Here is a 65,322-nt window from a genome sequence, read left to right as displayed (position 1 = left end):
AATCTGGCTACCTGAAGCTTGAAGCCCATTGTTACAGTTCCTGCACTCTGGGATGACTGAGAACATATTCTTGTCTCTCCTCTGTAGGGCTACCTTTCAAGTCTTTGAAAAGAGCTATCCTCTCTCCACTCAGTCTTCTATAATTACGTGCAGTAATTTACTAATGAGATTTACACCCAAGGCATTACTCACTGGACATAACATCCCAGAGTGCAGTCTCCTGTTTGAATAGTCATACTAGTAATTCCAAAAAAGGCTTAAACCATGGGATGGTGATGGAGGGAGTCTTGGACCACAGCCTGGAGAGAAAGCTTCCATTTACATACTTTCTGAAATACAGCAACATGAGGCTGCATTGGTATTGACGAGGGAAGAAGCTTCCTTACCAATGGCCTGGAATCCCATTTACTTCCTCAGAAGCATTGGAAATTATGGATGGACAGATCCCAAGTCTCCTTTGGAACTCAGTCCCTCACAAAACAGCTAGCATGGAGGCTCAAGTTCTCCTGTAGAGCACCAATTTGAAACATACAGCCTCTTCCAAAGCACAATTCCACTCCTGTAGCAGTGGCACCAGAGAGCGCACACACGTTCTGTTTTCATAGTCCTTATATGAAGGGCTAACAAAGACCAGTCCTTTTTTGGAGGGGGGGGGGACCGGTTCTCTGTCAGAAAGACTGTCCTAGTCTTCTGGAAAGATCAAGAACCATAAAAAGGAGGGAGATGAGGGACCCTGAAGTTGACCATCATCCAGCATGAGGAGTGTCTCAAGAGCCGACTCAGCATCAGGCACACAGAGGTCAACAACTGCTCATCATCCTCCCCACTTGAGACAGATGACTGTAGTTCTGTTGCAATTGTAAAAATCATTTCAAGTTTTGCTTCGGCACATATACGTTTAGCATAGGCAAATTTATGCGAATCAATGGGTAAGACACATACACACACACAAACACCAAGTCAATTGTTTGGAGAAAAAGAGATGATTGTTCAAGGACCTTGCTGGTATCTCACTCTCCAAATTGCCCAGTCAACAGGTGAAAAAGAAAATGATCTAACAATTAAATGATACGGTCTCAAACGCTCTCTTTTCCTTCCCCCAAGTTTTAATTCATCCGCTCTTGGAATTAAAGTCAACGCTCAGCAGCCTTTGTAAGCATGCTGCCTGGGGATGTTCTACAAGAAGCGATTATTCAATTTCCCTCTTCTTATCTGGAGAAAACGATCTAATGGGCTTTGAAATTGCTTTTGATTGGCAGCGGGGCAGGTAATTCCCCTTGTTGCACAACCCGCCCGGAAACTAACCATGGATTATAAGCTCAGCGAGGTATTAAGTGTTCCGCTAACCAGAACAAAAGTACAATTGATCTTGGCTGTCGAGTTCAGTCTGTTGATGACATTTGCAGCTCTTGGAGAAAAGGCTTGGCCCCGACGGGCGCCCAAAACTGCCAAGATGGGGCATCCATCGGCTGTATCGTGATGGACGCCAGAGAACTCAGCATAATCTGAGGAAAAGCTGCACAGGTGTAAATGAACAAAATGTCTGAAAGCTAACACTTCACAGGTACCCCATGTGAACAACGCAGTCTGGGAAAACCCTTGATTTGGTCCACAGTCTAGAGGCTTATTTTGACGCCTTTCCACATGACTTAACCTTCATAGTCCTGCCATCTTCCTTTCTCAGAGAATGTTCATACCCCCTCGAGCCCCTCCCAGACCTTCTTTGAGGGCCTAAACGTTTCACAGACACCAGTGCTTTTAAAGCATGAGGCATCTTCTGAGGTGAGTCTCTCAGATACCTCACAATTGTGTGTGACAGGGGAAAATTCCTTTGCAGGAAACAAGCAATGTTTGCCTTCTAAGACACCACTCATTATCCCCCGTTAAAGGAATGGCTTTTTATTTTTGGCACATCCTCTGGCAAAACCCTAATCTTTTGCCTCCTTCACATTGCAAACTGTTTATTTATTTAAAACATTTTTAACCTAACCTTTCTCTTTCAAAAATAAAAGACTCCAATACAGCTGACGTCATTAAAAGACAATATTTAAAGCTAAAACAGTAACCACAAAATCGCTAAAGAGAACAAGGAAATACCGCACTGAAAAACAGTAAACAAAAGCAACACCAAAACCACATTCCAAGCAGGAAGGCACAACCGTCCATTAAAAAAACCCACTCAGGCAGGCAATCACTTGGGGAAAAAGTTAGTGGAAGGACAGCAAAGATGGGATCAACTTGGCCTCCAGTGGCAATGAGTTCCAGAGTCTGGGCAGCGACCTAGAAGGTCTTCTCTTGTGTCCTCATCAGACACACCTGTGAAGGTGGCAGGACTGAGAGAAAGGCGTCCCCTGAGGATCTTAACACCCGAGCAGGTTCATAATGGGAGATACGGTCTTTGAGATAGCTTGGACTGAAGCCATTTAGGGCTTCATTGGTTAGAACTAGCATTTTGAATTGTGCCCAGAAATGGACCGACAGCCAGTGGAATTGTTCTAACAGTGAACTTATATTTTCCCTGTAACCAGCCCCAGTAAACAGTCTGCTGCATTTGGGATCTGCTGAAGTTTCCAGGTAATTTCCAGAGGCATCCCCACACGGAGTGTGTTACAGTAATCCAAGCGGGATGTAACTAAGGCATGCATCACTGTGGCCAGACCTCTCCAGGACATGAGCAGCTGGCACACTAGTTTTTTGTAGCCATCAGCTATCCATGACTACTGGGTGTAAATCATTAGCTAGTAAACCATGCACATTTCTAAACATCTTAAAAGATGGTGTCTGCCTAGCCAAAGACCATAACTGCAATATTTCCCAGTTCATGCTTGTCAAAAAGAGAGCAGATGGAGGAAGAAGCTCAATTTGTCTTTTTTTTATGGCACGTGTGTGGCCACAACAAGATTGCAGAAAGATGAGTCGCAGATATGATCATGCTGTCGGATGTGTAAAAGAACTACATAGCATGTGAAAGTGGGGAGTAATGGGTTTTGTATTCCATATACAAAATGGGACTGGCAGAACCCAACGTAGGGCAAGATTTGAGCCACTTTAGAAACATGGCAAAGACTGCGCGTTTGTTCCCTAAACTAGAAACCAACCCCAAGTCGAAAAGTGGTCAGGAATGGTAAGAAAGGCAAACCATAACTCAGGGGGTTAGGTCTCTGGCTGCTGAGCCAGAGGATGGGAGTTTGATTCCCCCACTGGGCCTCCTTGGCAAGGATTGGACACAGTGACCCATAGGGCCCCCTTCCAGCTTTATTTATTCATTGAGGAAAAAAATAGGCAATACCAAGCTCGGGGAAAAGGAGGATCAACAGTGTTCAAAGAAATGCTGAAGCATGGAGTCGTGAAAGGTTATTCACAGCTTCAGCAGCAAATTCAAGACAAACACCTTCATTTCGACACAACATAGGACTCTTGGCTTGCTTAGAAAATCTGGTTCCTGGAGAGATTACACAGAATTCGAGATGATGTTTTGGGGAAAGATTCAACGGTAAGCACAACATCTATCAGACTAATGGGAAATTAGAAATGGACCTGGAAATATAAACCTGCAGTCAGAACTGGAAGGGGGAAAAATACTTTTTATAAGTTAGAACATTGATGGAACTAGGTTGCATTATTAATAATTTCTGGAGGTTCAGGGTTTCATCTACAAGCTATTGAGCACACATTTTGGTCTCACCTTGTATTTTTGTTCTGGAAGAAATGTAAAATATGAAAGATTATATTCTGCCATTTGATCAGTTTATAATGTTAGGAATGAGGAGATACGGAATTAATTGTATTAAATGTACAGAGATGCAGTTGTAATAATTAGGGGGAGGAGAACTCTCTAACAAAGAAAAAGTAGTTATACAGGAAAACGTAGTTATACAAGTCACCTGAAACCTTGTTAGCTCTGAACTGGGGAAGCAAAGTGTTAAAAACACTCAGTGCAGTCAAACAGACAATAACTTAATCTGCAGAAGGTGAGTGTTCTGCTATTGGGCAGTTGCTTGCAACAACAAGAACAAGAACAACAGCAATAATAATTTAAAAAATGTCCAAAGATTGCACAAACAGATTACTATGTTAGACATGATAGAATGGAAAAATTAGTGAACTTCACTGATGCAAAAAAAAAAAAAAAAAGCAACTTGCCAGCCTCCAAAAACCCATGGGAACATCAGGTAGAGAAGGCGTCAGAAAATGAGGAAGTCAAGATCTTGTGGGATTTCTGGATCTAAGCAGACAGACGCTTTGAACATAACGCACCAGACATGGTAGTCATAGAACGGAGGAATGCCCAGATCATTGACGTCGCAATTCCAGGGGATGCCAGAGTTGAAAATAAAGAACTGTAAAAACTAATGAAGTACAGAGACCTGGCCATTGAAACATCTCGCCTCGGGAAGAAACACACTTCCGTGGTCCCCGTAGCCATTGGATTTTGGGAACAATATCAAGAAACTTCACACAGTACTATAAGCAGTTGCAGATCTCAGAAATAACACTACTGTATATTGTTGTTGTTTAGACATTCAGTCGTGCCCGACTCTTCGTGACCCCATGGACCAGAGCACGCCAGGCCCTCCTGTCTTTCACTGCCTCCCAGAGTTGGGTCAAAGTCATGTTGGTAACACTATTAGAGCTACAAAAATAAAAATTAAAAATGGCAATATTAGAAACAGGATACATATTGTGCTGATATTTAACTGATACTTAGATTTCTTGTCAAAACTTGTTTCTGTTATATAATACCAGTCAATGTTTTTTTATAATTTTGACTGTGCCTGGTGGTTTTGAATAACAGATGAAGATCCCCTGCCCACTTCATTAACCACTTTTATGAACATATGCTGCCCTAGTTCCCCTCGGAGACAGGTTCCTCGCCGTGTGTTTTTCACATCGACAGCACTGGTCTTTCTGATCGAGTGGTAAATATCACATAAATACAGTCTTGAGATTTGCAAAGATTTTAATCTGGAGGATTTAGTATCCATGGCTCTTGAACATTTCTTTACGACATCTTTACTCATATCAGAGCATTGCACAATTTAAAATTAAAGACGTATAGGAAATATAGGGTAAATTAAGAACAAATTAAAGTGTTAAGATAATTAGACTATTTTTTGACCTGAAACAAGCTACTCTACTTTAACTTTAACTAGATTTTCTTTTGTCCATGTGGTGAGGCATAAATGGCATGCACCTAAGTGCTAGACTGATCGAATTTCTCCACAGTCACAGAAAATTTGTCCTGTATTCAAGTAGCCCCATTTTACTGGGTTCTTCCTTGATCTGCCTACTTATTTATATTTTATTTATTTATTTATTTAATTTATATGCCGCCCACACTACCCAAAGGTCTCTGGGCGGCTTACAGCATTTAAAATACAATAAAAATATGTACAATTAAAATACAATTAAAATATATATAAAATTGCCATCAGACCCAGAGTTAATATTATTTCAGTTAAAAGCCTTCTGGAACAGGAAGGTTTTGACCTGGCGCCGAAATGTCATCAGTGTCGGCGCCAGACGAATCTCAGTCGGGAGGGCATTCCATAGTCTGGGGGCAGCTGCCGAGAAGGCCCTTTGTCTACAAGCCATCCCTCTTACCTCCTTGAGGGATGGCTCTTTCAAAAGGGCCCCCTGGCTAGATCTTAACTGCCGGATAGGCTCATATGGAAGGAGGCGGTCCTTCAGGTATCCAGGGCCCAAGCCGTTTAGGGCTTTATATGTCAAAACAAGCACTTTGAATTGGGCCCGGGCAGCAACTGGTAGCCAATGTAACTTGTACAGAATCGGCTTGATATGGTCCCTGGCGGCCACACCACTCACCAGCCGCGCCGCTCGATTCTGAACCAGTTGCAGTCGCCGGACCGTCTTCAAAGGCAGCCCCACGTAAAGCGCATTGCAGTAATCTATACGGGATGTTACCAGTGCATGTGTAACTGTCATGAGACTCCGCTCGTCCAGGTAGGGCCGTAGCTGGTATAGTTTCCGCAGCTGGAGGAAGGCGCCCCTGGCCACCGAGTCCACCTGGGCTTCCAGTGTTAGACTGGGGTCCAGGAGCACCCCCAAGCTGCGGACCCTGTCCCTTAGGGGGAGTGTAACCCCATTCAGGGCAGGGAGATGGCCCTCCAGCCTGTCTGGCGAAGCACCCACTAACAGCACTTCCGTCTTGTCTGGATTGAGTTTCAATTTATTGACCCTCATCCAGTCCATTATCAGGTCCAGACACGAGTTCAGGACAGAAACCGCCTCACCTGGATTGGTGGAAAACGAGAGGTAGAGCTGAGTGTCGTCAGCATATTGCTGACTCCTCAGCCCAAACCTCCTGATGACCTCTCCCAGCGGTTTCATGTAGATGTTAAACAGCATGGGGGACAGTATCGAGCCCTGAGGAACCCCATGACATGAATGCCATGGGGCAGAGCAACTGTCCCCCAGCACCACCCTCTGGACACGGTCAGCCAGGAAGGAGCGGAACCACTGTAAAACAGTGCCCCCAACTCCCAACCCAGCCAGCCTATCCAGAAGGACACCATGGTCGATGGTGTCGAAAGCCGCTGAGAGGTCCAGGAGTATCAACAGGGTCACACTCCCCCTGTCTCTCTCCCGGCAAAGGTCATCATACAGGGCGACCAAGGCAGTCTCTGTACCAAAACCCGGCCTGAAACCCGATTGAAATGGATCCAGAAAATCCGTTTCATCCAGCAGCGCCTGGAGTTGCCCAGCCACAACCCGCTCCAACACTTTGCCCAAATAAGGGAGGTTCGCTACTGGTCGGTAGTTAGCCACCAGCCTTGGGTCCAGGTTTGGCTTTTTAAGGAGTGGTCGAATTACCGCCTCTTTCAAGGTGGTAGGGACCACTCCCTCTCTCAAAGAGGCGTTCACGGCCTCCTGGACCCAGGTGCGAACCCCCCTGGCTGATCTTCTAATTAGCCAGGATGGGCAAGGGTCGAGCGGAGTTGTGGTAGAACGGACAGATCCAAGCACCCTGTCCACATCCTCAGGTCTCAACAATTGAAACTCATCCATTAATACCTGACCAAAGCACGGTGCGCTGGACACATCCTCTGATTCTGCAGTAACTGTGGAGTCCAACCCACTGCGAATCTGAGCGATTTTTTCCTCAAAATGGATGGCAAACTCATCACAGCGAGCTGATGAGCAGTCCAGGACCTCCACCGGATTTCCCGGTTGAAGAAGATCCTGGACCACCCGAAACAGCTCGGCTGGGCGACATTCTGAGGAAGCAATACGGCTGGAGAAATATTGCCGTTTCGCCAGCCGTATTGCCACGAAATAGGCCCGATAATGGGCTCTAAGTCGTGTTCGGTCGGACTCCCAGCGAGATTTCCTCCACCTGCGCTCCAGCCATCTCCCCTCTCGCTTCATCGCCCGCAGTTCAGAAGTATACCAAGGGGCTGTCTGGGCTCGGCGAGCAGGGAGAGGGCGCTTAGGCGCAATCGTGTCAACAGCCCGGGTCATCTCCTTATTCCATAGGGTGACCTGAGCTTCGACAGGAGCGCCGACCATATCAGACGGATAATCCCCCAGAGCATTCAGGAATCCATCTGGATCCATTAGTCTCCGAGGGCGGATCATCTTAATAGATCCCCCACCCTTGCAGAGGGAAGAAGAAGCTAATAGACTAAACTTGACCAGGAAGTGGTCTGACCATGACAATGGGGTCACAACCAACCCCTCCACATCCAAACCACCATCTTCCAGTCCCGTTGAGAAAACCAGGTCCAAGGTATGGCCCTTCTCATGCGTTGGGCTGATGACACATTGAGACAGCCCCATGGTTGTCATGGTGGCCATGAAGTCCTGAGCTGCCCCAGTCAAGGGAGCCTCGGCGTGAATGTTGAAGTCCCCCAGCACCAACAGCCTGGGAGTCCTCAACACCAGGTCCGAGACTACCTCCGTCAGCTCAGGCAGGGAGACTGTTGGTACGCAGCAGGGTGGGCGGTACACCAACAGAATCCCTAACCTGTCTCGCGAGCCCAACACACAATACAGGCCCTCGAGACCTCCTCTCAAAGGGATAGGAAGCCTGGTCAAGGAGATAGAACTCCTATAGACTATAGCAACTCCCCCTCCCCGACCCTCCGAGCGACCTTGGTGCTGGACCGAGTACCCAGGTGGACACAGCTGGGAGAGGGGAACACCACCCTCCTCTCCCACCCAGGTCTCAGTAATGCACGCCAGGTCAGCCCCCTCATCCAGAATTACATCATGGATGAGGGCAGTTTTATTTTGTACTGACCTGGCGTTCATCAACAGCACCGTGTGGCTCGAGGGTTTGCTGATATGGTCACCGGATACCATCTGGTTGGGAGTAGGACTAGAAGAGGGGATAGATGTAAGATATCTAACCTCTCTTCTCCTACGCGGGCATGTTCTACCCCCACCGCCATTCCTTCCCCTACCCAGCACCACCTCAATGGCTGCCCCCTCCAACGCCCTCCCCCCTTCCTGTTCCATTAGATCCGCTGTGGGTCTCTTCTTAATTGATGGCAATTAAGAACAATTTAAAAAACATTTAAAACATATATAAAATAAAACATTTCTAAAGCCCCTTCTCTCCCCCCCACCAAGTCATGTGGCTCATGTTGAGAGGAATGAGGCAGCCAGAGCAGCAGGACCTGGTCCTGCAGACACAGAGGGGGCCGAGCAGCTCTTCTGGAAAAGAGGGCTGGCATCCAGCAGGGGCCCAACCACAGTCCACTGCCTCTCACCCAGTGGCTGTGGCCGGCCGATGGTCCCTGGCTTCCTCCTCATGCAGGCACACTGGTCTGCTCAGGTCCCAAAAGCAGCTCTGGCTAAGAGCTCTCTCTCTCCCTCGGCCAGGTGGCTGATGTTCAAAGGGGATGAGGCAGCCGGAGCAGCAGGACCTGGTCCTGCAGACACAGAGGGGGCCGAGCAGCTCTGCTGGAAAAGAGGGCTGGCATCCAGCAGGGGCCCAACCACAGTCCACTGCCTCTCACCCAGTGGCTGTGGCCGGCCGATGGTCCCTGGCTTCCTCCTCACGCAGGCACGCTGGTCTGCTCAGGTCCCAAAAGCAGCTCTGGCTAAGAGCTCTCTCTCTCCCTCGGCCAGGTGGCTGATGTTCAAAGGGGATGAGGCAGCCGGAGCAGCAGGACCTGGTCCTGCAGACACAGAGGGGGCCGAGCAGCTCTTCTGGAAAAGAGGGCTGGCATCCAGCAGGGGCCCAACCACAGTCCACTGCCTCTCAACCCAGTGGCTGTGGCCGGCCGATGGTCCCTGGCTTCCTCCTCACGCAGGCACGCTGGTCTGCTCAGGTCCCAAAAGCAGCTCTGGCTAAGAGCTCTCTCTCTCCCTCGGCCAGGTGGCTGATGTTCAAAGGGGATGAGGCAGCCGGAGCAGCAGGACCTGGTCCTGCAGACACAGAGGGGGCCGAGCAGCTCTGCTGGAAAAGAGGGCTGGCATCCAGCAGGGGCCCAACCACAGTCCACCGCCTCTCACCCAGTGGCTGTGGCCGGCCGATGGTCCCTGGCTTCCTCCTCACGCAGGCACGCTGGTCTGCTCAGGTCCCAAAAGCAGCTCTGGCTAAGAGCTCTCTCTCTCCCTCGGCCAGGTGGCTGATGTTCAAAGGGGATGAGGCAGCCGGAGCAGCAGGACCTGGTCCTGCAGACACAGAGGGGGCCGAGCAGCTCTGCTGGAAAAGAGGGCTGGCATCCAGCAGGGGCCCAACCACAGTCCACTGCCTCTCACCCAGTGGCTGTGGCCGGCCGATGGTCCCTGGCTTCCTCCTCACGCAGGCACGCTGGTCTGCTCAGGTCCCAAAAGCAGCTCTGGCTAAGAGCTCTCTCTCTCCCTCGGCCAGGTGGCTGATGTTCAAAGGGGATGAGGCAGCCGGAGCAGCAGGACCTGGTCCTGCAGACACAGAGGGGGCCGAGCAGCTCTGCTGGAAAAGAGGGCTGGCATCCAGCAGGGCCCAACCACAGTCCACCGCCTCTCACCCAGTGGCTGTGGCCGGCCGATGGTCCCTGGCTTCCTCCTCACGCAGGCACGCTGGTCTGCTCAGGTCCCAAAAGCAGCTCTGGCTAAGAGCTCTCTCTCTCCCTCGGCCAGGTGGCTGATGTTCAAAGGGGATGAGGCAGCCGGAGCAGCAGGACCTGGTCCTGCAGACACAGAGGGGGCCGAGCAGCTCTGCTGGAAAAGAGGGCTGGCATCCAGCAGGGGCCCAACCACAGTCCACTGCCTCTCACCCAGTGGCTGTGGCCGGCCGATGGTCCCTGGCTTCCTCCTCACGCAGGCACGCTGGAAGTCTATTGAGTGAATTCCAGCTGCTCCGGATGGAGTCTTTTCCCGGTGGGAGTCACTGTTCAGCGTTCTTCCGTACAGTGAAATGTGTTGTTTTTTTGCTCTCCATAGGTTCAACCTAGCCTTTCCTGGTTCCATATTTAGAGGCTGAGATGTTTGCAGAAAGCTTGATTTGAGTCATCGTCTAAAGGTTTGGATGGGTTTGGTGCTATGTTACCTTATTTCATTCATTATTTGCTAGAACTTCTCAACATACATCTGGAGGGGCAAAGCCAGCTGAATGATAGACTTTTTCAATGGCTGTAGGTTTAAGGGACGTGGTGCTGCTGTGGGCTAAACCGCAGAAGCCTGTGCTGCAGGGTCAGAAGACCAGCAGTCGTAAGATCGAATCCACGTGATGGAGTGAGCTCCCGTCGCTTGTCCCAGCTCCCGCCAATCTAGCGGTTTGAAAGCATACAAATGCAAGTAGATAGATAGGGACCACCTCGGTGGGAAGGTAACAGCGTTCCGTGTCTAAGTCGCACTGGCCATGTGACCACGGAAGATTGTCTTCGGACAAAACGCTGGCTCTATGGCTTGGAAACGGGGATGAGCACCGCCCCCTAGAGTCGGACACGACTGGACAAAAATTGTCAAGGGGAACCTTTACCTTTACCTAGGTTGCAGGCAACCAGTAATCATCCTTCATGATCCATTAAGCGCTACATCCACTTATTTGACATGAAGTGCATCAAAAGGCCAGAAGGCATGGCGGGCACGTTTCCCCCCCCCTCCAAGTTTTCTTCTTGCTCTTGGGAAAGTGGCCAATCCTCTGCATCACCTTGTGGACTTCCAGGCACTGTTGGCGAGGAGCGATATGGCAGCTCAGCCCTGAACATCAAGATGGTGAAGACTCTGGGTTTTGGCACAAAGTTCCTCATCCCCATCACCAGCGGTCTCTTGGCACCTCCTCGAAGGTGTTGTTCCTAGCAGGAAGAGGTGGCTGGACCGGAGCCTTCTGAAAAGGATATTTACTGGGTGGGAGGTTTTTTTCCCCTTGCCCCATCCTTCCTGCTAAGAGCAAAGAAGGACATATCAGCTTTCTGCAAACCAAAGTACATTTGATGCCTCTCCCTTAACACCAGGTTGACAAATAATTGCTTATCAGAAATACGGGAAGCCTCCTACTTAAAAACCACCCCACCCTGACAGCTCTTAAGCCCATTATCTCAGTGTCTCTGGCGCTGTGTTCTGGTCCTCCCACCGTTTGCCACTGATATAAATGGTGGTTGCCACTTGAGCCAGAAGAAGTTGGGAGCCAGGAGCCTATGGAGGCCTCCAAGCGCTCTTACTGATCAACAGAGATAAGGCCAAACATCACTGTTTCCCTTTGGTCCCAGCTGGCAACACTCAGGTAAAACAGGCCCAGCTCAGCACCTTTCTCAGAGCGCTCTGGATCACGATTTTCTTTTCTTTCATTACCAATCCTTTTTGTGATGTCTTTGACTCTGGCCTCCCTCCCTTCTTTCCTCCCCCACTTTCCTGTTTCCTGGACAAAGTCTTCTGCTGGTAAGACGTGGGTCCCATCTCGGCAGGTGTGGATCCGACCAAGATGTTAGCAGTGTGGTGCATCCTGTTCTTTGGTGTTTTGCTGCCCCCGTCACAGAGCCAGGTCCTCCAACCAACAGATGCTGTGGTCAGAATCAAAAAGGATGTTTTGCACAATGGTGAGTTGAAGCATGCAAAGATTGGGGGGTGGGGAAGCTGGCCTAGCCCCTACTCCTTCTTGCTGGGCTATCCAGCCAATTAATATCTTGCATAGGTTCTTCAGAGTATGCTCACCCTACTGCTGTTGACACTCTGGCTCTGGAACAGCTCAGTTGAGAGTGTGCCTCTGTTTTTTGTAGAAAAGGGGCAGGCCTTGGACTGCAGCTGTTTTTCTGCGTACATAGCACTAGACTAGACAGTTGAGGGTCTGCCTTGGAGGAAGGCAGGGCTGGCCCTGCCATGAGGCAGCTGTCCCAGTGGCCTAACTTCAGGTATCATGGAATGGAGACCATTGGCTGTTTCTGTTCACTCCTTAGGAGAGGGACTTACGGGATAGTCTGTCTCAGATTCCAAAATTAGTCACTGACCCTTGGCCAGTAGTGAAGTGGACAAGAGTAGCCTGGCCTATTTTGACCTCAAGAATTGAAAGATGCTCTTCATTTCTCTGTCCTGGGCAGGAGGGCGGCCCGAGCAGAAGGTCTTTATCTATATCTGATTAGCAATCTCTCTTTTAACCTGGGAATGCATTTGCCCAAGGTCACTGTTCGTATCACTTCCTCTGTCCTGGCTTCACGCCAGCATGTCCTGCCGTCTCACCTGGAGGCTCCTATGACCTTCCGTCTGATAGGGCAGTGCAGAATAATTTTGTATCTGCTTGTTTAGGGCACTTGTCTTCTTAAAGCCGAGGTTGTGAGGAACACCAGAAAGAGAGCCAAAGCATTGGCAGCATTCCCATGTCTCTCCCAATATTGAGTTTGCATTTATGGACCAAAGCAGCCAGCCTGTGAGCTGGCAGGCCGTTTACAGAAGAGTTCTGCCAGAGACTCACCAGGAAAAGCACCTTCTCTCTATGCTCAATAGATGTGCCTTTCTTCTGATTTCTTTTTGCAGCTGTCGCCAGTTCGATGGCCCAGAGCAATGCCCTCCAAGGCGCCATGAGAGAACTTCCCCTTGGCAACGGAGGTGGTGGTGACGGTGGTCTTCTCGGAGGCCTCCTTGGCGGTGGTGGTGGCGGCAGTGGAGGCCTCCTGGGAGGTGTTACTGGTGGCTTACTTGGGGGAGGCGGTGGAGGACTTCTCGGCGGGTTGACAGGAGGCTTGCTCGGCAGTGGAGGGCTTCTTGGGGGAGCCACAGGAGGTCTGCTGGGTGGAGGAGGAGACCGAAGAGGAGGCGCTGGTGGCGCTTACGGTGTGGGGCAGGCTGGCTCTTCCCCTCCAGGTGCTGGTGGTGGTGGTGGCCGTGGTGGCGGCCCCGGTGCTGGAGGCTTGCTGGGTCCAGGAGGTCTGCTGGGTGATGGAGGTTTGCTTGGCGTTGCAGGAATTCTTGGTGGCGGTGGCGGTCTCCTTGGCAACGGAGGCTTGCTGGGCAATGGAGGTCTACTTGGAGGAGGAGGCATCCTTGGCATCCTTGGGGAAGGAGGACTACTCAGCACGGTCCAGGGCCTCACAGGGTAAGGAAACACAGAAGGGCTCCGTCCTTGCGCCAACCCGTGATCTATGCAAAAACCCAAGCATTGAAAAGGGATCTTACAGCAAAACAGACCTTGGGAGATGGTCATTAAACCACGCAATACCAGACAAGGCCAAGCATGTGGAAGAAGTAATGCAACATGCACGCAGACCTGCCATGGACTCCATTTCATGGGCATTTACAGTCCATGACCACAGAAGGACGGCTTTCACCCCTGAGTTACACTCCCCTGGTTTAGACCTCGGATCTTGCTCCTATATATCTCCCTGGTCTGAAGCCCAGCAAAGACCAGGTTCCTGAGCATGTGAAGAGGCCCCTGTCTGCATATAAAGATAATGTATGTGCATGTATGAGAAACATATATAGGGGGAGAAAGAAGCCTCTACTTTCTGAGAAGGGGAATGATATGACCCCATTAGAAATGGCTTTTTATGCAAACATGCTGGGGGCAGGGGTCACGGGTAACTTGGCTATCATAAAAAGGGGGTTGCAACTTGAAAAAGTTTGGGAACCACTGGTCTGCAGGCTCCGATTTAGGTGAGTAGCCTGCAAAGCGACTTTCAAGGACAATGGACATTGTCCTTAACAAAGTGTTGAATCTATGAAGGGACGGAGCAGGCCCTGAGCACCAAGCACCATCACAGGATATGACCAGGGGAGGCTCTTTTGAATCTCGTCTTATATTAGTCTGCTATAAACATTTCAGACCTGTGAAGGGCAGGGATAGTCATCCCTGTATGGAAAGAATGCCCCACCCCTACGCATCGACCGCAAGGGGCTTCCTTTGCTGAGGTAGTGCTCAGCCAGGATGCCAAGCTTAACCTCATCCACGTATCAGGAGACCTTAATGGCACACGTATACATTACTGAAACAGCTACACATTACTGAAACAGCAACATCTACGTTGGCTCGGGCATGTCTTGGGAATGGCTGATGGTCAGATTCCGAAAGATCTCCTGTATGGTTGCAGGGAATTCGCCCCAGAGGGAGATCCCAGCTGCGATACAAGGAGATCTGCCAGCGGGATCTGAAGGCCTTAGGAATAGACCTCAACAGATGGGAAACTCTGACATCTGATCGTTCAGCCTGGTGGCAGGCGGTACATCACGGCCTCTCCCAATTTGAAGAGGCCAAGGCCAAGAGGCTATCCCGAAAGCAGCAAAATCAGGGAGCTGGACAGGGGACAGATTGTATTTGTGGAAGAGATGGTCACTCTGGAATTGGCCTCCTCAGCCACACTAGATGCTGTTCCAAGTTCTCCATTCAGAGCACGTGACCATAGTCTCTCAAGACTGAAGGATGCCTAATCTAAATGGCACACACCATGAGGAGTTGCAGGAGTCTTCTGGGCCCATGAGTCTTCATGGAACAGCCTTAGGGGACAGTCTCGAAGCTAGTAGGATTGGCTGCTCCCTCAGGGTACTTTACTTTTTAGGGTTATGGAAGGGACCTGTCTCTGATGATAAAAGGAACAGCCCTGCCTCTTCTCCGTGGGGCTGAGGGGGTGGGAAAGGGGAAGGGTCTTGAAGTGGCCTGGTCGGTCAGCCGTGGCACATGGGCAGGAACTGCGTTATCTTGTGTTAAGTGCTGCACTCCCCAAATAATATCTTTCCTGGTCCAGGCTGTCTGTGATATTTTCGTGACACTCTTTTAGTGGTCCAGCAAAGGCATTCACCACTGCTGGGTTGGCATTTTAGAGATGGATTCTCATTCCTTTGTCACTTTTTTTCCTGGTAACTACTACTACTACTACTACTACTACTACTACTACTACTACTACTACTACTACTACTACTACTACTACTACTAGTAGTAGTAGTAGTAGTAGTAGTAGTAGTAGTAGTAGTAGTAGTGGTAGTAGTGGTAGTGGTGGTGGTGGTGGTGGTGGTGGTGGTGGTGGTTGTAGTAGTAATTAATAATAATGATAATTAATAATAATTAATAATAATTATTCATATGCATCCTTCAGTCTCGAGAGACTATGGTAACGTGCTCTGTATGAAGGACTTGGAACAGCATCTATTCGACCCTGTATACGAAGCTGGAGTGTCCTCTCCAGAGCACAAAGCCTGGGTAAAATAATATGTAGCCATAGAATCATAGAAAAATGGATTTGGAAGGGGGTCTCTAAGGCCACTGAGTCCAACTCCCTGCTCAAGGCAGGAATCTAAATGTCTGCATTTACCCAGACCTATATAAAAGCGGCTTTCACTTTCTTCTGTGACCCAGATACAGAGCTCACCGTTGGCCTACACAGAGAAGAGTGGGCTGTCAGAGGCCCTTCAGTAGCAATCAAAATATTTCTGCCTCACCCTCCTGATCTACACCCTGCAGGGGTCCATGTCTAGGTTGTCGTTGTTGCTTCTTGTTCCTAGAAAGAGGGAGTATTCCCTTTAGGGACTCATTTCCTGCTTCTTTCTTGCAGGTTGCGAATTGTGGAGCTGACTCTTCCCAAGATAAACCTGAAGCTCTTACCTGGCATTGGGATTCACCTGGATTTATACACCAGGGTAGCACTCAATGGGAAGAGGTAAGCAGGGCATTCCGAGCCTTCTGGTGCCTCCCTATGGGCTGCAGCTCCCACATCCACCTTGGGAGGATTAACTTCACTGAAAGGGCTCTGCAGGGTGTAAGTGACGGAGCACAAATCCAGCTTGAAAGCTTGGTGAGAAAAGCTTCACCAGGCCATTCCTTTCCCTTCCGATGCAGCCTCCTCGGATTGCTGGACATCGCGGTGGAGGTGAACATCACGGCCATTGTCCGGCTGACGATGGACGGTGCCAGCTACCCCAAGCTCGTGATTGATCACTGCGACACTCTCCTTGGAGGCATTAAAATTAGACTCCTGAGAGGGTGAGCCTCATCCAACGATGTATACTCAAAAAGTTCTACTTACGTATTTGAAGATCCACAGAGATAGTGGGTTATGTTGCTATCTTGCTGGTGTGGCCACTGCACATCTTAGAAATGTGACTTGTAAAGACTGCAGTTCCCATCATCCTGAGCCTGGAGGATTCTGGGAGTTACAGTTCAAAGCAGCAACTTCCTAAAGGCCACCCGGCCCCATCAGCAAGCAAAATTCGGAGGCCTCATCCAAGTTCTTGGCCAACATTTCCTCTATTTGGAGAGCCATTTAATAGATTCTGCTGGTCACCCAGAGTCTCTCCTCCTTCAGCTTGTTGGTAATTCTTGTCTTTTCCTTTCCTTCTCAGCTTACTCCCCATTGTGGATAATTTATTAGCACGTGTTCTCAACAGACTTCTTCCTGATCTGGTAAGTGTTGGCAACTTTGATCCAGGTTATAGGGTGGGGGTTCAAGAAAGGAAATAAACAGCACCAGGACACAGAAAGGTCTCCTCCCACTTCATAACACACATCATAGAATCATGGAAAAATAGAATAATTGAGTTGGAAGGCACCTATAGGGCCATCAAGTCCTGCTCAATGCACCCATGTAGAGCAGGAAGGGAGTCTCTTCCTAAAGTCTATACGTAGCATAATGTAGCAATGACAACAACAGCAGATGAGGACAACATGGATTTTCCTCCATAGATTCAATGGGAAGAGGTAAGCAGGGCATTCCAAGCCTTCTAGTGTCTCCCTCTGGGCTGCAGCTCCCATGTCCACCTTTGGAGGATTAACTTCACCAAAAGTGCTCTGCAGGTTGGAAGTGACGGAAGAGCCTCATGGTGCAGTGGTTAAACCGCTGTACTGCAGCTAAAACTGTGCTCACGACCCATGGTTCAATCCCAGGTAGCCGGCTCAAGGTTGACTCAGCCTTCTATCCTTCTGAGGTCAGTAAAATGAGTACCCAGCTTGCTGGGCAGGGGGGCAATGTGAAGCCGGCAGAATTAACTTGTAAACTGCCCAGAGAGTGCTTGAAGCACTATGGGCAGTATATAAGCAACACACTTGTTAGATTCAAATTGGTTTGGCTGGGTGAGCACTTAGAGTAATTTTCTCTGTGTGTCACTGCTATAATATTCCTGCATTGAGCAAGGGGAGGTGTACTTGATGGCCTTATAGGCCCCTTCCAACTCAGTTATTCTATATTTCTATAATATGCTTAAGAGTTAAAGATTACCCTAAAGATTACTCAAAGTTATAATGCTTTCTTACTTTTTAGTGATGTCTTTTAGAAAGGTATTCTCTCCTTTTTGATTGTACCTTATTAGGTTATAAGCTCCTACATTTTTAGAATGCAATTAAAAACATTCTCTTTTTTAGTATTTTATTATATTTTAATGCAATAAAATATAATTTTTAAAAATATATATTATTAGAACACAATTGAGTATACTACATTATAAAAAGGTTGTTACCAAAGTACCCACACTAAGTGTTGTACATCTACATAGTCAGGTTGGGATTGTCTTTCCTAAAGTCCTAAACCAGTGATGTTAAATTATTTCTGACCCGGGGCCAAAATTACAATTTGCAAACAGTCTTGAGAGTGATTTCCAGTCATAGGAAGAGTTAAGAATATCCACCGTGTCTGAGAACTCCATATCCATCTGCAACTAAAGGGTTTGAAATTAAGCTTTGGCCCTCTGTTATTCTGGTAGAGCGAGCTCTGCCCGCTATGCATGTTCTAGGCCAAATCTCCGCTGAAGTCATTGGGAACTTGTACACTTGACCGATGCCCTTAAGAACTGTGTGTAACTGTGTTTGGATATGGAGGCCAGAAAATTTCCCTTAAATTAACTTTGATGAAGGTTAAAGGACATGGTGTCAAGATGTGAATTTTTGAATATATAGGGAGTTATAATTAAGGGAATGTAGAAAAACAGCCCGAAAAAAATATGTATGTTTTTCAAAAATAAAAGTTTAACATCAGTCTACAGTATCAAGGGCTACAGGCCTCTTAGGATGATGCTTGGGCATCAGATTTCCTGACCTGATAACAGAGAGAAAAGGAATGGCTGCTAGCACAATTGCTTTTGTTATTTTGAATATGTGTTTATTTTTCACACCTCTTCCAGCTTTGTCCTGTCCTAGACGTTGTCCTGGGTCTTGTCAATGATGAACTCGGCCTTGTGAACTGTAAGTTTTTGACCCTGGTTCTGTCTTCCTCTTCTTTGAAAACTCCTTCTTGTTTCCCTCCATGGTGGAACATTAAGGAATAGAGGGGATAGTGTGAACGGGTGGAATAAGAAAGCAGTAGGGCAGCATCACTAAAATAAACATATAAATGAGGATGAGGAGGCAACAAATTGCCCCATCAAAAAGACAGAAGGCTGTGCTAAATATGCACCAACAATGCATTGTGATGCATTATAACTAGACAACCTATTGATTAGGAGAACTTGTGGCTAATGGATTTCAGCTGAGGTCCAATGGTTTCCAGTTCCTTGGCACTCACTCCCTGGGTCTGCGGCTCAGCCAAGAGAGCTTGAAAAGATAGCCATTTACAGAGCGGTGAAAAACATTCCGGATGTCCCCTCTTCTTCTCTCCTTTCCCTATAGCTCTGGTTCCTCTGGGTCTACTGGGAAGCATCCAGTACACAGTCTCCAGCCTTCCACTGGTCACAGGCCAGTTTCTAGAGATTGACCTGAATGTAAGTCCATTTTGGTGGTGATGGGATTTGATGGCACTGTGCCGTGCCTCCTGCAGCAGCATTGACTGTCTGAACAAATGAGGAGCAGGAAATTGGCATTGCTGTCTTTGAATCATCTGAGCCAGCCTCCACCATGACTGGAACGTCTGGATAGCTCAGGGGTTGAGGTCTTTGGCTGCAGAACCAGAGGTTGGGAGTTTGATTCCCCCCTCTGTGCCTCCTTGACAGGGGCTGGACTTTGATGATCCAGAGGGTCCCTTCCAGCTGTGTAGTTCTACGATTATATATTGCATATTATTACATTGTAGCATGGGAGCAGAACTTGAACTGAGCTCCTCTAAAAAGAGCATCACAAGAGAAAGCGCTTGACTGCGCAAAGTGGCACATGACCTTTGCTGCTGTTGTTGTTGTGATGTGCCAGTGTCTCCAGTGACATATCCTTACCCTTGATGAGGATGTGCTTAATCCACAACTCTCTACTCTCCGTCTGAGCTCAGGTGCATTGTGTTCTGTTAGTCCTAACTGATAACCTCCCCCACTCCCCATCTTCAGAAGGATGAGATCAGTGATACTTCCATTCTTTATCAGATCCACCCTCGGCCCCAAATCCTTTCTTGACTAGGCTCAAGCACATGGCTGAATGTCAACTTCCTGCCGAACATTTATTGGAGTTTTGAAAATGGTTGAACTGTACAGTTGGAAGGGACCCCAAGGGTCCTCTTGTCCCACACCCTGCTGATTATGGGAAAACTGTTGGGTCCTGCAAAAGCCATCTCCCTTCCTTCTTCTAGGCGATCGTTGGGCAAGTGGCCGGTCCCCTCCTTGACTATCCGCTAGGCAAGCCGGAGGTTGTCCCCCTCCCAGCAAGAGTGCCCGTCCCTCCCTTGCCCCCGATGGCCGAAAAGAGCATCTCCCAGATGGGACTCTCTGTGAACTTCCTCCGGTCAGTCGTCGCTGTCCTGCAGAAAGATGGTGCTCTGGACATTGTCATCTCATATGGGATGGTGAGTTGGGGAAGTAAGCTCTTCTCTGGTGCCCTTGTCACCTCTGAGCCAGAACGAATAGAAGTGGGGGGGGGATCTACGATTTTTGGCACTAACAGCCTTGATTTCCAAACAGAGAAGGTCCCCTGCCCACCAGACTTCCCTTCTAAAATGGAAGCGACTATCTTCACTTCATCCCAAAACTACAGTCTCTTAACTGTTGTTCTCCAGTCGAAAGGAAAAGCCCTCTGTCTATGCTGAAAAGCTCTCCCTTTGAGTCAAGTTACCAGGAATGGAGAACTTGAGTTGCAGGAAACACGGTCAAGTTGGACTTCAATCGCACCACTAACTCAACTCATGGTGTGTTTTGTTTTCCAATGACTCAAACTCAACTTTTGACTCAGATAACACCCATCCCTCCCTCTTTTTTGTGGGGGGAGTTTTTTTTTAATAGGGACCTGGACTTGGGGTTGGTACCAAAGACTCTGACTCCAACCCAAAGACTTCCCAGGATCCCTGCAGATGACAGGCTAAGAGTTAGTGACCAAATCAACAAAACCAAGCTCTGGGTTCGAATTGGGGGAACCATTGTGCAGATGAAGCCCTCTGTATTGAGCAAATAAGAGTCAGATTGCGGATAAGAAGACATGACCCAAATCTCTGTTAATCAATGGGGTGGGTGGAGGTGTTCATTTGGTGGCAGTTAAATATTTCATACACCTTGGAAACACAGCTGCAACTGCTAACGTTTTAGGGTAAAAAAATTTCACCATAAATTGGAACTGGTTTGATGACCCATAGAACAAATAAAGAACAGAGCACTGGAATGCCCTCGTACATCTCTTGCATGTGTCTGTTTTTCTTCTTCCAGTTCCCTGAGCTTCCTCCGCTGACCACGTCCACGCTGGGAGCTCTCATTCCCGAGGTGAGCCCACGTTGCTTCATCCATGCCTAAAACTGTAGTATGTGCTGCTGTTCAAATTGACTTTGAAAGGGCACTTCGGTGTGATGAAAACTAGCGAGCAAATTTGGGAATACAAGCAGCATTCTATGAGAAAACCTGTCAAATGCATCGTGGAGTATTTCAGGAGAGCCAATTCCGATTTTTAAAAATAAGAATGAAGCTTTGAGGTCCAGGCAGTACTTCTCCTTATTCCTGCCACCAAAGGGCGACAGGAAGAGAAAATGTAACTATGGTCTGCTGGCCACCCTTGGGAGCCTAACGGTGGCTTCTTCGCCCCAGAGATAACCCCATATATGACTCTCTAGAGATAACCCCCTTCCTCTCCCTAGAAGTGAATTTGCCATATTTTGGATGCTCATGAGGTGAGGATCTTTTTCCAAAGCTGGGCACAATTCCTCTTAAGGAAAGCCTTCCCTCAGGGTCTGGCTACCTGAGTGACATTTTTCAGATGGATTATTATGCATCATTACTGTTTTGAATAAGTGTTCAGTACTGCTTGTATCTCAGAGTGGTTTTTGTTCCTTTTTAATACTTGTATATACTTTTTAAAAACTTTAATATTGTCTTCTAATGATGTAAGCTGCCTGTTTATACTCACTATTGGCTTTAAACATTGGCTTTAATGATGTAAACCACCATTGCCTACTCATTGTCTCCAGCTTTAAATATTGTCTTTCAAGAATGGGTCCCTTTTAAGGAGAAAGGCCAGGTAAAAATATTTTAAAGAAATAAACCTCTGATCACCTCTTTTTTTTTTTAAGGGAATAATCTGGGTGTCAAACAAGGAATTAAAACAAGAGATTTTTTAAAAACCCTGGTGAAATTCTCCCCCCCCCCCTACTAAAAAGCATAAAGGGGATTTTTAAAATAGAAAAATAAGTGGAGGTGTGTTGAATGCATATAAGCAGCTGCCTCCCCTCCGTGTCCAGATGTGGGCTTCTGTGGTTCTGGACTTCTGGCCTTTGTCTGCTCCTGGTTTATAGGATGCAAACGGGGACCCTGTGAAGTTTGGCCACTGGCATTCCCTCCCCTTCCTGAAATGTTCCTCCTTCGGGTAGAGTCAGGGGTTCATAGCAGTGATTCCCAAGAGGCTGCTTCTGTTTGGAGCGGCAGGTCCTGGATGGAGACTGATGCGGCTCTCCCCCTCTTCTTTCCCGGGTTGACCCACAGGTATTCCAGCTTTTCCCAGAGCCCCGGCCTCTACTGCTGAAGGTGTCAGTCCCAGAGGTGCCAACGGTGAAGCTGAAGAAGGACAAGGGCCTGATTGAACTCACGGCGATCGCGGAAGTCCTGGCCTCCAAGCCCGATGATCGCCACCAGCTTCTCTTCACCATAAACATCGTGAGTCTTCATCATCCTCAGAAACAGCTGCTGTTACAGAGCCTCCTGTTGTCCCAGAACTTCCCATTGCTTTCTTTCCCTTGACGGACCAGCTGTTTGTGAAAATCCTGCCCAATCTTTTACCTCTCCCATCTGGCTGGACAGAGATTCCACCCCCCCCCGGCCGGGCCCCCATCCTGGCCATCTTTCTCGGTGCCAGCTCAGTGCCTACCATTGGCATAGGTTCTGGGCACATAAAATCAGACATGCAGTGGCCAACTTCCATTGGAGGACATCTATCAAGGTCACTTCTTGTAATAAATTCCAGGAAGAGATTGTGCAAGCTTTGGTCAATGCACGGCGGCCCTGTTCTTGATTGGCCGTCCCAATGTGGTTTATGAAGATGGTGCCACGCTACCATCTCCGCACATCCGGGTAGACTGGACCCCGGACTTATTCTCCACAACTCTTTTTTTCAGGATGAAAGGTTTATTTCTTTGACTCCACCTGAGAAATTTTGCTGTGTTTATAGTTTAACAGATACAGCTGCTATTTCTTTAACACAGGGAAAACTCTGTAAGAGCCCTCTCGTGCATCTAATAAGAATGCAGAGTCCTCTTGGAACTGGCCCCTCTACTTCCACCTTGTATGGCATGGCGCAAGGAGACCCTGCATTCTTATTAGATGCATGAGGGGGCTGTTGCAGAGTTTTGAATTTCTGATAAAATTCTCCTTTTGATAACACAGTAGAAGTACTGTACAAAGATTCACAAATAGCTACAAGTTCTCCAGACAGTCCACCCCTTTCTCACTAACTGGCACCTTCTCAATCATACACTCTGAGACATTTGAAGATGAAAGAATAAAAAAACATTTTTATTTAGTTTCTTGAAATCACAGCTTGCTTGAATTTCAAGAATTACTTTGTTGAATTTCTTGAATGCTTTCTTTACTGCACACGTACTAGCAACTAACTGAACAGATCAACACCAAGAAACAATTGCCCCCAATGGACAAAAGAGAGGGGTAGAGAGAAGACTCACTGGAGAGACATGGGCCTCTCTTTGAATGTCAAAGGCTGGAAGGAATCATTGGTTAGCGCTGGAGAGACAGATCATCACCCCAGTCCAGAAAAATCCCTCTCGACCATGTGCAAGGCTTCAGAAAAAAAACCACAGGAGGCTGTGTAGTCCATGGGTCCTAATTAGTGGGTCCAATCATGACTGAGACTCGAGGGGAGGCAGAGGAGATGCTCCTTTGCAGGAAAGTCCAGGTAACCCACTTCTCAATTTCTCCTTTTAGGAGAGCTCTTTGTTGGCCAAGTTTTCTGTTGACGACAACAAGCTGAAAATCAGTGTCAGCCTTGAGAAGTAAGTTGGGCGCCTCTTAGGAGTTTGCGTTCACCAGAGGGAGTCAAATAGGCTGGAAAGATGAAGTGCATCCCCTTCCCTCCTCCCCCCTCCTCCCTTCTGTATGTAATCATTTATCATTTCTACTGCAAAAAGCACACATGCCTAAATTTAAAAACAATGATGCCTTCAAATTGCACGCACACGCACATACACACATATAAGGACACACACGTGTACCTGTGTGAGCGCCTGTCAGTCACAAGCACAAGAGATATCAGCCAGGCCAAAATCTTCAGGCAGCCGAGAAAAATTAAGTTAGTGGGAAGCAAAGGAACCTTTCGAGGCATCACGTTCTGTAATAAAGTTAGAAGAGCCATTCTGGACCAGGCCAAACATCCATCTAGCCCAGCCTCCTGAACCGGGAGTGCTCAGGTGGGAGTCCCAAGGAAAAGCCCGCAAGAGGGAGGTGGGTGCCTCTGCACACCTACTGTAATTCTCCTTCTGAAGCCATCTGGGACCGAAGACCCTGCTTGCCTCTTGAGGTACTAGCAAATCCCACAGTTTCGCATCAGACTCTTCTTGATGAATGCCGGGTCTCCCTGGATTAAAACTGAGCAAATGCTTGATTTAATCGTGAATATGGAAACCTAAAGGTCTGGATGGGGTGGACTGCGTTCATGTGGTGCTGGAGCACCCGGGCAGATGGAAGAGTCAGTGGAGATTTGCCGTTGGGTGTGTGTGTGCCTTTCTGCCTCCAAAGTCCCATTTTACCACAGAACTGGGGCAAGAGGTCTCGGGCCAGAGAGACAGAATGGGGATCCAGCTTGTGGAACAGCCACCGGGCTGCGTCTTCTGCTCAGACTGCACTCAGGGGACCTCACGGGCGGTCAAGGAGGGCCCCCAGGATAGGGTAAGGACATGGTCTTCAGACTGATGGGTTCTGTGTGACTCCATTTTGTTTGTTCTTCTTGCGCCCGCAGGTCCCACATCACGCTGGCTTCTTCGACCTTTGGGAAGTTTGATGTAAGAATGCGGCCTGGCTGAGCACCGGGATGGGTGGGAAGGACTGGAGGGTCTTCCTGCAGAATTGAGGCCCCTCATCTCTGAACCAAGCCAGAACATGAGGCTATCTCCCTGTCCTCCCTCTCACCCTAGAGCCAGGGAAGAAGGAGGGATGGGAGCCAAGAGGAGGCCAATCACCAAAGGAAGGCGTAGAAGGCTAGCGGAAGTCTTGGGTTTGGCTGTCTTGACCCCATGAGCGACCCTGATGGGGAACGGTCCAGTCCTGTGAGGTTCCTGACCTCCAGGACAGAGAGAGAGAGAGAGAAAAGGTGCCCCTTTTCCCCCTTGTAAAGTTCTCTTTAATGTCTGCAATTGTCTCTATGCAAAATGGCTGTCTTTTCCATTTCAGACGCACACATGCACAAACACAAACAGACACACACAGGACAAGTGCAAAAGGCCTGCCTGATTGTCTGAGAAGATCCAGACAACCCCTCTGAGGGCCCTAGTCTGGGCAACAAAGCAGCACTTCACATTATTTCATGATTTGTGTCATTTGCACCACTTTGCTTAGCGTATCCCAAAATAGTAATAATAGTAATAATCCTCATTCTTTTCTTGAGAGTGCCTCAAAGCTCCTCGATCTCTTGCAGAGATATTAAAATGTCTCTGTGCCCCTCATACGAACAGGAAGCAAAAATAGACAGACAGACAGACAGACAGACAGACAGACAGACAGACAGACAGACAGACAGACAGATAGATAGATAGATAGATAGATAGATAGATAGATAAAATAATAAAATAAAATAAAAGAGCAAACTCCTGCTGACCTTGACTTTCTGGTGTGTGAATCATTGGCTGAAATCCTCTTCCATTGCTACGTAAAAGGTGTCACTTTGGAAGGCAAATTACCTCAAGTTAAAAAAGTCTCCATAGATTATTTTTTTAATTTGGGGTACAGCAAGCCACGCGACTCATTGTGAAACCTATACCATCCACAGAGATTTCTTAACTTGAGGTATTTCACCTCCGAAACCTATGCCCTTTGTGTAGGAGTGCGACAGGATTTCAGCCTTTGTGATCCTGTCACACATGTGTTCTGAACTTCTGCTTTGCCTCATTTGCACACGGCATTCTGATGTCAGCACCTTTTTTGATGGGCTGTATTTCCTGTAAATTTATTGCGCAATTTTGTGCCGCTTATTTCATTGTGAATTTGTCACATACGATGGCTTGCTTTATATCCTTTCTGAAACCTCGGGTATGACCTGACAAGCACCAAGCGAGATTAAGAAGCGCTGTTACCACTTCTTGCAACTCTGGCTCTGAGACAAGAAAGATAAATGCTTGTCTAGTCCCTGGGGAAGCATTACACCAAACAGCAATTTTTGCCATTCACCAAGGGCAATAACGTGTCAAGGGCGATTGGCAAGCCCCACACTCATTTGAGACTGGAGAGAGCCTTAAAAGCAGGTGAAGTTCGGATCCGGGCTCTCCCCTCTCCCTCCCGCATCCCCAGATCTTGGTTGTGAGAAGACCGTTAAACCATTTTTCTCATCCATGCAGGTCTCCCTAATGGAGCCACTGGTCGGCAAGATTTTTGATGTCGCTTTCCTACCAGCCATGAACAGTAAGACTGTGCAAAATGCTTCCTTTTATTACCCCGACCTCTGTTTTCATTCCCCAAGTCAACTCCCATGACAGTTTGGAGCAGGACCCATTTAGTTTCAATCTGGGCAAGGATGGCTACCACGCAGTGGCTTCCTTCAACATCTCCCTTCCCAGATATGTCCGGCTGAATTTCCAACCACTTCTAACTGGCCATGGGCCAGGCTAGTTGGGGGCAATGGGATTTGTAGTCCAACGCAATTTGAAAGGCACGGGCCTGCTGCACAATTTGGAAAAGTGGTGCACCTCTGGCCAAGAGACCTGGCGTGGGGCGGATATAGCAGGCACCGTTTGCAGTGTTACACACACACTCTCACACACACGCACCCTTGAGATCCATGACTTGGTCCACGTGCGTTTGTGGAAAGGTTGCTTTCCTCTTCTGTAGAATTTGGTGGGAGAGGAGAGAACATGGGGCGCAGGGAACTCTCGAGACGAGAGAACTAAGCCTGCCTTCCTTCTGATTGCAGGTGTGTTGGGTGGAGGGGTCCCTCTGCCAAAGCTGCTGGGCATCGATTTCGACAACGCTGACATTGATGTCATTGAAGTAAGTGTGTAATATCCGGACGTGCCAGGAGACCTGCCCTTGCCAAGCCTTCACGCTCTGGGACGGAGGTTGGCTCAGATCAAGGGATGGGGGACTTTAAAATGATGCCTTATTTTAATGGACAAAGACGGGCGCACTGTGCTGTAGCGGCAGATGCTGTCGTGTGCATGAAATAGGCTAACACACCACTATATAGCTTTGCTCCTTCCTGGGGGGGGAAGGGGGCGGAATCCCTGAAAAATGAGTGCAAAGGAGGAAAATTCTGGCCGATGTTCAAGTCACTGAGATTAACATCTGGTTACAGTCTTGATTGGGGAGGAAGGATGCGGCGGCAGGCGTCCCGTGCAGCCCCTTCCAGAGGCCTGGATGCTTTCTGGTGGCTCTCAAGACCCTCTTGAATGTTGCTGGGAGGGAAACAAATCCCCAAAAATAATTCTCACTGTGCCCTCGTGGTTGAAAATATAAGATCCAGCGGCTTTCCAGAACCACCTCCATCTGTAGACAAAACACATCAGGCAGGGTTAGAAGAGCCGAAGGGTTAAGAGTGCCAATCTGGGGGAGCTGGAACGGTGAGCTTTTAGGGGGGCCTCATGTCCAGGGGTGCTGGGGTGATGCAAAGCTGTCGGGATTCAATCTGCAAGGAGGGTCATCCTAGCCTTCCATTCCCAGGTCCCCTTTTTTCAGAGATGCTGCTTTGGACAGATGAAGTCATAAGACGAGCAGCCCGGTGGGACGGTTAGTTTACTTACAGGGAAGGCCAGACGAAACCCCATTGTCACAGCAATAGGGACTGAAGTTTGTGTCTATCTGTGTGTGTTTTAATCCTTCCTGGTTCTTTCTGTCCCCACAGGACTTGCTTGTGTTGTCTGCTTGAGTCGAGGAGGAGAGGTGTAAGGTGAAACACAGACACACACACACACACACACTCCATCGGGGAGGAAGACTCAGGTCGAACCAAGATCCTCCAGGTTCCCCCCCCCCCAAATCAAACGGCTTCAAATCTCAACTTGTTCCTTCCCAACAAACACAAACTTGATTTTGAGCACAAGTGGATGGATGATGGGGCTTCTTTCTCACCCTTCATTCTTTGGGGTTCTGTATGCTTCTTTGTCGTTTTGTCACTTCCGAGCTGCTGGGTGCGCGCAGACCTGTGCACACAGGAATCGGCGTCTGGACGCATGCAGGGGGGGTACACCGAGCCCGCCTTTCTTTGCTTTCTCATCCTAATAAAAGTTTTTGCTTCCCACTGCATTTGGAGTGATGTGAGTCCTTTGATTCAGTTGCAAAACAAAACAGCTGGCAGTGAGGAAGAGGGAGGCAAGGAAGAAGCCCCTTCGGATGTCTTCTGGGAAGATGAGTCGTGGGCAACAGGAAACGCTGATGGCGTGGCAGACCCGACACACACACCCCCAGGTGCCGTGCCTTGGCATGCCATTGGGAGGGCCCGGCCCCTCTGAGGAAGGAGCAGGAGACAACACTCAGGGCGGCAACGAAACAAGCCAAAACACTTAGAGCAAGGCAAGCCCATCTTAGTCTTCAGGGGAGTGAAGCGGTCTCTCAGAACAGATGGGTGGCCGTGGGCTTTCGCGGGACTGCAAGAGAGGAACCCCTCCTCACACCTGGAGATCCAGCACGTGTGAGAGGGGAAAAAATATCAGGGGAACTTTTTTTTTCCACCTCCCTGCTTAGCTGTGCTTCAGAGCCTCTTAATGCCCCTCAAAATCTCTCCGAGGACCACGGTGAGTCAGAAGGAGGGATGAGCATGAAATGAACCATGAACCAAATAAATAAATAAATAATAATAATAACCTAATGAATTGGGCTGGTTCATGGTTCATTTTACAACCCAGTTGGGGGATCCCATTTTGCCAAAGTGGAACAAAACAGTGAATCCCCCCCCTCCCCGGTGTCTTCCCACGGCCCCGTCACCTGCCTGGTCCTGCAGATGTCATGGGTGCCATTCTCAGAAGCCAGAGGCCCAGCTTCCCTGCCAGGTGGGGGACGCTGCTTTTGAGCATGAACCCAGGGTGGCTGGGGTGGCCGGAGCAAGTCACACACACACACACACACACTCACACACACAGCCCACACTGGCATGAAACAGAAAAACAACCTGCAAACTGGTTTATTTTGCTGGTGATTCGAGGGAGTTCGTAGTTAGCCACAAACCACAAACCATCACAAACAGCTGTTTTTCTGGTTCATCCCCATCTCTGATTGGACCTCATTTGACAGAATGACACCAAACGGCAAACCTCCCTGGTTCCCTGTTGCTTCCTCTGGGGCCGTAAAATAGGAAGTCAACCCTGAAGCTTTTAGAGGCTTCTTGGCTGCTTGCCTTCACCTTGTCGCTTTTGTCTCTTGCTTATGCTTCTGGGAACCAGAGTGAAACCACCAGCAAATCCTCCCATGGCTTTCTCCCAGGTGCTCACGTCTCCCAGTCCTGTAAACGGAAATGAAAAATCAGCTGCGCAGATTCAGAAACCCACACTGCCATTCCTGAGACCAGCCAGAAGAGGGCCCTCTTCCCCTATCCGATTTTTCAGTACAGGTTGGCTTTTCCATTCAAAAAAAGTAAAAATAAAAAATGCTGTTGCGTTTTTTTAAAAATAAATATTTGAGCCTGCACGAGGGAAATTTGATAAGAGTCTGCATCTTGTTTAATTTGTTTGTTTAAATTAATTGTCTGTTGGAACGAAGATGAGTTACAGCTCTTTTAGAACAGGGCGTTTGTTTAAGATTAAATTAGTTCAAGCCGGGGGTTTGACTCTGAATCCCTAGAGGTTATGGTGTGGAGTCACAAATGGCTAGAAGGGCGAAACAAATCGAGCCTGAAATCCGTCGAGGAGAAATAACAGCTAAGCTGGAGCTGCCCTATTTTGGGCACATCACAGAAGAGAGAAAGACTCACTGGAAAAGGCCATCATGCCAGGCAAGGTGGAAAGGCAGCAGGAAAATAGGAAGAGCAGACGTGAGATAGATTGACTTGCTAAAGGAAGCCACAACTTTTGAGTTTGCAAGAGCTGAGCAGGGCTGCAAAGATGGGATCTTTTGGGAGTCAGTTAAGTCAGTTAAGTTGAAGTCCAAGAACATCTGGAGGCCCAAGGTTAGGGACCACTGCTCTAAAGGAGGGCATCTTCCTTCATGAGCCTGCTTGGGTGTTAGGATCATCAGGAGAGGCCTTTCTCTCAGTCCCACCACCCTCACCGGTGGGGACACAAGGCAGGCCTTTCTCTGTGGTTGCCTCCAGACTGTGGAACTCCCTGCCACTGGAGGTCAGGCTGGCTCCATCTTTGCTGTCCTTCTGCAAGCAGGTCAAGACCTTTCTCTTCAGGCAGGCTTTCCTTTAAATGACTGGTTGGCCAAGGGGAGCTTTTAAAGGGACTATTTTAGTCAGTGTTTTACTTGTGTTAATCATATTGCTCTTAATATAAGTACAGTATTTAATATAACTGTTTACTGCTTTTTAATATTTTCAATATTTTAATATTGTAATAATTTATTATTTGCATTTAACTTCGTTTCTTTTAATACTGTGAGCGGCCTTGAATCCTTTAGGAGAAAGGCAACCTATCAATATTTTATATGAATAAAATAAATAAATGGATATAGAGGCTTAAGTAGGCAAGGGGGAAATTAAGATTGCTTCTCATGAAGCAAATGCAAGAGCCAAGATATTTATTAAAACGTTTAATCAGCATACATCAACATGAATCAATAATGAAGCTTTTCAGAAAGCAGCACAGGCAAAGCAGGCTAATATATTGCAAAATCCGAGCGAATGGGACGGTAAAACCTGCTGCTACCGATCCATTCAAAGCCCCCCCCCGGGGGGGCGGGACAGAAAGACCTCTCTGTGGGTCGTCCAGGTGAGAAAACCTCAATTGTTCTGGGGCCATTGGGGGGGGGGGGAAACACGCAGACACACATCGATTGGTAAATTCTGTTTGCTCTCCTTTGGGAAGGAGACCTGCCAATTCTCCCTTCAGTCTGGACCACACAATAGTTGGCCCAAATCAGGCTTTTTCACATCAGAATTTGGAAAGTGTCTGAATCTGGTGCCCAGCCCCAGCGGGTACGACCGAATTCAGGTCTCCCCCCTCTTTGCTTCTTGAGATTTCTCCCACCTTTCATGGCAGAAGGATGGGCAGATACAACCTGGTTCTCTCCAGATTTGAGGCTGCGACAACACTTCCAGAAAGGACGGGGGTCACTTGGCAGCAAAATGGGTCATTCAACGTGATGCCAGGATGGCCAGTGTTTCTAAAGCCCACTGGGGTTTCTATTGTCAGCTGGCCAGGGGCAGGAGACTTCCCGGCTACTGGCGGTGCTGGGTTGAGATTAGGTAAAGGTAAAGGTTCCCCTTGATATTTAGTCCAGTCGTGTCCGACTCTAGGGTGCAGTGCTCATCCCCATCTCCAAGCTGTGGAGCCAGCGTTTGTCCGTAGAGCGTTTCTGTGGCCACGTGGCCAGCTCGACTAGACACAGAGCGCCGTGACCTTCCCACCAAGGTGGTACCTATTTATCTACTCACATTTACATGCTTTCGAACGGCTAGGTTGGCAGGAGCTGGGATGAGCGACGGGAACTCCCTGCATTGGGTGGATTCGATCTTGACAGCTGGTTTTCCGACCTTGCAGCACAGAGGCTTCTGCAGTTTAACCTGAAGCGCCATCACGTCCCTATAGGAGGGAGTTGAGGTTAAACCTGTGGCCAAAACAGAGCCACTGGAGATGCCCTTAAGGCAAGGACAGTATCATTGCCCTGGTGGTGCTGGGGAGGCTTCCTGGACACCTCAGTGTTGGCTCACTGATGCTTTTTCGGGGAGCAAGGGAAGGCAGCCCCAGTGCCTGCTTTTCCCCCCACAGGGTGAGAGGGTAAGGGTGCGCCAACCCAAGTGCTGCCAGTAGAGACAGGAAGCATGGGCTGGTCTGCAGGCTGGCGGCTACTCCACATCCCACTTTTAATGCCTCGAGGCAGTGTGGATAAACTGTAAATAAATAACTAAATACTGTAAATAAACCTGAGTTCAATCCCGATACACTCAGGTATCTGGAACCTTCCATTTTTCCGAGGTCGGTAAACGGAGTTTCCCAGCTCATGGGGGCAATGCGTAGCCTGCATAATTCAGTTATAAACCCTGCAGATAATGTGATATATAAGCAGCATACTTTTAAAATGGGACCTATCAAACCGGCAGTTTTGTGACTAGGTTCAGATAACCAGCAGTTTTTTTTTTCAAAAAAACAAAACAAAAACAAAACCCTTACTGTGGGTGATCTGAAATGTGTAGTACCTGTCTGAGAATAGATGAAGCTATTGCACTCATCTGGTGCAGAAGTGGAGAACTTCATTCAGTTCCTTTTTATACGAATTTCTTCATTTAGGGGACGAACATGGTTTTTTCACCCTTCTTTTAAATGTGCGATTCCTTTTTTAGAACATGAAAGTGGGAGAAAACATTTATTTTTTTCCCATTTTGGTCCCACAGACTTTGGAGGGTGGCGTCCCGAGAGCTGAAGGTTACACCCCCTTGAGGGACCATCTTTCTGAATATCATCCTCTTAGACGCTGCTATTTCCGATCAAACCTGCCCTTGGCTGGGAGATATAAAGGCTCTTGGAACTGCCAGGGCTGCAGACAGAGATAAGAGAGTCCCAGGGCGCTCGTTGCGCGTTGTCAAAGCTGCCCAGGTAAGAGCCGTGTAACTTCTGCCACCAGCTGAAGCGGTGGTTTTCTCTTCTCCCTGTGCCAAGTGGAGTTGAGTTCTGAAAGGGCAACTCAGAGAGCCAGTGACTGTTTCCTTTAGGAGATCTAAGTTGGATTGGTTGGGGCAGGAGGGGGGGGATTGATATTCCAGCCACCTCCGAAGTTCTGGTGGCTCAAAACCTCTTACCCTTTCCGTGCCACAGAAGGGGCCGGTGGCATTTGGATGCTTCCCCAACCAGCCCAAAAACTGGGGATGATTTTGTTTGCAGTTGTGAGACAAAAAAAAAAATCTTATTTAAGTTCTGACTGAGGAATTTTTCAGAAGAGCAAGCTTGTTTTTTAATCTTTTCATTTCTGGAGTCATATCTTTAAAAGCTCCTTCCTCTGGAGGTGAATATCGGAGAAGTGCTGTGCCTTTAATGATATTTTAAAAGTGAGATAGCCATCTGACGAAGCTGGCTTTTTCCTTTCTCTTCAAAATGAACCAACTTATTTAAAGTATCTGCCTTGCAATAACACCCCCCTCCCAAAACAGGTCCCTCTTTTCTCTATCTCTTCTGCATCTGGAGATGCATCTTTTAAGGAACTGCTTCCAGAATCTTGGGCTTTCCATGAGTGACTTGGGTGCAAGAGGCTTCTACTTTTATATCTTTTTGTTTCTACTTAAAAAAAGAGCAACTTGGAAAAATACATCTCCTTGACTATCATCAGGAGCTCTACAGGAGACAGGAAGGAAAGGGAAGAGATCACCTTAGAGCTTCTTTTCTATGTTACCTAATGCTTGTGTTGCCAATATTATTTGTGCTGTTTATTTACAAATTTATGACTATCAGTCTTCAGGCTCTGTAAAAGGTAAAGGTAAAGGTAAAGGTTCCCTTGACAATTTTTGTCCAGTCGTGTTTGACTCTAGGGGGTGGTGCTCATCCCCATTTCCAAGCCATAGAGCCAGCGTTTTTGTCCAAAGACAATCTTCTGTGGCCAGTGCAACTTAGACACGGAACGCTGTTACCTTCCCACCAAGGTGGTCCCTATTTATCTACTCGCATTTGCATGCTTTCCAACTGCTAGGTTGGCGGGAGCTGGGAGAAACGACGGGCGCTCACTCCGTTGCGTGGATTTGATCTTACGACTGCTGGTCTTCTGACCCTGCAGCACAGGCTTCTGCGGTTTAGCCCGCAGCGCCACCACGTCCCTGTTCAGGCTCTGCAGGCATCCTCAAGAGACTATGATAACGTGCTCTGTATGGAGGACTTGGAACAGCATCTCACATGGCAGAGAAGGCCAATACAAGAGGGACCATCCCTCCCACACTGAGGACAAATACAATCTGTCCCCTGTCCAGCTCCCTGGTTTTGCTGGTTTCAAGACGGCCTCTTTGCCTACAGTGCCTCCTTCACTTTAGAAGATGACTCAAAGATGCTGTTCCTTTTTAGCATCACCAGTTGGAGCTGTGTAAGACTTTTTCAGAACCTCTCTGTTGTGTGTGTGTGTGTGTGTGTGTGTGTGTGTGTGTGTGTGTGTGTGTGTGTGTGTGTGTGTGTGTGCGCACACACATAAACACACACACACAGAGAGAGATTGGGAGAGAGAGAGCCAGCACCTAGCCATTCAGCCATGTCCTCTCTTCCAGAAGAGGTTCATTCCGGGGAACGGATTCTCCCCTCTCCATCTTCTCTTTCCCTTCCCACGAGGTGGTTCTGAGTATCATTTGTTCCATTTTATCTCCTTCTATTTGTTTGTTTTATGTACAGGCCACCTTTCTCCCGATAAGGGGACCCAAGGCAGCACACAATATTAAAATTTATTTTCCATTCTCTCTCTCTCTCTCGTGTTATGGAGACAAACATATTTAAAATCATAAACTCATTGAAAGGGGCATTGAGTCCAATCCCTCACCTATTCAGGGCATCCGTTCTTGCAACAAACCCTGACAGAAGGCCATCCGGTGTCTGTTCAAAAGTTATTAATGAAGGCCGTTTCCTTCATTAATGAGGGCTCCACTTTCAGTAGCTCACATATTTCATACCAAGGTCTCCTTTGTTTGAAGCTGAACCTATATTTGGGGTTTTCCCTTCATAGCAACGTGGAACGGATTTGTTCTGTCATCCGTTGTGTTTCACCAGCCAGTGATCAAAACCTAGGAACACCTCATGGGGTGTGTTGACACAGCCCTCCGGGAACTGTGTCAATGCACTGTGCCACAGTGCCTTAAACATAACTTGTCTGGTCTGGTTGTGGAACGTTAAGCAGGATACAACCTGGCTGGGAGACCACCAGACAATTCCAGAGATCTTCAGATAAGGCTGGAAAGGGGTCCTGCCTGGGACCGGCAGAGCTGTGGCTGCCCACCACAGCTGACCGTACTGGTCCAGGTCAATCAAGCCTCCGAGTCAGGATGAGGGCTGCTTCCTCTGTTCCTACAAACACAGGCCACCCCCCCCCCCTCTTGAAGCGATAGCCCTCCCTTCCCACATATTTGAATTCTTGGCCAAAGAGAAAGATAACGTTCCATCTGTTTCTGGAGAGGATCAGTCCCAGTGATGGAAATTCAGCAGCAACCTGACACTCTGCCAGCTCAAATGAAGCCTTCCTGCATCATTTTATCCACCTGGGTCTGAAAGAGACCACCGGGTCACTCGTTCTACAAATGGGATGGGAGCAAGGGTTTTGGTGTTTTCTTCCCCCTCTTTAGGTCTCAGTGTCAGAATTAGCACATCTAATGGACCAGAAATCACCTCGGCTGAGTCTGCACTGAATAAATGAACAATGCCTGTGCAATGGATGCCAGGGTTACAGGATTTCGAAGGCTGCAATTTAGCTCTGGTGCTTCCCAGGTCTGTGAAAGAGACGCGTGCCAGAAAACTGTATTTGACGTCGCTCTCGATCAAAGGCTGATGGGTGGCTGAGCTTCCTCTCCTTCTGGCTAATCTCGAGGCCTGGCACTGAGCCCAGCTAGGTGTCGATCAAAGAGAGAATGAGACAGACGTTCTAGCAAATTAAAATCTCATTTAATATCACCACAGACACCCACGGAAAGGGGGATGGTCCCCAACAATCAAGGAGTTTTCCGGTTGCAATTGAAATCCGTTTATTCTGCAACGCTAGATATTTAAGGCATGCCTTCTCTTGTTCTTTGGCTCATCCTGCAGCAATGGAAAGTGTTCGTTTTGAAGGCTTGCCCAGAAACGCTCCCACACCCTAGCCAAACTTCTCATCCAAAGAGATTTTCTGAATAATGAGCCTAGCTGACTGTCGGTTTAGCCCAGCTTGGTTGTCTACACCAGAGGTGCAATCCAGGCCTCCCAGGGAGGAATGTGAATCTTTCCCCTTTTTTGGTCCTCGTAGGTGAAAGCAACGTGTTTCAAATGTTTTCCCTTAGTAGGTGAGATGATGACAAACTAGTCTCTCTCTCTCTCTCTCTCTCTCTCTCTCTCTCTCTCTCTCTCTCTCACTCGCTCGCTCGCTCGCCCCCCCAACTCTTTTTCATTATGACGCTTCTGTGCAAAATATTTGCACCAGGTTTTTACGGAAATAACTTGTGTTCTGTGGGGAACACCTTGCGTTTTGCACAAAATGCAATGGCTCCTTTCTGCAAAGTACACCATTTTTGTGCTCCTGCTGCTCCTGATGGCTAGCTCAGGGGTTTAGGTCTTTGGCTATCTGAGGTTAGGTGTTCGATTCCCCACTAGGCCTCCTTGAAAGGAGTTGGACAATCATCCATCAGGTCCCTTCCAGCTCAGCAGTTCTAAGATTATTCATTCATTCATTCACTCATTCACTCATTCACTCATTCATTCATTCATTCATTCATTCATTCATTCATTCATTCATTCACCACTCCCATAAGTGCTGCAGCATTACTCTGGGGTGGAGGGGTGGAGAGGTTCACATTAAAATACACAGTCATCATAAAAATAATATAATAAAAAAAAATAAAATGAACTAACCACAGGAAGTCAAAAGGTGCCAGAGTAAAGATAAAACTAAGCAAATAAAATAAAATATGTCATGAAAATAAAATAATAATAGTACCTGGATGGAGATTAAGATCAGCCTCAGCTCAATTAGGGACTGAGTGGAAAGCGCCCCTGAAAAGCCACGTCTTCGGATTGCCTTGTGGATGTCCACAGGGAAGGGAAGGGAAGGGGTCAGCCACAGCTCCTCCGGGAGGAGGTGGTTTCACCAAGAGGACCTCTCGTAGAAGGTTTCTCTGGACCGCCCTGCCCCCCGGTCTCTGCCCCTCCAGATTTTTCCCCTTCCTCCTCAGCCCTTGCTCATGCTGCCTTGCCTTGGTCTCTTTCAGAGGACTCCGTGGGGATGAAGACCTTGACCGGGGCCAAAACATGGCACCTCGCCCTCTTCTGGACCTTCCTGGTTCCATCACAAGGTCTGCTCGATGGTCTCCTTGGTTCAGGCGGTGGAAGTGGTGGTGAGTTCAAACTCTGACTCAGGAGACCCCTCTCAAGGAGTCCATGCCTGGTTCCTTGGGCTTAAAAGGCTGGTTCTGATTTTAAGGGATCCGCAGGGTGGCCCCCTCCCTTCTATCCTTCCTCCAACAGCGGAAGGCCCGTCTTTTCAGGAAGGCTTTTAACAATTGTGACTCAGTCACTGAATGCCCTTTTGAAGTTAAGATCGGTTTTAATGTTTATTTGCTTTTAATTATTCAATTATATTTTAATCAATGTATAGTTTAATTGATTTTAACATCTAACATTGTGTTTTTAGTTCTATTCTTCTTATTTATTTATTTATTTATTTTTAAACTATTAAGGGTAGGGTAAGGAATACAGAAGGTAAAGGGCAGTGGAGGGGATGGAAAAAGGGTTTTGAGGATAAGAGAACACCAAATATATAATCATCCAATCTTTTCATATTAAGTATATAAGCATATAAACTATTCATTTTCCAATAAGAGCTCATCTTTATATTTCTTTTTTTAACTATCTGATTACCCCCCTAGCTTTCATATTGGAATTATGTTATAGTTTAAATCTAAGTTATTCCAACACCATCAGAAAACCAAGACCAGTTGTGAAATACATCCCCTCTTTCACTCTCCTTTTGTCTTAGAAATACATTCAACAGGCCTAACGTAGTATACATTTAATTCACTTCTCCCATTTTCTCAATGTGCTTCTTTTGTTTCTTTGACTCTGTTTTCTTCCATATTTTGAAAGGGAAAGACACATTCAGAGCAGTAGTTTGATTTTGAACCTCAGTTTTTTCTAGCTGCTGTAGCTACATAGCTAACTGGGTGACACATCATCCCCTTTATATTGTCTGGTATGGCCCTCAATACACACAATTCTGGCATTTCTTTTAACTGTGGTTTAACATCTGATATTTTCTCTTCCTTAAAATCTTTGATTAAGTCTTCGATCTGATTAAGATGCTCATTTACCTGCTTAAATCCTGTCAATATTGTCATTTGAAAAGTAACTTGCCATTCTTTATCTGATCAAGTCTCTGGCCGTTGATCTCTAGTTTTCCCGGGGAGCAATTCCATCTTTCCAGTATGTATGATCTGTATATATAACACTCTTTAGCTTCCACTATTTTATCAACAAACCAAACCCCCACTTGATACTTTCTCTCCCCCCTTACCCAGATATTATAGTATATAAATCAACCTCTCGTCCAATGCATTAAATTACAACTATGGCAGTATTGTCAGAGAAGAACAAGAAAACCAAAACAAAGAGTCAATTCAGTCAGCAAACACAGGAAATGAGTCTCTCTCTTAGATGTTGTTATATTCCGTCAGACTCTGTCCAGGTTTTGTAAGCCGGTCCGTTCAGTCCTTTGTCTCGCTGTTGATTTCCAGGTCGTTTCTTTTTCCCCCAGAGTTTATTCCCCCTTCACCCAGCAAGGCTCTGTTATCAAAGTGCCATTCATCAAACTCCTCAGTCTATTCAGTTTAAATTGCATCGCTCTCAATTCACAGAAAAAGAAACCCAGCTCAGTTTTTTAATCAGAGTCCCACACAGTCTAATAAGGGAAGAGGAAGAAAAACGTCCAGTGTGCACAACTTTCACCAAGTTTTAGTCCCTTAAAGCCTGTCCAGTGTTAATTTCTCTGGGATTTTTTTTCACAAAAACACCAGCTATTTCTGTCTCACTGTTCTCTCAATTTGACCTTGAGCCAGCTTGCTGAAAAAAGTTCTATTCTTCTTACGATCATGAGCCGCCTTGGGTCCCCTTACTGAGAAAGGCAGCCTATAAAACAAACAAACATGCATCCTCATCCTCAACATGCATAACTTGCGTAGTGCTCCCCAAAGTACGGAACGGGTCCAAATTTGAACGGGTGGATGATGGTTTTTGGTCATTTTTGCAAACCAGGACTTTCAAAGTAAGTAAGACATACTGTATAAGGTTTTACCAGTTCCACACATACACACACAGTGACTTTCCATGGCTAAGCGGGGATTCGAACCCTGTTCTCCAGAGAATTAGTCCATCAGTCTATCCACTACACCACACTGGGAGTCAGTGAGCCCTGCTAGACCGTAAATGATGAACAGGTTGCTTTTTGGGGAGGAGGGAAAATACTTGAGAAAACCAGTGTGTGATGCTTTCCCTTCTCTATCTTGGCTTAGCTGTCCTGGGAAGGGGGGTAAGTTCCATTGTACTTTCACTAACCCGTACTAATTCCAAGAAGAAACCTGTTAAGTTCCACATCGTACGACTTGAAAATCCAGTTGAAAATCATCCAGGTTGGGCTAAGGGTGGAAAGGGGAAATATTTTTTCTTCACAAGGAAAATGGAACCAACAGTGATGTTCTTCTTGGTACAGGAGGTCTACTTGGGACAGGAGGTCTACTTGGTACAGGCATCGGTGGCACAAAGGGTCTCCTAGGCACGGGTCTCCTCGCCTCCGGAAGTACAGGTGGTGACTCTGGCAAAGGCAAAGATACCGACAAAGGTGGACTGCTCGGTACAGCCATCGGTGGTGAAAAGGGTCTTCTGGGCACAGGTCTTCTCGCCTCTGGAGGTACAGGTGGTGACTCTGGAAAAGATTCCGACAAGGGTGGACTGCTCGGTACAGGCTTACTTGGTGGAGGTAGTAGCGGCGGAGGTGGCCTCCTTGGTCTTGGTGGTGGTGGAGGAGGTGGTCTCCTTGGCGTTGGAAGTCTTCTTGGCAATACAACTGGAGCTTTGCTTGGTGGTGACTCTGAAAAGGGTGGCCTGCTTGGAGGAGTCCTTGGGGAGAAAGGCCTCCTCGGTGGTGAAGGTCTACTTGGAGGAGTCCTTGGGGAGAAAGGCCTCCTCGGTGATGAAGGTGTACTTGGAGGAGTCCTTGGGGAGAAAGGCCTCCTTGGTGGTGAAGGTCTACTTGGAGGAGTCCTTGGGGAGAAAGGCCTCCTCGGTGGTGAAGGTCTACTTGGAGGAGTTCTTGGGGAGAAAGGCCTCCTCGGTGGTGAAGGTCTACTTGGAGGAATCCTTGGCAAAGATGGCCTTCTTGGTGGAAACTTACTTGGCCTTGGAGGTCTCCTTGGTGGTGGACAATCCAAGGAGCCTTTCAAATGGTGAGTCAACATGGATGAGTGGGTATCTGTTAGGATGGGGTACAAAGACAGGGCTGAAACCTAAGGTCCTTTAGATGTCAGATGCCAGCCTCTTCAGCATTGCTGGTGCTGAGATTCAGCTCTCTCTGGCAGGAGATGCAGAAAATGGTAGATTGGAGGAGGGCTAATGTTGTCCCTTTCTTCAAAAAGGGCAAAAAAGAGGAACCTGGGAACTGCAGGCAAGTCAGCCCAATGTCAATCCCAGGGAAAATTCTGGAACAAATCATAAATCGGTCATTGTGCAAGCACTTAGAAAACAATGCAATAATAACTAGAAGCCAACACAGATTTATCAAGAACGAATCCTGCCAGACTAATCTGATCTCATGTTTTGATCAGGTAAACTCCCTGATAGACGGAGGGAATGCTATAGACATAGTATATCTTGATTTCAGCAAAGCTTTTGACAAAGTGCCCTATGATATCCTGATTAGCAAGCTAACTAGATGTGGGCTGGATAGACCAAGCGTCAGGTGGTTATACAATTGGTTACAGAATCATACTTAGAGGGTGATGATTAATGGACTCAAGTTACAGGAAGCCAGATTTCAGTCGAATATCAGGAAAAATGTTGTGTTAGAGCAGTACAACAATGGAACTCATGACCTTTGAAGGTGGCGAGCCCTCCAACGCTGGAGGCATTCAAGAGAAACTTCGACAACCACCTGTTGTATCTGCTTTGACTTGGATTCCTGCCTTGAGCAGGGGGTTGGACTTGATGGCCTTAGAGGCCCCCTTCCAACTTCACTAATCTATGATTCTATGGTTCCATGAATTCCTTCAGACAGCAATCAGAATGGTGAAATGTGACCTTCAGGGCTAACCATTATAATAAAGAAGCTATGCCCACACTTGGCCAACAAAGGAACAGGGCACTACCTTGCTCATGTGTAGACCAGTTTTTCCTTCCTTTGCGTCCTTTGACCACAAGACTAAGACTGGCCTGTCCGCTGAAGGACCAAGCTGGAGCTTAAGACCTTCCCTTGGGACTCTTACTCAAGCACCTGCACCAGAGCAGTGGGTGTCTACCAGGGAAAGGACTCTGTCAGTCCTTAACACCTTGACTAAGGTATCCTGTCTTCTCCTCAGAGGCTCTCCTGTCACCTACCCTGAGGTAATTCTGGCCCTAAAGACTTTTCTGAAAAATTTCCCAGGCTTTCCAGTGGGCCCCATGTCTAGTTAGTTTGACTGTCTTTATGATGCTTTACTAATCATATATCTCTACTCAGCATTAATTGATACAAACCCTTTTGAGTAAACTGATTGTCTCGCATGCTGGCCAACTCAGTTTTTCTGTGGGGCAGGTGCGTGTAGCAAGGTCTCCAGTGGAAGGCTCAGACTCCAAGCAGGAGCAATACGAGAGGGCCTGTACCTCGCTAACAAACTGCCTATCCAAGGGGACCTACGTCCAATCCTGGGGTCCTCCAAACAGGACCATGACCGAATCCTTCCTGAAACCCTGGAAAACCTGTCAAAGCCGGCGTTCAGATCACTTCAATTATTCCACCAGATGGCAGCAAAGATGCCGTTAATGGTTTCTTATATTTTTGTTGTTTTTACATTACTCTGCTTATTTTGCTAAAAAGATAATCATTTAAAATTTATATTTTCTTAAATTGCATGCACATAGAGATAAACTGCTTGTTTAGACCACATCTCTTATAACAGATGATTCTGTGATTCTATGGTTCCATGCTAGTATTTCGAGATATTGACCAAGGCCAGATTATGTGTGTTGTGTTGACAAAAAAAAACCCTGTTATAATTAATAGCAAATATTGAAGAAATCTGTTTAAAGACACTGCTATAGAAGTAGCTTTATATCAAAAAATAATAGAATGTTGGGAGACAAGAGCTAGGCTTCTAAGGCAATACCAAACAGAAGAGAAGGATATAAATAAGGTACATTTTAAAGAAGGGAGAGGAGAGGAAGAGGAAGACAGAAGACTAAGCAACATGAATGACAGCAATGAGCTTGTAAGTAATTTGAGCGGGCTGCTGTCATTCTCTTGGGTAAGAGAACCTCTTTTTGTATGTCAATGTAATAATGCCTTAAGGCTGTGAAATATATTCTTTACATTTCAGAATGCAACTAAAATATCTTCTTCTGACTATATTTTTTATTATTAATGCGTCTTACCTTTTTGGAGTGATAGATTCCTTGTGTATAAAATATAGATTAAATAAAAACGTATTGACCAGTATCAGCTTCCTATTTCTGAGTAGGTAAAGAAAGACTGCCCCTGTAGACAATACAAACCAAGGGTCTTACCCGCTACCTCCAGAGCACATTCTTACATTCCCCTTCATCATCTCCCTTTATCTTCTTCTCCGCAAAGGTTTAATGCTTTGAGCCTCGAGATTGTCCGAGGATCTTGGAAGGTCTTGCCTGGCCCTGAGATTGTTCTCAACCTGCAGTCAAAAGTTTTGGCTAATTTTCCAGGGTGAGTTAACACAGAGAGGTGAACCTTTACTTCATATTCTGTTTGTTCTGAGATCAACATGAAAAGGGCTGAAAAGGCATCATCAGGCTGTTAGAGGTGGAAGGGTGCGGAATTCACATTCACTGCTTTGACCCTTGGTGTTTCCAGACTAAAGGATCCCAAGAAGCGCACCTTGATGTCTTGGGGAGAGACTATTCCTATGCTAGGGAAGGCAGCTGGCTGATGCACTTCTTGTCTGACTTGCTTCAAGGAAGGAAGGAAGGAAGGAAGGAAGGAAGGAAGGAAGGAAGGAAGGAAGGAAGGAAGGAGATGGAAAATGGAAGGAAGGAAGGAATGATTTGCTTGTTACTAAGCTGCATTGTTAATTCCCTTTGTTACTGGAGAATCCTCTACATCCTGTGCAAATAGTATCACCTCAGCTCTGCAGAACATTCACCAGAGCAGTCCTGAAAAACTGGCTATTGCCTCATGCCATGTCATAAGGGTCAATGACACAAGCATCCCCACCACCGGGCAGGGTCACTTTGGGGCCTGGGCATGTGGCCAGTTGAGTGACCAGTGGTGCAAATGAGGAAAACCACAGTAGAAATTGGTCACTCATGGTCATTATTTCTCTCTCCCTGCCCCCACCCCAATGGGATTTGGTCTTCCTGTTTTCATTTTTCTGCATTTATTTACACCTTTTCCCTACCATATGCATTCTTGCCACACTTTCTCCACTGGCTAAAGTTTGTTTATAAAGGCGCCTCATGGCATGGTGGTTATACTGCAGTAGAGACTCTGTTCACAACTGAGTATGATCTTGATGGGCTCAGGCAGCCAGCTCAAGGTTCACTCAGCCTTCCATCCTCCTGAGGTCAGTAAATGGAGTATCCAGCTCACAGTGAGTGAGGATGTCTTGCCTACATAATTTAATATTAAACCACAGAGAGAATGCTTTAAGCCCTGTGGGGTGTCCTATAAGCAGCACACTTTGCTTTTTGCTTGTACCTATTTTGGTTATGTGCTTTGGCTTATATTTTCCAACTCCAAACACATTTAGCTGTTTCCATTTTGAAAGCACACCCCTCCTGGTTTGGTGCATACGTCATTTCTCTGAACCGGATTCTGAACCTTGCATGCGCTCCAATTCCAGCTCACCCGTATATCTGTCTGCAGGGGTAAGAAGGGCAAGGATTTTGGAAACAGGGAAGTTCGGTCCTATTAACAGCTTAGAAGGAGGGAGTGCCGAGAAGAGGCAACAGAGGCGAAGCGCAGCAGCTGTAACCTAGCCATGGGTTTTGAGCAGCGACCGTCTGGGTACAGAGGCATGGGGGCAGGGAAATGGCTCCCCATTGCTCTGCACATTTTCCATACCAAAATTCTACCCATCCCAGCAGCTGTTGTGGATGCCTTTTTTGTTCACTTAAGTCAGGTGGAATCTTGTTTGGGAAAGAAAATGGGCTCCTCCCTCCCCGGCAAGTGGTCTGGATCTAGGCTCATCTCATAACTGACCGCTCCATTTTTGGGGGGGGAGTGGGGGATGTCGGGGCGCTGCTCACAAGCTTCCAAGTATGCTCTGTGGTCTGCCCTGAAGGGACTATGACAAGGTGTTCCACTATGTTTTCACTGCTCTCTCTCTCTCTCTCTGTGAGTGAGTGAGAGAGAGAGAGAGAGAGAGCAGATTTGGAAGCTGGATTTCTAAAATCAGAGTACAGTATGCAGTATGTTGCCTGTCTGTTCTCAAACGAAGCCCTGAAAGATTAACGGTCAGTTCAGTTTCCAGCCAGGTGCTCCTGGTGCTGCTCCAGCACCAAAGGTAAAGTTTCCCCTTGACATTTAGTCCACTTGTGTCCGATTCTAGGGTGCGGTGCTCATCCCCATGTCCAAGCCATAGAGCCAGCATTTGTCTGAAGACAGCTTCCGTGGTCACGTGGCCATCACGACTAGACACGGAACGCTGTTACCTTCCCATGGTGGTGGTACCTGTTTATCTACTGGCATTTTTACATGCTTTTGAACGGCTAGGTTGAGGCTCCAATACTTTGGCCATCACATGAGAAGAGAAGACTCCCTGGAAAAGACCCTGATGTTGGGAAAGTGTGAGGGCAAGAGGAGAAGGGGACGACAGAGGATGAGGTGGATGGACACGGTCATTGAAGTGACATGAATTTAACCCAACTCTGGGAGGTAGTGGAAGACAGGAGGGCCTGGCGTGCTCTGGTCCATGGGGTCACAAAGAGTCGGATGCGACTAAATGACTAAACAACAACAAACTGCTAGGTTGGCAGGAGCACCAAAGGGTCCCACTTAAAGTCTGATAAAATGGCCAGTGTTCTTTTCTGCCCAGAAAGATGATGCCAAGGCTGTGTGCGCCCCAAGACTGACAGTGGGGTCCCTGAGCCCTCCAAGCACCCTCACCCGGTGTCATCCTTTGCTTGCCTTTGCTTCCTAGGCTGCTCAAGTTCCTGAGTGGGTCCTCCGTGGAGATGAACATCACCTCCCACCTGGCCATCACCCAAACCAAGCCTGGAGATCTGCGACTGGAGCTGAAAAATTGCAAAGACCTCATTGGTGGCTTCACCATCCAGCTGCCGAAAGGGTGAGTCTGGAATGGCGCTCGTCGGGTTGGCGGAGAGAGGCGCTGACGAATGGCCAGGTGCTCCCAAACAGGCTCTTCCTTGTCCTAATGGCTTATCTAATCTATGAAATCTAAATGTCCTTTTCGTTGGGCTGGATCTGTTGAGTGCAGAACGTACAGTCGAGTTGTTTTCCTTTCTATGCAGGTCAGCGCCATGCCCTTCTCTTCCTGCTCTCTCCCACTCCCTGCGACGGGCAAGGCGTTTTTCTCACCTCGGCAGGTGGTGAGGGCAAAAACAACCAGAGAGAAGACCCCCTGTTTTCTCCTTGACCTTTGTGAGGGTGGCTCCTTCTAAATTCCATCCCCCACTGTCCCCCAATGCCTGGGTCTTCTCAAGCACCACGACTAGACCTTGAAAAAGACACCATTCACAAAATCGGATTCCTGGAATAATGGAGCTGGATGGGGCATCTAAGGCCACAGAATCCAACCCCCTGCTCAGTACAGGAATCCAATGGGAAGTATATCTGACAGAGGTTTGCCCAATTTTCTCTTGAAGGTCTCCAGCGTTGGAGTGCTCACCACCATCTCCTGAGGTCATGGGTTCCATTGTTGTACTGCTCTAACAGTTAAGAAATTTTTTCTGATATTGTATCAAAATCTGCCTTCATTTCACTTGAGCCCATTGTTGCATGTCCTGCACTCTGGATAGATTGAGAAGAGCTCTTGCCCTTCCCCTGTAGGATAGCCTTTCAGGTATAAGCAGCAAGCAGCATGCTTTTATCCTATCTCCCCCCAGTCTTCTTTTCTCAAAGCTAAACATGCCCAATTCTTTCAGCCTTTCCTCCTAAGGCTTGGTTTCCAGCCCCCTGATCCTACTTGTTGCCTTCCTCTGAACTTATTCCAATTTGTTAGCATCCTTCTTGAAGTGTGGTGTCCAGAACTGGACATATTCCTCAAGGTGAAGCCTAACCAGTGCCGAATAGAGAAGACTAGCACCTCAAAGTGGAGACTATACTTCTGTTAATGCATCCTAAAATAGCACTGGCCTTTTTTTGTAGCCACATCACATGGTTGGCTCATGTTCAGCTTGTGATCTACAACAATTCCAAGATCTTTCTTGCTTATAGTATTGCTGAGCCAAGTATCCCCCATCTTGTAACTGTGTGTTTGTTTTTTTTCCCCCTCAGGTGTAGAACTTTACATGATCCCTGTTTGTTTTCAAGTTGTTGCTTTCAGCCCAATGCTGGAGCCTGTCATGAAAGGGTGACGACTAGATCTTTGTATCCCAAGAAGAACAATATTAAACATTAAAGGACCTCACAGGACACATTAGGAAATGCAAAATCAATATACTTTATTACCTATTGATTACAATTCTTTTTTTTAAATTTTTTTATTTATTTATTTATAACTATAACAAAAACAAATCATATACATAAAACATATACACTTACAACACAATAACAGTGTTCCCCACCACCATATACGGGACCTCTTGCCATATTCTTCTTTTTCTTCTTCTTCTTCTCATTCTTCTTCTTCTATTGTCCTCCTCTCCAGAACTGCATAGATTCTTGATTTGGAGCTCTCCCTTTTCCCCTTATTAACACATATTCCAAAAATTTGCCCCATATTACATAAAAATTATTCTTTTTCAACTCTCCTTTCTTCATCTTTAAATTACAAGTTAATTTATCATTTAATGCTATATTCCATATTTCTTTATACCATTCTTCAATTTGTAATTCAGTCTTTAATTTCCACTGTCTAGCAATAATCAATCTAGCTGCTGTTATTAGATTAGTTATCAATTCTTTAATCATTTTGTCATATTCCACGTTCTCATATATTGATAACAAAGCAATCTCAGCCTTACATTCTATATTTTTTCCACAGATACAACTTAATTCTTTAAAAATTTGTTTCCAAAAACTTTGTACCTTTTCACATTCCCACCACATATGAAAGTATGTACCAACTTCTTTCTCACATTTCCAACAGACATTCGGATGACTGGTGTTAATTTTGTTTAATTTTACCGGTGTTAAATACCATCTTAAACTAAGTTTTAAAAAATTTTCTTACTGACATCAATCTTAAAATCCTCATTTTCCATATCCTCCCCCATTCTTCTTCATTTATTCTTTTCCCAATATCTTGTTCCCACACCAATTTCAATCCTTCTTTCTCACTTTCTTCTTCCTCTAAATTAAGAAGTGAATAAATTTTACTCACTGTACCTTTTACTGAGTCAGTCATCTGACAATTCTAATAAAAGGGGTTTCATGCATTCAGCACATTCACACCACATACATACTCACCAAAGAGAGAAGAATTCTTTATTTGCATCGCTCAAGTTCCAAAAAATGTAGTTGGTTCCAAAAGCCTTTTGCTCTCAGCAGACAAAATTATAGTTGCCCGAACCATCTTTTTATATTCTTTTTGTGCAGTTTGCTAGCTGGGTATGTGCATTAGCTCTTTCTTTGTTTCTGGTTCGGCATGTGCATTAGATATTTCTTTGTTTCCCCCTAGATATATGGTCCTTATCATGTGTTGTGAAGTATGGAATGCTTAATGGGTCTCCCCTCACTTAGTGGGCAGGTGTGGAATCTGCTTGCTCAGGAGAATCATCGTACTGGGGTCTTCTTAACCCCGAGTTTGCTCCACTCCCTCATTTAGCAGCATATGTTTTTTGTCAACTTACTGAAAGCATAGTTCAAAACGTTCAGTTCAAGAGTTGAATTTCTGGCTGATAGCCATAAATACAAACCCCCATAGTTCCTCTGGGTTCTGTTGGTCTCCATCTTTGTGTCCTAACTCTCTCTCTCCCTGATTCTTCACCTTATTCCAGGCCAAACATGTACACACCTTACAAACCTACCAAGACCTTTTTGGATTTTGTTTCTGCCTTCTGTCCTTTTTGGAGGAAAAGTCCCTAAACCATTGAAAGCTGTGATTCTTATGGGGTCGTTTTTACAAACTGACAGCCCTTTTTAACTATTGGAGCAATGAATCCACCCTCCAGAATCTGTTTTTTCCTGCCTCCTTCAGAGCGCCATGCACCCCCATTCTGCACACCTTTTATTATGAGCCCTTTCCTTTTCTTCCTTTTATCTTGTCCTCAGGAGTAGAGATGTCCCTCAGGAGTGACAGGGACATAACGAGAGCCACCGGACACTTAGGTGTGCACTTTTATAATCACTGATGCACAACTGACCCCTCTCCCCGCAGGCAATGTGTGAAACAGTCATTGTGACCAGCAAGGATGCTGGACGATGTACATCCTCCAAGGTCAAAATGGGAAGTCCATGGAGAGTTTGGGAATTCCCATATATGGAACTCTGCTCAGATTCTCTCTGCCTTTTTTTTCCTTTAGCCTCCTGTCAAGCCTACTAAATGGTGTCATCAACATCGCCTTCCGCACCATCCTGCCTACGCTGGTGAGTGGCTCATTGTCAGAGGCTGCCAGCAGCCAGAGAGAGGAAAGCAAGTATGCGTCTTCGCAGCTTTCTCTAGAACAGCCAAAGAGAGCAACAGGGCAGAAGGACAGCTGGGCTGGGACCCATGGAGGCCTCCCGGGACCAGCTCAGGTTACCCAAACCGGACAGTCCAACGCCCCAGAAGGAGGCCCATAGTGGCCAATGAGTGCCAAGAATCGCCTCCCTCACACTGTCCCCTGCAACCGGTATAGAGTTATTGGCTAATCGGAGCTTAGGAAATCTATGTCTGGGGGGCTACAAATTCCAGGATTGTCCAGCCAGAGTGACATCCTATTCCATGTTTTCCCCCCTGTTCATGGGCTGCACAGAAAAGAGGCCGATCTTGAGCTTCTCTGCTTCACACAAACTATGCTTAGAAAGTGATCCATCCGCCTTGTTTTGGCTCTCGTCCCTCACTCGGGTGTGTTTTTACCGGCTCAGGATCGGCTTGGGGTTCTAAGCACAGGTGTCTGGGATTATATATATATTTTTCCTCCTCCTCCTCCATCCGTGTTTCTTTTTGTGCTGTGTCTTTCAAAGCTTGAGTTTGTGAGCAAGCCGTGACCTCTTCCTGTGGCTCATTGAATTCCTCTGGGAGCCTTTTTTCAGCTCAAGGGAGAAGGGCATCCTTGTCGGCATTTCTACATCTGTTCTGAAACCTCCCACCTTCAATGCTGTAGGCATCAACACCATTTGAAATGCAATGACGAAAAGTTCGCTAGAGAGTTTCCCGCTCTTATTTTTACCCCCCCTCCCGGTCATGAGGTTGGCCTCTGGCATTATGCTCCAAAAGGCAAACTTCTTCCTAGTGAAGAATAACCAGGCTATCCTTCTCTTTGAGCATTCTGTTCACTGACCCACAACCTCTAGGTGCTGGTGAACATCACACCATCCTTGAGCTCTCACGTGCTGAAGCCTTTCTTCATTGCAGGTGTGCCCTCTGTTTCAAATCTGGTTTGGTTTCATCAACATACAGCTCCATATTCTCAATGGTAAGCCGTGTGTGTGTGTGTGTGTTGGTCTCGATGACCTTATAGGCCCCCTTCTAACTCCATGATTCTAGGATTCTATGAACTTAAGGGTCCCAAACATTCATTCCAAGTGGTTTTGGCCAGGAGTTCCATCTTAGATGGAAGCTAGGAAAGATACTCTCTGCCCTGGAGGCATGGCTTTAAAGTTAGGAAGAAGCAGATTAAAGGCTTCTACCTCCCTTGGACATTCTGGGCTTGCGATGGTTGGGTAGGGGGAAGAGAGAGAGAGAAAGATAAGGGGCATCAGCGACAGACAAAGACATGCATAAGAGAATAGTGAGGAGTGAAAGGGGAAGAAGGGAGAGGCAGAGGAAATGAGGGAATGAGAGAGATTGAATGGCCGATGTGTTGACCCACCTCCTACCTTTTTCTCCTGCCTGTTCAGATTTTGTCTTCCTTGGCCTCCTTGGGAAACTCCACACGGCTCTCTCCAGTGTGCCATTTTCGACAGGACAGTTTTCGGAGTTAGATTTCAAGGTGCGTCCTCCCTCTGTTTTACCATATTTCCTCTGTCTCATTGATTGTTTTGTGGTTGACATCTGTTAAAAACCACACGAATATTTTTAGGTTCAAGGGGAGAAGAACTTGAGATTTATTTATTTTTTAATGGAAAGATGAAGGAATGTCCATCTGGGCTCTGACGCTGGAGGTTTTAATTCTTCAGCATCTGGCTTGGAATCTCCGTAGGTTCAGCGGTGTTATCGATAGACTTGAGTGACCAGCTCTTTTTTCCCCTGAAGGGCTCCTTGTCTTTCATTCCCAGAATGGAAAGAGGCAAAACACCATCCTCTCCATTCTGGGAACCTGTTAACTTGTGCCAGTACAAACTGATGGACAGATTTCATTTAGATTCATTATGGAAGAATTTGTCCCAAAAAAATCAGAATGGTGATGAAGCAGTTTAAAAATTCAAGTATGGAAGAAGACAGACAGCATTGAGAGGTGCACACACACACACACACACACACACACACAGAGAGAGAGAGAGAGAGAGAGAGAGAGAGAGAGATCTTATGCTGGGAACTCAATACTCCCCACTGTGCCTCTTGCAAGCAGAGCCAGCCTGTGGAGCCTTGGGCCAGCTGCTGCTTGGTGGTCCCAGGGCACCCCCCCCCAGTTGAAGGGAAAGGTAAACCGCTTCTGAGTATTCTCTACCTGGAAAACCCTGAGTAAGGGCTGCCATCGGTCAGAAATGACTTGATGACCCACGATTATCAGTGAGCTGGCTGGATAGCTCAGTGAGTTACGTGGGGAGTTCAAATCCCTGCTGTGCCTCCTGCAAAGTAAAGCCAGCCTGTGTGGCCTTGGGCCATCTGCGTTGTCCCGGGGGGGGGGCAGAGAAAGGCGGTGGTAAACAGCATCTGAGTATTCTCTATCTAGAAACCCTGAAGTGGTCTGCATAAGTCAGAGTCACCTTGACGGCACATCATGATTATATTAAGATGTTCAGGGAGTGATTTTACCCATGCCCTGCTCTCTGGCTGAGTTCCCATAGCCAAGAGAGGCTTTGAACCCAGGTCTTCAGAGTTCTAGTCTGTTGCGCCGTCCACTACATCACACTCAATGTCTCCCTCTTAAAAAACCAACTGTCTCCCTATATTCATGCTATTATGTTTCTTAACATAAATGTCAGGAAACAGAATTTTGGGGGGGGGTCTTGCTAGTGAGGACAAAGGTATGGGTTGATGGTCTCCATTTTGGGAAGATGTTTCTGCTCTGGAGGGAATGTGGGAATCTAGAAAATATGCCTGGAAAAGAATGGCATGCTTCTTCTTTCCTCCTGTGTCACACACTGTCTTCTCCTTCCCCAGGATAAACCATTCCCAGGCGCTTTCCTTGACTGGCTTCTCAAGTGTAAGTTTTCCTCTCCTTCCTACTGTCTAAATCAGAAGGGAGGCAACCTCCAGAGGGTATGGACTACAACTCCCATGCTCACCCCACCAGTCAGGGATTAGAGAGGTTCTGGTCTCAAAGACCTGGAAAGTGTGTGCTGCTGGCCGATCCCAATGGGAAGGATCCGACAGAGCTTAGAAAAGTTTCTTTCTGGGATGATTGCTCCCAGAATGCCCTAGCCAACATGGTGAGCCTCAGGAACTTTTCTTCAAGTGGCGTCAGAGAATCAAGCTTTGACATGACAGGGCAACGAGGGTTAGTCATTCATGCCTTGGCCCCATTGACCCAGATGGAAGGAAACTGTGGGGGAAAAGGTGATTCTCACAACCAAAGGTGGGTTGCTAATCCGATGGCACCTGACCAGGCAGTCTTCTGTTTCCCCAGACATTTCCATCATGGCCACCATGTTGGAAAAAGCATGCATACATGGATAGCCCATGGATTTAGTCTTTAGCGTGTAAGCTTTCTCTCCCTGGGTAAGCCCATACTTTTTGCCAAATATTATTGCTTGGAGGGGGAAAAAGGACTTGTCTTTTTGCTGTCACAGAGGAGCAAATATTCTTCAGGTGGTTGCCCCATCCTTTTTTTAAAAAAACGGACAGCATGCCCTGAGGAGTCGAAACCTCCTTTATACAAAATGACACAGAAATGTATGACTATTCAATTATCTCCGGAGAACAGAATGCATAGCATGAGACTTACTTGATGATCCCTACGTAGAATTCCTCCGTGCTAGGAAGAATGGGTTTCCAAGGGGTAAGTCCCCATCCGCGACCTGCAGACCCTGGGGAGGGATGAATTAGCATGAGGTGTGTGTGCTTTCTGTTTCTGAGGAGCTGACACGACACAACAAAAGACTTCCACTGCTCATGCCAGGCTGATGTTTGAGCCTGATCAGAACAAGGGTAGAAGGTAGCGGCAGAGATGGAGGTGGATCTACCGTGTATTAACCCGTTTGTATCTTTCTAGTCGTAGGGTCGATCGGCAGCCGGACCTCAACCTGAACTGTTCCTTAATGGGTAAGGGCTGCTGAAGCATTCTGCTCTTTCCATACCAGTCTTGAAACCCTGAAAATCCCTCCCACCTGAGGACCAGGCAGGGCAGCGGTGGTTTTCGCAGGAACTGCCAGAAACGGAGTCCCCCTGTTCACCTGTCTACTCACCTATCCAGGCCCAGGTTTTATTCTCCAGCAGCACCAGTTGCCACCTTTCTGCCAATGTTGGCCCTTCTGGAAGTTGCTGGCCCCACCAAGCGGCCACTGGAAACAGCTGGGGCCATAGGTCAGATCAGAGCTGTGTTGGATTCTCCTGTCCTTTGCCTAGCGCTTAAATCATGGGAACACCTCCTGCTGGCCTGGTATCATTTAGACAGAACACAGATCATCCAATTCATTCTCCCAATGAAAATGGGGAGCAATCTCGGCTGAACTTAAATTCCATCCCCTTTCTGCCTCCCCTCCCTCATCCTGTCCTTATTTTGAACCCGAATCTCACTTGGTATCCAAAGGGCACATGATAGAACAAGGTTCTTCCTTCTTGAGGTCAGAACTGTATAAGAACTGTCAAGATGCCCTCACTTAATGGTAATCCTATTTTTTTTAGGATAAACATAGCCAGGGGCTCTTTTTGCCCTTTTGCACCTGCTGATTGTCTTTCCAGGCCTACGGTTCTCTTTGTGATGCACGTCTGGACGATATCCAGTTGAGCAATAACCTCCCTGAACTCATGTAGAACTGAAATGCTGAAATAATGGACATCTTTTCTACATCTCCAGAATTCATTTCTTGTCCTTCTGTCCATGGCAATAACGAATATTGTGTTTTTTAAAATGGTGGCCCTCAAAATATCAGGGGGACACATTGCCCTTTATCTTATCTATCCTAGGCCAACCACGTTCTAAAAGCTTAAGAACCGAGAGCGTAGTTGCCGTCTTGGTTTCAAGCAAGAGGGCCTGGGTTGGATTCTGAGAAGCTCAGGACTCAAAGAACAGAAAGCTTCCCATGATCACGGTAGAATGCTCTCCTCGTTGCTTCTTGACACTCCAAATGTGACTTTTAGGTACAGTTTACTGTGTGTCTGTATATTTTGTCAGACTGTGCTGGGGAAATTGGAAATGAAATGTTGCTGTGTCAGACTGTGTTGGGGACACTGGAAATAAAATTCAGTCTAACAATAACAGTAATGTATTCTTGAAGGCTTTCACGGCCGGGATCTGATAGTTGTTGTAGGTTTTTTGGGCTGTTTGACCGTGTTCTGAAGGTTGTTCTTCCTAATGTTTTGCCAGTCTCTGTGGCTGGTATTTTCAGAGGACAGGAGTCAGAACTCTTTCTGTGCTCTGGTGCAGTTTTGTGGGATAGTTTATAGCTGTGGGGTCAACTTTTGTCCTTTTCAGGAGACTGGGTGATTATGGTGATCAGCATGTTTTTTGTTGTTGTTGTTGTGGGTCCTTCTTTTTTGTTGAAGCTCTGCAGAAAGTCTAAAACTCAACAAAGCCTGGCTCCCAGCACTAAAAAATACAGCCTGCAAAAGGTCAACGAACTCTACCCAGCCACAAGGACCGGTGATCACTGCACACAAAAGACCAGCTAACGACACCCATCAATCACAGTGGCAAATCATCTTTCCCCTTATCACCATAATCACCCAATCTCCTGAAAAGGACAAAAGCTGATCCCACAGCTATAAATACTCAACTATCCCACAAACTGCACCAGAGCACAGAGTTCTGACTTCTGTCCTCTGAAGATGACGGCCACAGAGACTGGCGAAATGTTGGGAAGAACAATCTGCAGAATACGGCCAAACAGCCCAAAACCTACAACAACCAATAACAGCAATCTTAGGACTGCAGAACTGGAAGGGATGCGATGGATCATCAAGTCCAGCCCTGTCAAGAAGATGCAGTGGGGAATCAAACTCCCAGCCTCGAACCCCCAAACAGAGACCTAAATCACTGAGCTATCCAGCAGTTCTAGCACCTAAGATCTCCAGTTGACTTAGATAAAGCTAGGAGGCACTGTGAGGAATCCAACTCTCACCTTCTGACTCCACAGCTTGATGCCTAAACCACTGGGCCATCCAGAATTTCATTACTCCCCTCCCTATATAACTCTTCTATAAAGTATTGGTGTGCTACCAACTGATGGTTAACACTGAAGCCGAGTCAGGAGGAAATGCATTCATTAAGAAACATCCAGGCACAAGAAGGTCTGCTCTATATAGGAACCTCATGGACATTTATTACTAAGCCCAGGGTCAGAAGCACCAGGAATTCAAAAGCTTGAATCTGTTAGAGAGAGAAAGGGGTCTAACTAACTTTATAAATTAACGAGGAGGTAGAGAGCAGATAAGAAGGAAGAACAAACACCACGATGCAAAATTTGCTTTATGAATTGATGAGGTCGCTGATACGTTGACCTCCTTGATCCTCCTCTCTACGTAATGGATGTATGTTGAATGCTGATTGATATAATTCTGGTCCTTTGTTTGCAAGCCTATATAATGTCATGGAAGTGAACGGATAGCTGTCAATCCCCTTAGAGCTGAATTGGTCTCAAATGCATTGCTTCCAAATGAAAGAACTTTTGTATTGGCCAGGAGCTGCTGTTCTGGCTAAATTATTCTGGAAGCTGTAGTTTGACCAGAGTGACTTTCTAGGCAGTGGCCTTTAGGGAGTTCTTCTGGTCATACTTAATTCTCCAGTCTGCCCTTCCCATGGACGTCATCCTGGCCAACGCAATTCATGGAGGAATGGATGAGATTGGCGAGTGGGGCTCCTGCCTTTGGCCCTTACTGCTCTTGATGCCCAAAGGTGAAAGCCATATATTTCGGAACGTCTTCTTCTTCACACCTTTTGAGGTGGGGTTGCTTGCCACAGTCCAGCAAGGCAACACGTGTTCTTCTCAGGGCTTCAGATTTTTCAGCTGGTCACTCCCTACATAATCATCAGGGAAAGCTTTCCTTCTCAGCTAAAAAAGCTCGGCTTAATGATGACCCAGCCTCCTTTGTGATGGTGGGCAGCTTTTGAAGAAGATCTTCTACCGTCAAATGTCCACTTGTGTGTTTATTTCATGACATGTTCCTCTTAATTTCCTTGGGAATTCGAGGCATTGCATGGTGGTGGTGGTGGTGAGGGCACAGGACAACTGGCCTTGCATGAGAGCACTTGTACGTGTGGGGACTAAGGGGACGCCTGCAGTGGCCAAAAAACTTACTATTTGGATCGCTTTGGGTGCTGATTGGTTTACAGCAGCCACGTGTGTTTTGACTTAGAGCGACCCATCCTGCCCCTTTTTATATAAAAGGTGAGGCAGGAGGCAGGAAGGAGAATTAATTGAAAGGGGGACAAATTGGGGTGACCCAAAGACTTGTCTGAACTAGAAATGGGCACGAATTGGGGAAAATGGCTGTTCATAACGGTTCTTGGTTTGATGACTATTTATGAAGCACAAACTGTGAACTTTCACTTTCATAAACGATCCCATGAAATGAACCATTTTGTGGTCTGTGCCATTCAGGGCTTCTGGAGGTGGTAGAACGCCCCCCCCCCCATAAGTTATCCAGCTGCTAAAGAGCACCTTCCTGGGGATACCTGCTTTGGGGGGCGGTAACTGATACAACCCAAATCCAATCTCCACCAAACATGGGGGAGGTGCGAAGGAGAGTCAGTGGAGACTCACTGCAAGCCTGGCATCTCTAACACATATGGGGGCTGTTTGATCACTCCCAGAAACCCCAAATTGCATGACTCACAAAGCATACAAATCGCCACCGCAGATAATAGTTCAGCATTTTGCTTCAGCCCTGACAGGGATCACTCTTATCCCTTACATTCTTTAACATCTACACGAACCCATTGGGGTGTGTTTGTGACTTTTATATTTGCATACCCTATACTGGCTCGAAAAGCAGAGACATCACCTTGCCGACAAAGGTCTGCATAGTCAAAGCTAAGGTTTTTCCAGTAGCGATGTATGGAAGTGAGAGTTGGACCATAAAGAAGGCTGACCGCCGAAGAATTGATTCCTTTGAATTGTGGTGCTGGGGGAGGATTTTGAGAGTCCCCTGGACTGAAAGGAGAACAAACCTATCAATTCTGCAGGAAATCAACCCTGAGTGCTCACTGGGAGAACAGCTCCTGAAGCTGAGGCTCCAATCCTTTGGCCATCTCAGGAGAAGAGAACACTCCCTAGAAAAGATCCTGATGTTGGGAAAGTGTGAAGGCAAGAGGAGAAGGGGACGAGAGAGGATGAGATGGTTGGACAGGGTCATCGAAGTGACCAGCATGACTTTGACCCAATTCTGGAAGGCAGTGGAAGAACAGGAGGGCCTGGCGTACTCCGGTCTGTGGGGTCATGAAGAGTCAGACACGACTAAACGACTAAACAAACAAACATACGAGCTCCCATAGAAAGGAAAAGCTGCTTTTAAAAACTTGTTTTAACGAACAGGTTAAAATACATTTGAAAAGGGTGAGATGGTGGACAGTTGTGGACATGACAATCCTTGGCACATAGCCAGAAGACTGGGTGGCCTCCTTGGACCCACAACGAGATCTTAGACCTCCTTTGCCCTGCTGGCATTTCTTAATCTTTCCTCATCTCTGTGATTAGTTTCGGTGAATGAGCGCGGACAAAAGACTGCGCCGTGTCCAGAACCTTCAAAGCAAAGCTGTGCCTGATGTGGATCCGTCATGCCATGCAGAAAATGCGGTGATCCTTCTGGGATATTGACAGAAGGAAGACGAGGACAGCCAGAAGGTTTAAGCCGTGGGAGAGGACAAGCTGCGAGGCCAAGAAAAATCAGTGCCAATTGCGTCCTTGGGGGAAGGTCGTGATGATTGGCCTGAGAGCGGGGCGTCATGGGCACTGGAAAGGCAGGAAGGCCTTTAAATGCTACTCTTCTGTTTGGAGAAGAATTAATGAAGAAAAGGGCCAGTTACATAATTACAGCCTGGTTTTGTTGTTGTTGTTTAGTCGTTAAGTCGTGTCCAACTCTTTGTGACCCCATGGACCAGAGAGCACGGCCAGGCCCTCCTGTCTTCCACTGCCTCCCGGAGGTCTGTCAAACTCATGTTGGTCGCTTCGGTGACCCTGTCCAGCCATCTCTTCCTCTGTCGTCCCCTTCTCCTCTTGCCTTCACACTTTCCCAACATCAAGGTCTTTTCCAGGGAGACTTCTCTTCTCATGAGATGGCCAAAGGATTGGAGCCTCAGCTTCAGGATCCATCCTTCCAGTGAGCAGACAGGTTGTTCAGTGCAAAGATTGCTCTGTCCTCTGTCCCAAGCCAGGTGGCCAGGTTGGGCATAAAGCTGGCAGTCCTTTTCCCCCAGCCAAAAAGGGGAATTTGGACACTGATGTCCTGACATGGAAGGTCTTATGGAAGATCTCTATGGATGGTCAGGCCTTTCCTTTGCCCTCATGGCCATCTGCACGCTTTTGATCTGGGAATGGCAGAGTCACATCTTCATTGCTCCTTGATAGTGTGGCCCCTTATCACATGTGGACTAATGTGTGCGGAGGAAAGGACCATAGCAGGGGTATATGCATGACTCCGGATCAACCAATGGGGTGGAACATATGGGTGCGCATTGCCCTGCATCGATGCTTCATGTTCAATCTGGGGTGTGTGTGTTTTATATATAAAGAAGACACACTGTGATTCCAAGTAAGGAAGGGGAAATTAAAAGCAATGCACCTTATAACTGGGAAGATGCAGCAGGTGGTCGAGGAGAAGCCCAGTGACAGCTGAAGCCAGAGACTTCTCCTCAACACATCAGCCACTCAAACGCTAGGGAGGTTGACCCTTAATTATTGGAATGGGGGGCTCTCATGGCCCAAGATGTCCTTTCCAGCCAAAGGAAGGCAACAAGTATGGTGGGTTTGTCTGGCCTTCTCTTGCATGATTTACCTGGCCACCTCTGAGGACAGGGGCAGAATTTGCCCTTTTCTCCTGTAGGAAGAGTGTAGTTGCAGAGAAGGGTGGGTGTACAGACTTTGCACGAAGATGTTTTATTGGCCAACACACTGTTGCTTAACATACTTGTACTAGAGTTTGTTTTTGGTGGTGGCGGCTGTGTGTGTTGTCAAGCTAGAACTGACTTACAATGACCCTAGTAAGAGTGTTCAAGATAAGTGAGATAAGCTTCCACATCCCTTGTGAATTTCCAAGACTGATTGGGGATTCAAACCCAGGCCTCCTGAATCATATTCCGTCACTCTGTCCACCAGAGTGGTTCCCAACTTTGGGTCCCCAGATGTTCTTGGACTACAACTCCCAGAAATCCTGGCCAGCACAGCTAGTGAGTGAAGGCTTCTGGGAGTTTTAGTCCAAGAACATCTGGGGATTCAAGGGTGGAAACAAGTGTATTATACCACAGTGTGTAGCCCCCATTAGAGTAGGCCCACTGAAACGGTTGGGATTTGGTGAGCCAACTCCTCTGTAAGTTCTGTTTATTTAAATAGGCCTACTCTAGTTGTGAATTAGTTCAACATAGTAAGTCACTGTTAGAGTGGGCTCATTCAATCCATGGTATTTATGGAGGAGTTCACTCAACAAATTGTCACTGAATCAGTGAGCTTACTCTAGTAAGACTTACTACATTGAGCAGGATTATGGCCATGATCTCATACTGTTATCTCATCTGGTGATGCCCATTTCAGCCAGTTATTTGTCCTTTTGCACAATCAACATGGGTTATACTCTACTCCAAGGGTAGTCAAGAAAATCCAGTTTTTATCAATCACGAGCTACTCTACAGCTCGGCTAGAGCCGAGCAGGGCAACCACAGTTACCCTAAAGTCAAACCCAACTGACCATCTTCCTATACCCTGATTTTTCCAGAGTTTTGTTCATATTCCCGGACAATCACTAAGAAATACTCAAGCTGCAAAAGGGAGTCAGATTAGATCAGTTTTCACACTCCCACCTTTCCACAAATAGTGGTGCAACCCAGAGCAAGTTCTTTGTACTGTTGATGCTGAACTGGGTTTCAGCCCTTAGAGCTATCCTCCACAGTTTTCTTGGCTCCTTCCATTCTTGCCCATGCCCAGTGTTTCTTCAGCTCTAAAGATCTCCCACTCCCTCCACAATATCCATCCATCCACCCATCCACCCATCCACCTACCCACCCACCCACTCACTCACTCACTCACTCACTCACTCACTCACTCACTCACTCACTCAATCAATCAATCAATCAATCAATCAATCAATCAATCAATCAATCAATCAATCAATCACTGTATATCCTGCCCATCTAGTAGCAAGTCACTAGCCAGGAGGCCTAAGAAGAAATAAACACATAAACCACCCATGTACCCACCCCCAAGTCATAAACACAACAGGAAATAAAGAGAAATGGACCCCCAAAGGCAAGTGCAAACTAAATTCAAATACAATTACACGGGACAGCGAGAAAATCATAGGGGGGGAGGTTGTTTCTGAAGGTTTGCTTTAAAAACTCAGAATTCACATGCTTCCTAAAGGTCAAGAGGGAGGGAGCCTGGCCTATATCTGCCGGCAACCTGTTCCATCACATCACAGCCACCAACAAAGAGTGTATTGTTCCGGGTGGTGGATTTCCAGGCCTCTTTTGGGGTGACCGCCTGTAACCTGTAAGCCTATAAGCCTGGCTAGACCAAGTAGCCTGGGAAGATGATCTTAGGGAAAGCTGCTCTGACAGCTATTGATATCCAAACCATTAAGGGCTTTGGGCGGTGGCCCAGAGTGCTTTTGCACAATTGAAACTAGTGTGGCAGCTACGTCCGTTCCTTGAGAGATCTGATCTAGATGCCAGCCACAGAGACTGGTGAAGTGTTAGGAAGACAAACCTTCAGAACACGACCAAACAGCCCAAAAAACCTACAGCAACCATCAGATCCCAGCCATGAAAGCCTTCGAGAATACAGAAATATTTATATTTCCACACTCCAAACAGGAACCTGGACACTGCATTTTGCACCTGCTGTCACTCTCACATCGCTTTGAAAGGCAACCCCATGTAGACAGCATTGCAATAATTAATTGACCATTGATATGACAGAATACTACTTTTCCTCTCTTGCTAGCCCTGACACACAAAGATTAGCTCCTTGCATGCGATGCTGTCTATCTCCTTTCCTTTAAATCCCACCTTTTATATATACTGTATATACTCTGGTATAAGCCTAGTTTCTCAGCACATTTTTTTGCTGAAAAAGCACCCCCCCTTGGCTTATACTCAAGTCAGTGTCAAAATTACATGTTCTCCCCTGCAATGTGGGTGTTCTCCGGACTACCACGCTCATCTACGGGTGCCTGCAGCCTCTGTGGGTGGTCCAATGACCGGGGTTAAGTACGCTGCATTTCTGCTTCCAGGACACTCCCATCCACCTCCTTCTGCATATTCTATGTACCCACCTTCCTCCTCCCACCTTCCTCCTCCATCCTCCGTCTCCCTCCATCTTGTTACGCAGCAATACAGCAGTAGATAGGCACAGCATCTGGTATGAGTCCTCCCTCCGCAGGCAGTGAAGTGTGTCTCGCAGCTCAGAAGAGCAGTATCTTCAAAAACATTTAACCTACTGATGTCTCAATTAATGTAATTTTATTTGTAATTATTTTTATATTTGAAATTTACCAGTAGCTGCTGCCTTTTCCACCCTCGGCTTATACTCGAGTCAATAACTTTTCCCAGTTTTTTTGTGGTAAAATTGGGTGCCTCGGCTTATATTCGGGTCGGCTTATACTCGAGTATATAAGGTATATATAAAAGTGTTGGTTGGTTTGGGCTTTCTTTATATATAAAGAAAGCCCAAACCAACCAACACTATTTCTCTGTCACTTTTGCCCCAATAAAGAGGCAGCCGAGAACCACAATGTGTGGGGTGGCCCTATAAATCCACCGTGTCTAGAACTCTTCTGAGAACACTGAGGCCCAGTTACCATGAGCCAGTCGCCACCTCATCTCTGATCCATGGCAGATTACAGATAATCCTGCAGACTCCAGAAAACGTGCACCCTGTTCTGCTTTTGAGCTTAACCTTGTTTATTCAGGAGGATTCTATACCCAAATATTTGGCTAATACTTAACAACAGCTATAGGGGCATTCATTTTTCCTTCTAGGTAGAGTATATAAATGTGGTGGTCTGGATTTTGTGAGCTTGGAGGAGACCAAGGGGGTAGAAGATTTCTTCAAGGTCTAGGTAAGAAAAATCCAGGTGCACAGAAACTGTTGGACTGACCATCAGAACTACAGCATGGTCTCCAAACGGTGATGGTGGAAGAAAATCTCTTCCTTAAGTTGTTTGTTTGCTGGTGTAAAACATAATGCTCTCCACCGGCTGCCACTTCCGTTCTTACTTTGTTTCTGTGCATGTGGTTATAAGCTACCCCTAGCTCTTTCCATTCCATGCCTCGTTAGGAAGGGTTTCTTCCTGTGTCTGCATGTTTGTGTGTTTGTGTATGTTCGTTTTCCTCCTTCCAGATTGTATTCTGCTTGCAGATTTCTTTACGGGTTGCCCAGAGTCAGCAGTAAGGGTGAGGGAGGAATTAATATGTAAATATTAAGGAATAAAGATTTTGGATTCTGAAACCAAAAACACTGTGGTTTCGATTCGAAGGGTGCAAGATGAAAGAAAAAAAGTGAAAAAAATGTTGTTTTCGAATATGAAGAAATTTATCATTCATGGCTTCCATCTTGACTAATAACAGGAACTGGGTTGACATTTCTTGTATGTTTCAAATTTGGTAGCCTTTCTGAGTTGTCAAAATCCTCCTCGTCTACATTAAAGGTTTATTGCTTTTTGAAAAGCTTTGAGAAAAGTACTTCAAATCCTGGCTTTTCAAAATCTGTTTTAAATCATGTTCCTAGTAAACATGGTGTGGGCAAGATAGAGCCCACAGGACACATACAGTTTAGCTGGCCAAGCCATGAGGGTGGCCTTCCAACACCATTAAATGTTTAAAATTTGCTACCAAAAAAATCTGTGGCTTCAGATGGTCATCTAGTTTTAGTAAGATTTAAGTAATTAAAATGTTAAACTTTGGCTAATGTTCTTTCCCCCCTTTCTTTTTTAAACTGGCTATAAAGCAGATAAATCACCTGAAGGAAGTCTCCCTAACTGAAAACAAATTTAGCAAAAACGGCTGTTTTAACACCACTTTCTAGAACTCCTGAATCCAGCTCATTACTTAGTATACTGTCACCTGTCTGTCTTGTTCCAAATAATTTCTTCATAGTGTCGATAATCCTCTGGGCATAAAAAGCAGCAGGACCAAAGATTGATGGCACCGAATTTATGGAGCCCATCTGGTCAAGGCAAACATTGACAAACGTCATCGGACCTTTGGAGGGAATCCGTGTTTGATGCCACCTGAAGGAATCAAGAACCAAATTGCAGAAGTGCATGCTGTCTCAATTCCTTCCCTGTCTTCTCCCTCCTCAAGCCCTCCTTGTCTTCTCTGTTTTTTTCCCTCTTGTGACACTCCTAACACAGAATGTTTCTCATCAGGTCTGGGCCACGAAGATGCTTCCAGTTCTTGTCCTCGCAGTTGTCTGTGGCGTCTTGGCCCAGAATGTCCAAGGGAATGGCTTCCCTCAAGTCTCGGTCAATATCAGCCCTGAAAGGTTCCAGCAAAGTAAGTCGACACTAGCTTCAAACCCCCTTTCTCCCCATACTACCTTCTCTCCCTTTACCTGACGGACCGGAGGAAGAACAGGGGAGAGAATTTGCTTTGCAAACTTCAAATCAACACCAGTTTTGTCTTCCAAGAATATAAGAAGATTCCTGAAGTTGGGTCAGACCCAAGGCTGCTAACCTGTCCTAACAGTCCATTCACATCCCAACACGACCCAGCAAGCCCACCAACGGTGCAGCATGACCTTTCCACTCCTGTTCCCCAGGAACCAAGGATGCACAGAGGCAGACATGCTGTCCCTGGTACAGGAGGTTGTAGATGTCTGCCAGGGCTAGTAGCCGCTAGAGACGGGCATGAATTAAAGAACGAATAACCAAATTCATACAAAAATCATTAATTTGTCAGTTCGTATTCATACAAATCAATGGCCCTGATAAATCATGAACCAACAAATTTTTAGCGCATTTTTGCACTAGTTTGATTCCCCAAGCCAGATGCCAAAGGGCACTTCCTTGGGGAAATGCACTTTGTTGGATGTAATGCACTAACTTGGATGTCCGAATCCCAATCTTTACCAACTTGGAGGGATTGTAGGGGTGGGTCGGGGTAACTTCCCTGCAAATTCCCTGGGTGGTATATAAATAAAATAAAATAAAATAGTCACCATAAGTCAGAATTGACTTGATGGGACATCATCATCAACATTATTAGCATTGTCAAAGCAAAGAATAATCCCTTGTTGTTATGGCATGGAGCTCTGCGCCTGCGCTTCAGAGCATCCTCTGTGTGCAAAGCTCACCCCTGTGACAAACTCACTCACTTGACTTTGGCCCCTTGTCCAGCAACCCTGCGAATGCACCTCTGTCGGTTTGCTGACCTCTAACCAGGCTTCTGACTCTTGCTTTCAGTGGTTTCAGCCCGGATGGACAAGCAGGCTTGGAAGAACCAGCTGCTAAACATGCCCCTCCAGGAGAGCCTGAAAAGCAACATGGCGCAAGGTGGCGGCTCACAAGGCTTCCTGGGAGTCGGCAATCTCCTTGGAGGCATGGTGAACAACGTTGTTCAGAACATCTTAGGGTGAGCAGAGCCGCGTGTTGGGACTTGATGGCTTTCTTTATTGGGTCACCCTTGTGTCCTGCTTTCAGTCCTGTGGCTGGGTGGCCCAGGTCATAGAAAGTGTTCCAACGAAGCAAGGAACGACAAGGGCCATGGACATCCGTCGCCACGGAGGATGCTGTGTGTCAGCACTCCTGTCTCTTTGGAGCACATTTGAGCTGGGGGGTGGGTAGGAGGACTGAATCAGAGGCGGGAGAAGAGGTGAATGTTTCCACAGAGTCCGCATTGTCAGGTGGGCTGCTCTTGACTTCCCTTTCCTCCTCTTTTAATGAGTAGATTGCGAATCAAGAAAGTGGACCTTCTCCAGCTCGACATCCGTTTTGATGAGACCGAAAAGCGCATCTTCCTGAGAGTCCCAGCCAATCTGGAGATCGAACTAAACATGTGAGCAGTTTTCCATGGTTCTTTTAAGAAGAGCGGGATAGAACCGGGGGCTGGGATCCCAGCATCCATCTCTGAGGTCTGAAGGAGGGTCCAGGTGAATGGCATGTATCTGCATGAGTGTGTCAATGGAACGCCTTTCAGGTGGTTGAAAAGACATCACTCTAGAAGTCTTGCTCACTATACTGGAAGTATTTCTTCAGAATACATAAGGAACCTCAGAAGAGCCCTGCTGGAAATAGGCCAAGGACCCATCTAGTCCAGCTCCCTGTATTTCACACCAGATGCCTCTGGGAGCAGACGAGAGGCAACTAGGAGACAAGTCTCCTGATACCTTTCTTTTCTATTTGTAGACCACTGAATTTGGGGAGACTTCTCTATCTAAACGTGGCTCTGGACCTCCAGGTTGGAGTCCAACTGTACAGAAACCCTACCACTCGCCGCATGCAGCTGGTCCTTGGAAACTGTGAGAATACTCCTGGTCACATCAAAATCACCCTTTTCAACAAGTGAGTCATGTTTCCTATTGTGTGACAGCACTGTTGACTAATAGGCCTATTTCTTCCTCCCTCCCTTCTTTCCTTCCTTCCATTTTCCATCTCCTTCCTTCCTTCCTTCCTTC

The 65,322-nt window shown here is 46.9% G+C and overlaps 3 protein-coding genes across 4 annotated transcripts in view; all 3 read left to right on the top strand.

Annotated features, from left to right (window-relative positions):
- The first annotated feature begins 11,261 nt into the window (after positions 1–11,261).
- On the top strand, positions 11,262–28,147 carry LOC110090905 (BPI fold-containing family B member 4). Its single transcript, XM_078393139.1, has 14 exons — positions 11,262–13,480; positions 15,927–16,031; positions 16,211–16,354; positions 16,714–16,774; positions 18,484–18,544; positions 18,968–19,059; positions 19,851–20,063; positions 20,914–20,967; positions 22,177–22,347; positions 23,629–23,696; positions 24,659–24,701; positions 26,250–26,313; positions 26,822–26,898; positions 27,749–28,147. Exons 1-14 carry the CDS (start codon positions 12,936–12,938, stop codon positions 27,770–27,772), a joined length of 1,722 nt encoding a protein of 573 aa, XP_078249265.1. The 5' UTR covers positions 11,262–12,935; the 3' UTR covers positions 27,773–28,147.
- Positions 28,148–32,331: 4,184 nt separating this feature from the next.
- Positions 32,332–53,759, top strand: LOC140706435 (uncharacterized). Of its 2 annotated transcripts, none has more exons than XM_078393138.1 (11): positions 32,332–32,591; positions 36,911–37,036; positions 39,421–40,135; positions 42,514–42,618; positions 45,053–45,199; positions 48,558–48,621; positions 49,592–49,652; positions 50,077–50,168; positions 51,503–51,545; positions 52,554–52,603; positions 53,186–53,759. In XM_078393138.1, the coding sequence occupies exons 2-10, from the start codon at positions 36,925–36,927 to the stop codon at positions 52,586–52,588; spliced, it is 1,374 nt and encodes a 457-aa protein (XP_078249264.1). In that variant the 5' UTR covers positions 32,332–32,591; positions 36,911–36,924; the 3' UTR covers positions 52,589–52,603; positions 53,186–53,759. The 2 variants fall into 2 exon arrangements, with proteins under 2 accessions (XP_078249264.1, XP_078249263.1); XM_078393137.1 differs by having other exon boundaries at positions 39,403–40,135.
- An 11,329-nt stretch (positions 53,760–65,088) lies between these two features.
- Positions 65,089–65,322, top strand: part of LOC140706434 (BPI fold-containing family B member 1) — a 14,700-nt gene continuing 14,466 nt past the window's right edge. The window contains exon 1 of the mRNA XM_078392717.1: positions 65,089–65,209. Coding sequence (XP_078248843.1) covers positions 65,145–65,209 — 65 coding nt within the window. The 5' untranslated portion in view covers positions 65,089–65,144. The remainder of the gene's footprint in view (positions 65,210–65,322) is intronic.

The sequence above is a fragment of the Pogona vitticeps genome, chromosome 4, assembly GCF_051106095.1.
Source record: "Pogona vitticeps strain Pit_001003342236 chromosome 4, PviZW2.1, whole genome shotgun sequence".
Taxonomy (NCBI): domain Eukaryota; kingdom Metazoa; phylum Chordata; class Lepidosauria; order Squamata; family Agamidae; genus Pogona; species Pogona vitticeps.
Note: the sequence above shows the minus strand (reverse complement) of the source record. Positions and strands in the feature narration are given on the sequence as shown.

Bases quoted from the DNA above. Each gene is read 5' to 3' on its own strand.
- LOC110090905 (XM_078393139.1), top strand. From the start codon at position 12,936: ATGGCCCAGAGCAATGCCCTCCAAGGCGCCATGAGAGAACTTCCCCTT. The intron at 26,314-26,821 runs GTAAGACTGTGC...TTCTGATTGCAG, and splicing joins TTTCCTACCAGCCATGAACA to GTGTGTTGGGTGGAGGGGTC. The intron at 26,899-27,748 runs GTAAGTGTGTAA...CTGTCCCCACAG, and splicing joins CTGACATTGATGTCATTGAA to GACTTGCTTGTGTTGTCTGC.
- LOC140706435 (XM_078393137.1), top strand. From the start codon at position 36,925: ATGAAGACCTTGACCGGGGCCAAAACATGGCACCTCGCCCTCTTCTGG. The intron at 45,200-48,557 runs GTGAGTCTGGAA...TTTTTCCTTTAG, and splicing joins ACCATCCAGCTGCCGAAAGG to CCTCCTGTCAAGCCTACTAA. The intron at 49,653-50,076 runs GTAAGCCGTGTG...CTGCCTGTTCAG, and splicing joins ACAGCTCCATATTCTCAATG to ATTTTGTCTTCCTTGGCCTC.